Source organism: Magnolia sinica, chromosome 4 (genome assembly GCF_029962835.1).
Source record: "Magnolia sinica isolate HGM2019 chromosome 4, MsV1, whole genome shotgun sequence".
Taxonomy (NCBI): Eukaryota; Viridiplantae; Streptophyta; class Magnoliopsida; order Magnoliales; family Magnoliaceae; genus Magnolia; species Magnolia sinica.
In genome coordinates, this window is record NC_080576.1 from 8264940 (window position 1) to 8337028 (window position 72089).

The window sequence follows — 72089 nt, forward strand, 5'->3', positions numbered from 1 at the left end:
ACAACAGTTCACGTGCCCATCACGTGCCATCCCCAGCATTTTCATCGTGGGTGTCGCAAGAGCTGACGAATGGTGACAAATGGTAATTGAATATGGACCCCACAAAATCAGCAGCCCCCACTAGAAATCTCTGCCACTTGAGGAATATCATCCTCCCTCATTGGCTTCTCACCCCAAATAGATAACATTCTAAAAGCTGGCCCACTTGCAGGAATCCGATGCATACATCTTCTCACATGCATACATCCATACACACGCGCGCACACATACATACTCTGTCCAAAAAGAAAACTACAAAAAGAATAGCCCCTTCTCTTATTTCACTCGGTAGAAATTTCTTTCAGTCTTGCTTTTCTATCTCAAATGGCTCGTTTCCTTCCCTTTCTCTTCCTCCTCCTACATGCAACCATGGCTGCTGCCTTTCAATTGGAACCTGGTTTTTACTCTCAAACATGCCCAAATGCTGAAAACATCGTAAGGAAAGTGATGAAGCAGGCCTTGAAGAGAGAACCCAGAAGCGTGGCGTCGGTCATGCGGCTTCAATTCCATGATTGTTTCGTTAATGTAAATTTCAATGACCAGAACATGTTTGATTAGCTGATAGTCAGGACGGGTCGATTTCGGTTTTCTTTATTTCTTGATTTGATTTGATTTGGTTTGATTTGGTTTGATTTCAGGGTTGCGACGCTTCTTTGTTACTAGATGACACTCCAAACATGTTAGGTGAGAAGCTGGCGTTATCAAACATCAACTCCCTTAGATCATATGAGGTGGTCGACGAAGTTAAAGAAGCCCTTGAACGGGCCTGCCCTGGTGTCGTCTCCTGCGCGGACATCATAATCATGGCTGCTAGAGACGCTGTTGAATTGGTAAGAACCGGTGGCCCGACGGTCATCAGCTGTCCACATAATCATCTTTTGTAATGGAATTGGGTGGTAGATGATCATCCACAGTCTAATGTTGAAAGAATCTAGGAAAGTAGCGTACCGACTTGAAATCTTGCGGTACATGATCTCAAGATGCTTTGGTACTTCTTGTTTCTTGATTGAATATACACGGAATAACTGTTCATCACATTCATGTTTGGTCATTTTTGTCAAAGAAATTATTAAGTGATTTCGCACAGGTAAAGAAAAGATCAAGACCCTGTTTGGTTGTCACTTTAAAAATGATTTCATTTCATTTTAGCTAATAAAGATTATGTATTAGAAGAGATCATGGTTCATATGAATTTTGGGTTATCATGGTTATTTTTAGTATGTAATTACTGTTAACTAAAACGAGATGGAACTCATTTTTAAGTGACAACCAAACAGGGCCAAAATAATTTAAAAAAAAAAAAAAACATTCTTGGGGCTTGTTGTAATCCACCATCTTGAGGTCCTTTTGGGAATGGACGGTGGATGATCGACTATATGCTTAATCTGCGATTAATCGAAGACTAAGGCTAATTGGGTATTTGATCTGATTGTTTGTTCAGACCGGCGGACCAAACTGGAAAGTGAAATTGGGACGCAAAGACAGCCTTACTGCGAGCCAAGAAGACTCAAACCAAATCATGCCAAGCCCGCGAGCCAACGCCAGCACTCTCATCAATCTCTTCAGCAAATTCAATCTCTCCATCACTGATCTGGTCGCGCTGTCAGGGTCCCACTCAATTGGGGAAGGCCGATGCTTCTCCATCGTCTTCCGCCTCTACAACCAATCCGGCACAGGCCGGCCTGACCCCTACATGGACCCACACTTCCGCCAGAAGCTCGATTGCCTCTGCCCTCTCGGAGGAGATGGGAATGTGACTGGGGACCTTGATGCCACTCCACGCATCTTCGATAACCAATACTTCAAGGACTTAGTTAATTTGAGAGGCTTCCTCAATTCAGACCAGACCTTGTTCTCAGGTGACACTCAGACAAGGGAAGTGGTTCAGTATTTTAGCCAGAACCAAAGTGCATTCTTCTCTGCTTTTATTGAAGGTATGGTGAAAATGGGAGACTTACAATCCGGGCGGCCCGGTGAAATTCGGAGGAATTGCAGAGTGGTTAACAGCCTGGAGTCAGAGCAGTATCTTGTTCGGAATTTGAAAGATAGAAAACTGCAATCTGCAGTTGAGAATCAGTAAGTAGAATGTATACATGAAAATGTGAAAGATTAGTGCTCAAATTTCTGTCATACATATATATATTTCCAAATATTTCGCATTTAAGTGCTTAGTCTTGTATGAATAATGTGGAATTATAGTGTAGAAAATTAGATACACTTAAAGATGCTGCTCGAAGGAGAAATTATAGGACATTGCTCTCCACCACATAGGTGCGGATTTTTCATTTTTGACAAGTTGGGCCGATGGTCGAGTAATCCATACCATTGGTCTGTTTGTTTCTCACCATGGATGATGAATATCTGAAAGATAAACTGGATTTCGCAATTTCAACCTTTTGATTTGTGGCCTCCGACGGACGAAAGAAGGGTAATTGTGTGAAACGTGGTCCTCAATCTATGCTTGGTATACGTTGGTTTTAAATTCAAACAAGTGGGGCCCCTACAGTGGGTCAATCATGCCTAAAAAACTCCCCAATGGGAAGAAAATTAACCTTTTGACAGTTAAGAAGAGAAATACAACATTCTTCCACATTCAACTGAAAAAGATGCTAATATTGGTTGCCCGGAGCATCCAATCCGGTAGCCTTTTACAGCATTCTCAATCCACACTGAGACTCAACAGAAAATCAATGGTCCGGATTACCAAACCATCAGCTCCACTTAACAGAATTGAAAACCATGTGCATGGTCCAAATTCAACTGGAAAAGGTCCAAAGATTGTGGTGGGATCTTCAAATCTAGGAGGTTTTTTGGGTAGATGTGACTTTTCGAGTCTATAAAGCTTTGCTACCTCTTTTAGTCTTGTAGTGGGCATTCGGTGAACTTGAATGCCTTTTTACTAGTCTAGCATCCCGTCTCAGTACTATAGTATGGTCTAGTCTTTCTAATTTCTCTTTCCTTGTTGCCAATGCGGGTTACTAGGAGAGTCAGCAACTTCGCTTGCATTTGATGAACTTCGCTGATGCTTTGCTTCCCAGAAAGCCTCCTTTTTCACATGGTCCAACCAGGCAGGCCTCAACGGAAGAAGGGTCTGGACAAAAAAACCACCGGTCCGGTTATGAGTACTATAAACCAATGTATGTTGTGCATCCAAAATACATTCTACTTTTTAGTGCATATACCCTGTTGGTTGATGAGAAATTACTAGGCCCTGATGCACTGATGGTGCCAATGATGTCCAGATACTCCCATTCCATCAAGTGGGCCCCATGGTTTGCTGATCCAGATGGTTGATTTGGTGGACCCACTATGTATGAGGGAAGCCACACACTCTCCAAACCTTTCAGCTAATGTCCTACCAATAGATAGTTAACAGAAATGTGCATGAAGTGTCAAAAATAAAGCCCAAAAATTGAAGGGCAGGAATTTCCCATCTTGGCTTATTTTGGGCCGGTCCCATCCGCAAATCAACCCAGTTAGTTCATAGCATAGATTTTTAATCATTCCACTGTCACCGTGATTGACATCCATATAGTAAATAATAAGAAAAATGAATGACATTAAAAAAAAAAAGTACCCGATTCATATGTGGGTTACAGGATCTGCCAATAAGTTGACCTAATAAAATACTAGTCATTTTTAGTTAATTTATTTGGGAGTCATTAATTAATTAATTGGATTCTATTCCAATAAAATAAACTTATGTTTATCAATTTGGAGACAGATAAATATGAAACTAAAAAGGAGGAGAGTTGAAGCAAGTTATCGTTGTTGTCTTAAAGATAGATTTACCTTCATAAGGATCTGAACCTCGATACATCGGGTCATAGCACCTCTTCTCGAGATACAACAACTCTCTAGAACGATGGATGGCTTGAATCGGGTATACCCTCAATCAAAGCCTCTTGAAGTTAGAGATGCGATGAGTGATTTAAGGGTGGAGAGAGAAAATAGAAGAAGAAGATGAATACTTAACAAGCAAAGAAACTTTTTTTGTTACTATATATATATATTTAAAAAGGCTAAAGGTAATCCCAAAGATGGTTAGCTCAAGACACGTGATGTACATGTGGCACTGCAGACCTTAACACATTGGCACACGCGTGGCGGTGCTTCGCAGCTCTATATGCATGTAGCTTGGCACCAAGAAATAAAAATAAATAAAAGAGGCTCACTGGACAGACACATATATATGGTGCAAGGTTGTTTAATTTCAAATGCATTCTTGGTTTGTATTACAAATCTTTAAGTCAAGGACTTGATATCAAAGCGTTTTTAGATCTCTCATCTTTGTTGTGTGGCCAACTTAAGCTTTTGATCTGCCTCAGCTGCCTCATTTCTGCATTCATTTCCTAACATGATCTGCTGCATTTTTGCACTCATGTACTAACGATTTGGCAAAACAGATGGACAGAGTGAATTTCTTTCAAACATCAGCTTCTAACCGACATGGTGTTGCAGGCAATTGGCCTCTTTACATAATCGTACATGGATTGGGTACTACCTACTACCCATGCCTGTCTCGAGCAGTAGAAGCTCTGAGGGCCACCATGATGTATGGGTTTTATTCTTACTATCCGTCCATTTTGCCATATCATTTTATGATATGACCCAAAATAAGGTAGATCCAAGGCTAAGTGGACTTATACGGTGGAGATTGAATCCCTGCCTTTGAAAGCTTCTTGGAGGTCAATGTGACAAATAAACATCTTCGCGAGCCTTGGGAAGGTTTCAATGATGGCCATATTACTATCACCACTTCTCCCTCTGGTGTGGTCCACTTGAGCCTTAAATCTGCTCAATTTTTGTATTCATGGCCTAAAATGATGTGTCAAAATGAATGAACGGTGTGGATAAAGCCAATATGACAAGCTCAGAACACCGGGGTAGTACCGAATCCACGGCCCACGTTCTTGCGGGCGCGGATTAGATACTGACAGGTTGAGTAGCGAGACTTGCTACTGAAGTGACGTCAGGCCCCACCATGATGTAAGTTTTGTATCCACACCGTCCATTAATTTGGAGAGATCATATTAGGGCATAATCCAAAGAATGAGTAAGATCCAAAGCTTGAGTGGACCCCACCACAGAAAACAGTGGGGAGAGTGACGCTCACCATTAAAAAGTTCTCCGTGTAATAATTTGAATCGAGATTCTCTTTTTGTAAGAAGTTTTTATCTGTTTGTAAGAAGCAGGGATTTGCAATGTGATTTTCTTTTTTACTTTTTTCTTTTTTTGGGTTTGCTTGTTAGTACACACCCATGTCAGTACACACACTCCATGAGCTACCCTCACTAGGGATCGATACCATGACCTTAAGTGTTGAAATGAGGTATCTCCACTCAGTCTGCTAGTTGAGCTATGGATCTGGGTGTGATTTGCAATGTGATTAGTCTAACAAATAATGTCATCAATACGGTATTAAATGCACTCAATGATGTGGTCCAAACACATTACAACAAGCAATCAAATTCTAACTTGCCAATCACATTACAACGAGCAGCAATTTTAGGGTCTGTTTGGCCAGTTGCATTGGAAAGGATTAGGTGGGATGGGATTCAAAAAACATACTTATTAACCATGGCAGGGATTGTTCCTTGTTACCATGGGATAAGCTTAATTCCCTGCTTTGTTTGTAATAAGGTGATACATTGAAAGGATATACCCATCATCATTTGAAACTATTGAGAATAACACACATGTGTTATATTTAAACCGTTTATTTATTTTGTAACCTCATTTTATGGCATGACCCTAAAAATGAGGTAGATCCAAAACTTATGTGGCCCCAAAGAAGTTTTCAATGGTAACTATTCAATCCTTGTTACTTTCTATGGTGGGGTCCACTTGAGCTTTAAATCTACCTTATTTTTTGGCCCATGCTCTAAAATGATCTCAAAAAATGGATGGACAGTGTGGATATAGCCCATACATTATGGTGGGACCTTCACAACTTGCTAACATTGAGTAAAATTGGCACGGGACCAATACGATTCCATCTAACCTACTTCCAAGCTTTTCCACTCTTCCCAAACATGGAGTGGAATGGGCACACGGCCAGATGCAATTCCATCCCACCTAAGCTCATCTAATCTAGTCGGCCAAATGGGCAGATTGGATGAGATTGGAAGGGATTGGAAGATAGATCCCGGGATTGGCTCAATTACTTCAGTGAAATCGTGATCGTTTGGTACACACCTTTCCAAATAATCTTAGGGCCTGTTTGGCCGGGCAAATCCCATAGGATTAGGAGGGATGGGATGGATTTTAGGGTAATGATGGTGGTGTCAATGGATTGGTTTAAGATCCATGGGATTGCTATATCCCGGGACAAGTTCACTGGGTCTGTTTGGCAAGCCCGGCATATCTCGGGATTTTACCTTCCAATCTGTCCAACCAAGGGATGGGATCAATTTTAAGGTAATAATGGTGATGTGAGTGGATTGTTTTAAGATCCACGGGATTGCTTATATCCTGGGACAGGTACACCAGGTCTGTTTGGCTCGTCATGCATATCTCGGGATATCGCAATCTCATCCCTCCTAATACTGTGGGATTGGTCCATCCAAACAGGCCCTGACATCACCATCATTACCTTTAAATCCCATCCAATCCACCCTAATCCCTTCAAAATTGCTTGGGTTGTGTTTGGTTCAACGGAATGAAAGGGATTGGAAGGTTTAATCCCTGGATTGGCCGAACATGCCAAACAGACCGGATATAGTAATCCCATAGATCTTGCACCAGTCCACTGACGCAGGTATCATTACCTTGAAATCTGTACAATCTACTCTAATACCATCCAATTCCATCCACTCTGCCCGGCCAAACAGGCTTAGGTTAATAACACAAAAGTAGTGAATATCCAATGCTCAAATGGACCACACAGCGGGGATTAAATTTTTACCATTGAAAATTTCTTAGGGCCTGTTTGGCCGGGCAGATCCCATGGTATTAGGAGGGATGGGATCAAATTTAAGGTAATGATGGTGGTGTCAATGGATTGTCTTAAGATCCATGAGATTGCTTATATCCCGAACAAGTTAACTGGGTCTGTTTGGCACGCCCTGCATATCCCGGGATTTTACCTTCCAATCCATCCAACCAAGGGATAGGATCAATTTTAAGGTAATGATGGTGATGTCAGTGGATTGTCTTAAGATCCATGGAATTGCTCATATTCCCGGACAAGTTCACCGGATCTGTTTGGCTCGTCATGCCGATCCCATACCTCCTAATCCCATCCAATGCCACATCCAGCGCCCGGCCAAACATGCCCTTAGGGACTATAGAAATTTTGGACCAAGATAATATTTGTATTTTTTCTAGTCATCCAGGCATATATGACTATATCAACAGGTTGAATGGAAAATAAACAACACGATGGACCGTAATAAGGTTTCAATGATAGGCATCCTTAGCACCGCTGCTTCCTGTGGTGTGGTCCACTTGAGCCTTGGATCCGCCTTATTTTTTGTCCAATAACTTAAAATGATATGAGAAATTGGATGGACAGTGTGGATAAAAGGCATACATCACGGTGGCCCCTGGAGTCTCTTCCAGTCCCGAGCTCCCAACAGGCAGGGAAGTAGCTGATCCGCGCCCGTTCCCAGATGGCTTGCTGTGCGCTGGTGCACCGTCGCCGTAGCCACCAGAAGGGTCTCCGTCCTATGTTCTGTTGGAAGGAGCAGTGTTGGGCCAGCGACAAACGTCGCAATGATGATCTTGGGCGGTCGGCCTATATCCTCCCAACTGAAAGTGGGGTGGGCCCCACTGTTTCCGCCAATGGGAGCAGATGTGACAGAATAACTTAGTGGTCCGCTACACAACCTTATGGTACACTGCATTTTTTATTATCTTGTCCACTCTCTGATTGTTACAAGTTTTGGTGGGGGAATTACAGTACCCCCAACATATACGGTGAAGGGTCTTGTTTTCACCCATGAGTGCATCTTTAATGATGATCTGTGCCGTTCATGGTCTGTATTGTATGGTACTGGACCATAGTAGGAAAACGTTTATTGAGCCAGTTACTGTGTTTGTAGATAAATATTTAATAGAATCACATTTAAATCTAGATTCAAAAGGTCATATTAATCATGGTTATAAAAGATTATAACTTCTACACTGAACTACTGAGTACATGAACAGTTCAGATTAATCTAAGGATGCAATCAAGTGGTGATAAATGCCCAACAGTATTCTCAGTACAGACACTGTGCCCTCACATGTCTGCGGGCAACTAGTGACCGTCCAGCCACCACCGACGGCCATATGTCTGGCCATCAAACTCCCCTGCCCCACAAATGGCTGAAAGTAACTGGCGACCGCCCAGCCGTCTGCTGGCCGTACTCTAGCCATCAAACCAACCCCTAACGCCCTTTTTATATTAACTTCAAGCCAGGAAATTATTGTTTATTGCAATCTGATTAGGCCACGTCATCACACTGCCTTTAATGCAGCCGTGCTGACAATGTCAATGATAATGACTCACTAATCAGACTGTCGGAAAATAGAAATTTCATGTATGTGGTAAGCAGAAGATCCAGATTTAAGTTTCCTAAATTCAGTTAGAAATATGCTCGTAATTCAATTTAAATATATTTTTTAAAAATAACTGTCTTTTAAATAGTAAAATGGTTATCCAATTTCTAATATAAGGAAAAAAAATGTGTCATCATTATCATTTTCAATTGTTTATTTATTTAAGTATTATAGCTGCTAATTTGAACGTCAAATAATGAAATAGTCAAAGAAAATTAAAATAATTACATTTTCATAAAACTACGATATTTACAAAAATTTCTAGCAAAACAAACAACGTTGGTAGCAAAATCATTATCTTAGTCAATCGTAGGTGTTGTCCCCATACAAAAACAAAAGTAATCATCATGTATTTATAACTCTTCACCGATGTAATTTGAAAATCAATAAGCCCTTAATCCAAACAGCCCCTAATATTATGGAAGTGAGCATGAAATTGTTACTATTTTTTTTTTAATTTTTAGTTTATACCATCAAAGGTAAGTATAACCTATTTTTAGCTACAAATTGAAAGAGGCCATGTTTTTGTTCACTTTTCGTACGTAATCTATACACGTGAGGCCTATAATTGATTTACACAGGCCATTGTCCCATCATGATAGATGATGACCAACAAACACTCTTAAATTGGAAGATACTGACCATCAGCCGTTCACCTTTTCTTCATTGAATGTGGACTGTTGGTGCATTTCTTCCTAAAAATGTACTTACACGCCCACAATAAAAATATTAAGACTTCAGTAAATAATCAGATTTTTTTTTTGGGCGTTTTGTTCATTCATGATGGTGCCCACTAGATCAATGGATTCGATATACCAACCATGGCCTGTTCTGTAATGACTAGATACAAAACAAGGAATGTGAAAAACAAGTTTGCCTGATGGACTTGTAGTCATATTTCAGTCATCCAAACCGTTTATATATGGTCCCACCTTGGATGAGGAATGGACGAGAAAACAAGTTAACTACTTTGAATTTGTCAACCCTTTGATTGTTGACCATTTAATGGTCGTCCGTCATTCAACACCGTTACCTGTAATGTGGTCCACTTGCGATTTGGATATACCTCATTTTAGATTCGTATTGTAAAATAATTTATAAAAATAAATGAACGGCACGGATGAAACACTTACATCATGGTAGGGCCCACATAGCACCGACCACCAGCCATTGGCTGGTGCGGGGGAGTAGTCATTCCATTTCCAGTTCAGGTTGCGGTAAGGTACACCCCGACTGGCCGACTGAGCGGAGATACCTCGTTTCAACACTTGAGGACTTGGTATCGATCACTAGTGGGGGTGGCTAATATGGAGCGTGTACTGGCATGGGTGTACTAACATCCATGTCAATACAAACAAAAGGTTGCGGTAAGGTGTGCTACTTTTGAGGGAAAGCCAAACAAAGCGTGAGTTGTACAGTTGAGTATGATATCCAATAACACAGATAATATTGCAGAATTTGATTTGATTTGATTTGATAGCACGCTGCTTACTGCACAACATCTTTAAAATATACTTTCGGTGGTCATGTCTTTCTACTGGGCTTGTCTTCCGTCCACTCAATTATCTATTTTGTTCAGGCTTGGATAAGTACCCACTGCTCATGCCTATAGGTAAAGAGGACCACATACAAATCATATTTGCCTACTTATCAGCTGGGCCACCCATGCGCAAAAAGGATGGACGGTTTAAGAAATTGATGACAGTCAGCTCTCAACTTGTGGCTCATACGATGAGAAACAGGCTAATTTTTTTTTATCATAGGCATCTTAACGGAATGGATTTGTGTATGCACGGGTCAGATGTCCGTCCGTGTGCAGATTATGTACTATCCCCATGATGTGCTACCTAAAAAGGACCGGTCAGGGAATATACATAGGAAGGGTAAGAGAATTTTTTTAGAACTTTTCTCTTATGATGCAATCCCAAAATTTGAACCGTCCACATGATGCACCACCTCATGAAATCTTATAGACACAACTTTTACTTAACTCAATACTTTGGTGGGCCATGGCAAGAGAAAAACTAATAAAGGAAAGAAACTATTTCCTTTTGTCATGGTCCATCAAAGTTTGGGATTACAACGAGAGTTAGGTTTTAGAGGTTTCATGAGATTTTGCATCCCATGGACAATTCAAATTTAAAATATTGCATCACATAAATATTTTAGATTTCGTGCTTATATCAAGAGAGATGAGTTCTGGAAATGTTAATAACTAAAATGGTGAGAACTCTTACACACGTGAGCATTCCTCTCTCCATTTTGAGCCTTTGACATATCGCGCAAGGCATGAACCCAAAAAGATGAACATTGATAAGCATTAAGGGTTCAAGTGACCATATAAAATCCAACGTGATGTTTACTTGTGATGAGGGATGAATTTGATGAGGCTAATCATTGTTTTCTTCCTTAAGGGGATAACTACTCTAAATCCATGGAGCTTCTCTAGACTCCTCATAGAAATTTTTTGAATTTATGAGAAAAAAAAACAACTAAATAAAAATAAATTCTATAAAATGCATAATTTGATTGATGAATGAAATAAACGAGTTAACAACCCTTTAAATAAAGATATCAACCCATGAAAGAAATTTCGAAATCAAATTACAACTAAAACTCCTAGAAATCACGACTTACTATTTATAGACGATCGTGATGTCTATTAGTGCACATGGTTTTCAGCCAAAAATAATAAGTGTCCTATTTGGCTGAACCATGATGTTCTCCTAATTATTCTGGGCACTTTTCATGTTGGGCGTAACTCCTAAGGCCCAACGAATGAAGAGTTATACTCAAACTAAAACTTATTATAAATCGTAAAAACGAAAATAAAACGTGATTTTAACTGTCAAGCTGATGGTATTTCGTAAATTCGGCGAGGACAACTTAACATAATAGAGTTGGGTGGCTAAAGTAACTTGTCCTATCTCGTCCTACCCAAAAATCATATATGATACGTTCGATAGCTCATTCCAGTTTGTGAGATCCGTTTGTTTTAAATTTCAATAATTTGGATCACTTCTGCTTTCGATCAAGCCTTTTTCGATCCATCTTAGTTATGAAACTTTCCATAACCTGCTCTACGTCATCTTGCCATCCAACTACTTCATTAGGTCATGTAGACCTACACAAAAGGAAAACATAAATATAAATTTAATTAAACATAAATATAAGTTTAATTGAAAACATCCGTGTACCTTGAGAAGTGTGGTTCACTTGAGCCATCAACCTGCCTCCTTACTAGGCTAATGTCCTAATATGATTTGCAAAAGGGAAGGACAGTGTGAACAAGACATTTACATCAAGGTGAGCCCATAAATGCCCTGATACGACCGTCCATCTCTGGCTAAGGTCCTGGCCCTGGTGGGGTAGTACTCAACCCACTCCTGTTTGTCAGGTGCAGGTGGGTCCATGCTCACCGGATGCGCCTTACACCGCAGTTATGTGCGTGGTCCACGGAATTCTTTCAAGAAAACCAAAGAAGAAAAACTCTCATATTCTGACAGTGTAACAGACTATATACGCAGGCACTTAAAATTTACTTAAAAGTTATATATTAATATAAATAATTCAAATTAAACCGTTCAATTTATATTTATGATTTTAGATGCATCATAAATCAAACATAACACTAACTTCTTCGTTATCTCATCAGATTGGTGGAAATTGATTGGACGGTTAAAATGATATCCAGTGGTCTTATTTCCACGAATAAGTGTCCACGAATCAGAAGTTAGTATTTCTCAGCGAATCTAATTTTTTAACTGTAATTTAATGGCATCAGGTCCGTAATTAAGTCCGTTTAATTGGAGTTACCATGTGCCACGTTTAAGTCCTGCGTATCAAGTATCACAAGCAGCCAGAGTACCGAATAACTTCTCGAACCAAAAACTTACCGTGAAGTAGGAAGAAACGGAATATGGTATACCAATTCTCCATCCTACACGTGGCAGGGTGGGACACCAGTCAACGCAGTCCATCTAGCATGACCTACTCTGCTTGTCCCAACAGTTTTTTTTTTTTTTTCTTTTCAAAAAAAAAAAAAAAACCTATTTATGTCTATGTGACCCAAAAAACTGGTTAGATGATGAATAAACTTTAATGTGGGCTTATTGTAGAAATTAAATTTCAACGGTGGATAAATAAAGGCCATTGTTTCCTTCCTTGTGGGCCATTTAAGCGTTGGATCTGTCTCATTATTTTAGCTCATGCTTCAAAATGTTTTGATAAAATAGATACTGGGGTCATACATTTAAGTTAACATTTTTGGATTGATTTTGGAGATAAAATTGCTCTCCTATTTTCAAACCAAGTGAAATAATAATAATAATTTACTTACCAAAGATTTGTAAGTATTATGGTAAATTAAACAGGCACTTAAATGCGTTAGTGATGATGTAACCCACTCACACAAGAAGAAAATCTCTGCTTGCGGAAGCAGAGGATCCAGACCCCCAGAGAGAACCGACACCACTTTGAAAACGTGGCGACAAGGCGGTCACGCAGCAGGCAATTGTACCCTGAGACTGCCAGAGTACTGTTAACCGACCGTGGAGATATAATGAGCGTCCATCTGCCTCCGGATTCCTACTGCAACTGCCAATCTGCCACTGTCTTCGTCCTTTCGGTTGCAATAATAGGAGAGCCTGAACCAGGAAAAAGGATACTGACATGGGCACGGATTAGCTACCGACGGGTTGAGTAGCGAGACTCGCTACTGAAGTGACGTCACTGAGTTCCAGCGATATCCAAAGAAGGACGCGGATTAGATACTGGCAGGTTGAGTAGCCAGACTCACTACTGAAGTGACGTCACCCAGTCCTGTGGACTCCATTATGATGTATGTGTTATATCCACAACGTCCATCCATTTGTATATATTATTTTAATATATGAGCCAAAGAATGAGGCAGATCCAAAGCTTTAGTGGACCACACCACAAAAAACAGCAGGAAAATTGATGCCACCGTTGAAACCTTCCTAAGGCCCACCATGATGTTGTTTTTGAAATCCAAACTGTTTAAAAGTTAAAAAAAGACATTAAAGAAGGGAAAACACAAATATCAACCTGATTGAAAACTTTTGTGGCCTTTAGAAGTTTTCAACGGTGGCATTACTCTCCCCACTGTTTTCTGTGGTGGGATCCACTGGAAAATTGGATGTGACTCATTCTTTTAATATAACCCTAAAATGTTCTCTCCAGATGGATGGACGGTGTGGATACAAAAAAAACATCATGGTGCGGCCCACAGAACTTGGTGACGTCACTTCAATAGCAGTCTCGCTACTCAACCTGTGAGTGGCCAATCCGCGTCCTCCGAAGAATGGGTTAAATTCAAAGCTCCAGTTGACCCCAACATATAAAACAGTGGGGACAATGATGCCTACCATTAAAAACTTCTAATGGCCACAAAAGTTATAGATCATGCTGGTGTCTCTTATTTTATATCTTTTTTAACTTTTGAATGGGTTGGATTTCAAATAAATATTATGATAGGCCTTAGGATAGTTTCAACGGTGGTAATCATTCACCTCACTGTTTTCTTTGGTGGGATCCACTATAGATTTTTATATGTTTCGTTCTTTCTCGGGCTCATGACTTAAAATGATATCTCACTTCAGTAGCCGACTCGCTACTCTACTGACATGTGACAACGTGGAATTAATACGCGTGATAAATCTTTTCTGTTCATCGCGCAATTCCTTGGTGAATGCCTCCCAGCCAAAAAATCAGGCGGGTTCATTTGTCAGACGGCATGAAAAGAATAGATGGCCACAGATGACTGAGCGTGGGTCCACCGATAATCCGATCAGATGATTTTTGGATCAGGACACATCCATGGTGAGGCACACCGCACATATAGGGGTGTACATCGAGCCGAACCTTTGCCACTATCTGACCTCAGCTTGAACTCGGCTCAGCTTGACTGGCCAGCTTGGGTCGGTTCGGTCAGCAGCTCAGGCCGAATTGAGCCGAGTACGCCATTTCATCATTTTCACAAACATACGGGGACTTTACCTTCAAAATCTCACAATATTTGAGACACTCACCTTCAAAATCTCACTGTATTTGAGACACTATCACTGGGTTCACGAATATTTTACCAAACACCCGCTAAGTAACATAAAAATCAACTAAAAAATAGTGTTGATTTCGTATACAGACCTTCCTTGCCAAGATACCACGCAATGGAGCGGTCTCCACAGGTGTATCATCGCATCCGTTTTTCCATATCATCATATCCAATCTCAAGTGGACCATATCACAACAAATAATGGAAAAAATGACATCGACGGCTTAAATCTTTCTAAGGGCCTGCAATGATATTTATTTGACATTCAACCTGCTCATGAGGTCATGCATCTAAGAGAAAGCACGAATATCAGGTTGATACAGTACCCTGAGAAGCTTTTAACATTAGGTATTCAATTCACATTATTGTCCGTGATGTGGTCCATTTAAGCTTTGGAATGCTTCCACGCCTTAAAATGAGCTTGTAAAATAGATGTACGACGTGGACAAGAGAAATATGTCACGGTGGGCCCCACATAATTTACAAAATAGATGCACGACGTAGATAAGATACATGTCACGGTAGGGCCCACATAATTTATTGTTGCTCAGTATACAATCCGTTTGACGGGCGTTTCTTTCATTGGCTCTACCATGTTCCGGCTCTCGGGCTCCGCCTGTGGATGGGACTTTCCTGTGACCCCTGCATACTCTGTGGGTGGGACGCGGATTGTCTACTCCCCCTGCCACCAGCCAATGGCTGATGGTCGGTGTTCTGTGGGCCCCATCATGATGTATGTGTTTCATCCATGCTGTCCATCTAATTTTTTAAATCATTTTAAGGTATAAAACAAAAAATTAGGCATATCCCAATCTCAAGTGGACCACATTACAGGAAACAGTGTTGAATTAATGTCGACCATTAAAAACATTTTGGGGCCTATAAAAGTTTTGGATCAAGCTGATCTTTGTTTTTTCCCTTCATCTAGGTCTGTATGACCTAATAAACAGATTGGATGTTAGATAAACGGTACATTGGGCCTTAGGAGGATTTTAATGGTGGATATCCAATCACTATTGTTTTCTTGTGATGTGGTCGAATGAGATTTATATCCCTCTTATTTTTGGGATCAAGCCTAAAATGATCTGTAAAAATAGATGAACAACATGGATGAAACACATACATCATGGTGGGACCCACAAAGCACCGACCACCAGCCACTGTGCTAGTGGCAGGGGGAGTAGCCAATCCGTTTCTCTATGGATCCACTTTGAGTCCATCATCAATTTCTCCAGCCCATATTGGGAGATGAACCAAAAAATAAGAGGTAGATATAAAACTCAAATAGGCCAATCTACAGGAAAAGATGGAAACATCCACCGTTGAAACCTTCCTAGGGTTTTGGATTTACTTCATTTTTTTTATTCATGTCAAATAGCTAAACCGATGGGTGGAGTGGATGTAACACAGACATCGCGGTGGACCCCACTCCCACAGGGTTCACATCCAATCATCGTATATCCATACAAGATTTCCTAGAATACAGCACACTGTATTGCGATATGATAGGTTAGGACTATAGCCATTGGATCTTTGGCCAATTTTAGAACCAAATCCCAAACTTTTCATCCAACGAGATACCCAAAATAACGGTCCGGATTCGAAGATAAACAGTTAGGGGCTCCCACAACTTGAAGTGCCTGCGGTTGGAAACTAGGTGGGGCCAACCGTGATGTTCGTGAGAAATCCACACCGTCCATCCCTTTTGCCGGTGATGTCAGGACATAATCTTGAAAACGAGTCAGATCCAAAAGTAAAGTGTGTCACACAACACGAAAAGGTGGGGAGGGAAATGACCACCGTTGAAACTTTCCCAGGTCCATTGTGACATTTATATCCCATCCTAACCGCTCATGAGGTCACTGCCACCGATATTAATTGAAAAGATTAAAATATTATCCTGATATAAACTGATTGGATCTCAAATAAGCTTCACAGTGGGCCTTAGGAAGGTTTCAACGGTGGATCTGTCTCATTCTTTGGCTCATGTCCTAAAATGATCTCTCCAAATGGATGGACGGTGTGGATACAACATATACGTCATAAGAGGGCCCACAGAACTTGGTGACATCGCCTCAGTAACCCCTCACTACCCTATGGTCGCTGCTAAAAAAGTTTTGTGGGCCACCATGATACATGTGTTTTTTTTAATCATTATTTTAGGGCATGAACCCAAAAATGATCAAAATCTCGGTGAACATCAAAACTTTTTAATGGCAGGCCTTCAATTATCACTATTTTCAGTGGTGTGTTTGAGCTAAGATTTGGATCTACCTCATTTTTGGGATGATATCCTAAAATGATTTAGGAAAACGGAATAAATGGTATAGATAAGACACAAACATCATTGTGGGGCCATAGCAACTATGTTGGAGCAAACCCCTCTCGACTTCAGTCATTGCTGGGACTGAGAGACAATGAGAAACAGTGAATTGGCATGCATGATTACCATATCTCACATTTTCAGGTGGGGGTCAGCTCCGAGCTCACCATCATTATTTGAGTTGAATACAACTTTGAGAGTCTAGTGTTTGGATGCATGTTGAGTTCAATTGAAGTTGAGGGTCCATGTGTATTCAGTGGGCTAGATTCCCGCCGGGCCTGAGCCTATGTTAGTTGTCAGATCACTAGCCCGAGCTGGCCTGCTGCTACCGACTGCAGGTCTATAGTCAAGCCCCACCAGGGTCCTGCCTAAAACCTTTGTAGGGGGATTATGGGCTTGTGGTTGCAGGATTCTGTACCCGATAGAGTGATCAGGTGAGAAGAGTGGAAGAGCTGCTGGAGGTGTGGGGAGAGGGCTAGGAGAGGAGATAAACAGATAAGGCTTTTAACTAACAAAGTTATCAAAATGACTTAGCCAATCTTGCTACTTAAGGGTGCATTTGGTTGCACCAAATAAGTTGAAATTCATTATTAATCAGTCTCATATTGTGTACGAGCAAGGGCCATGGTTCTGCAATCAGAACCGTCAATATTGTTAGCCCCACTGGCTAACCCATGCACTAAAAATCTGCTAGATACAAAATTCTAGATGACACCATAAAATCAAAAGTGACCAACCAATATCATACTTTGGATGCTCAATGAAAAAAAGGTAACTGGCAGTGACTTCCCAACATAACACTGATCCAAAACAGAGGTGGGCCTCGCCATAGGAAACTGTATAATATCTGCTTAAACCTTCTAAATTCCACTCTAAATTCTTGTGGTGTGTTTCCCCTGAGTTTCAGAATAGCATGAGTTTTGGAAGTACCTAGCTTGGTGAGAAGAGTCATACGAATGGAGATAGCATATATAAACTACTATGGCTGTCAATAGATTGGAATCGGTACAGGTCCTATAGTACCTGTTCCCAGGATAACTGGGTTTGGGTGGTCTTGTTGGTTACCGGTCTAGTCCTTGAAGACTCCCAACCCAGAACCAATTGGGCTCAGGAACCTGTCAGGTCTTTGTATCTATATTTCAAGTTTGAACCATCTTAAGGATGAATTAGATGACACACAAATTTCCACTTGGACGTGTGTGGTTATTAAACATCTAAAAATTTACGATTAAAACTAACTAGAACCACAACACAATTAAACCCAATCCGGCCCAACTTTAAACCAGGTCCATCACATGTATCTGCCGCAAAACCAAATTTTAACTGAGTCTAAAAGATGAGAACCAAACCCGTTCACACCCAATATTTACAGTCTAAAATTGAGACCTGAACTCAAACCTGATTCCTCAACAGGTCCAATGAATGGGACCCAGAGACATAAAAATGGGTCAAGTCAGTTCCGTCAGATACACGGAACTGAGGTCTAAAAGATGACCTAAACCAACCTAATTTCTTAACAGAGTCAGATAAATGGGAACCGTACACATCGAAATTGAGTCAGCTACGTAGGAAACCCTTAAGTCCAGGTACCCAGCCCTAAAACCATTGGGCCCCGTGAGTTTTAGACAGATGCAAATTTCGAAATCAAGTGAACATCAAGCAGCGCATTGGATGGACAGAATGGATCTCAAGCACGTTCTTCCTGACACCGTGCTCAATTAATTGAATGACTATGCCTGGTCAGCCTGGACCGGGTTTTGCTAGGGATCCCAACACTAGCCATCTAGCTGGTGTCAAAGGTCTGTGGGCTCCACCATGATGTATGTGTTTTATCCACACCGGCCATCCATTTTGCCAGCTCATTTTAGAGCATGAGCCCAAAAATGAGGCAAATCCAAATGTCTGGTGGACCACAAAACAGGAAAACAGTGTTGATATACCGTTTATCTATTTTTAAATATCATTTTAGAGCATTACCCAAAAAATGAATCGTATCCAAAGATCGTCTGGACCACACCAAAAATAGCAGTGGAGATGATGATTTTCACCGTTAAACAATTCGTAGGCCCACCATAACATTTATTTTCCATCCAACTGTTCATAAGGTCAAAAAGCCCTAAATGAAGAGGAAAAACAAATTTCATATTGATTCAAAAGTTCGTGATCCCAAAAAGGTTTCATTGGTAGGCGTTCAATCCCCACTACTTTTTGCGGTGTGGTCCACTTAATAATTAGATCTGTATTATTTTTCATGTCAAGCCTTAAGACGATCTCATCAAATGAATGGACGGTTTAGATATAACACATTCATCACGGGTGGGGCCCAAAAACTTTGACACGTGTGCTACACTTCACAATCCAAGTCCCGCCTAATTCGGGCCCTTAAAAAATTGTACACGAGACATATATTAACTTAAAATTTACCAATTAAATTATGAATTGCAATTGCTAACTTACAATGCTAAAATCAAATTTTTGAATAGTTTTAATTGTTATTTTGTGGACTTTTATTTTTTAAAATAGGGTCTTTTGATTTTTTTCATGATTCACTATGCAATAAATGTCCACCAATACATAAGTGGGATAATGGCAATAAATTTCATGAATTTGAGGCTAATTTGGCAACGCCATCTACCTGAATTTAATTTCATTTTTTAAAAGAACCATTGGGAGAAATGATATCAAGATATTAAGTATATAAATTACGTATTTAAAAAATTAAATATATAAAATTTGTAGTCAAATTCAAGTTACCTGGTTCAAAAATTAATCAGACAATCCGATACAACTTCTCACCAGAGAGTGGACCGTTACACTACCATAAACATGTTCCAATTTATAAATGAATGCATATTTGGAATGCTTAGAATATTCTGGATTTAATCCATATTTTTTTATATTTTTTTGGCAAAAAAATATTTTTTGCGCCGTTACGGGCCGTTACGCCCCCGTATCACCGTTACGCCCCCGGACCCAGTGATGTAAAAATGGTTCAGGTCAGTTCCGTCAGGTACACGGAACTGAGGTCTAAAAGATGACCTAAACCAAGCTAATTTCTTAACAGTCAGATAAATGGGAACCGGACACATCAAAATTGAGTCAGCTACCTAGGACGCCCTTAGGTCCAGGTACCCAGCCCTAAAACCAGTGGGCCCCGTGAGTTTTAGACAGACGCAATTTTCGAAATCAAGTGAACATAGCAGCGCATTGGATGGACAGAATGGATCTCAAGCACGTTCTTCCTGACACGGTGATCAATTAATTGAATGACTATGCCTGGTCAGCCTGGACCGGGTTTTGCTAGGGTTCCCAACACCAGCCATCTAGCTGGTGTCAAAACTCTGTAGGCTTCACCATGATGCATGTGTTTTATCCACACCGGCCATCCACTTTGCCAGCTCATTTTAGAGCATGAGCCCAAAAATGAGGCAAATCCAAATGTCTGGTGGACCACAAAACAGGAAAACGGTGTTGATTAAACGCCCACCATAAAAACTACCAAGGGCTCACTGTAATGTTTATTTGCAACCCAACCTATTGACAAGGTCACACAGACCTGGATGAGTTGCTAACACAAATATGCCACAAATGTTTTCAACAGTCAGCGTTCGCCCACACTGTTTCCTGTGCTGTGATCACACAGATCTGAAAAATAGATGGATAGCTCAGATAAAACACATACATTATGGTGGGGCCCACAGTCAGGCTAGAGTGGTTCTATATAATAGGGGGCGTACACAATGTTTCCATGACTGAAAATGCACTAAATTAGTTAAAAGACCAATTAATACAAATATCTACATAAAATTCCACTGCCTGTGAGACATCTAAAAGATTGCATTATATATTTACCAGAAGTAAACAGATGGGAGTCTATCAAAAATAGTCGATGACTGGTGGAACCCTTGTAAAAATCATCTGACCGTGAAACCACTGTAGAAACCTCAAAGGGATGTGGCAAGTGACCCTTGTGGAGAGTGGAGAGGTTAGGGTGGGCTACATGCCGAGAGAGAACGGGGGGAGTGGTTTCTTCGTTCAACATACTGATCTCACTACTATTGTTGCTTTTGGCCCACTTGAGTTTTACTAATGCCAAGGTTATGGGCTCACATCCTAACACGAGATCCATAATTGATGAATGGGCTGGATTTTCACAAAGACATCACGGTGTAGATGCATGTGCCGTGGACGTGCATGCGGAGGGGTCCTGTCAGGGTGTGACTACCAAAACTCATATTCACTATTCAGTTGAAAACAATTGAGGCTTATAATTGTTAAAATTGGATTAAAAGAAAAGCTAGTCTCAAAACTACAAGAAAAAAGGAAAAGAAAAGAAAAGCTCAACAATAGCCAACCAAACATCCTAATCCAAAAGCATATGGACATGGATCCTCAAATGGATCCATGCATGTTCCCGTTGGAAAAGAAAAAGCTCTAAAAAAATAACCTTCAAACAAAAAATGATAGTAGACTACCAGAAGTTTGAAACATTGGGGCCGCATTCGATCAGGACTCCAGAATCACAGTGAGACCAAAAGCTCACGCTGCAATGGATGGCTTGGAAGCAGCAGAGAGCCTGGATCTCTTCTTTGCCAAGCTCTCACTCCTCTTGTCTCGCTGCTCCTTCAGCCTGGTTGCAAGGAGCTTCTGATACTCAGCTGCCTCTGACTTGGCCTTTACAATCCTCTTCTTCTTCTCTGCAATCCTTGCTCTCTTCCTTTGCAGCGTTAGGGGAGTGACTAGCCTCTGTATCTTAGGAGCTTTACTGCACTTCTTCCCTGTCAAAAACAAGAATGCCGCAACAGTCATAAAACAACTATACTTACCAGCTACTACCATCCCTTTCCTTCTAAATCAGAATTCCATTTTCCTACGAAACTTTTGAGTTACCCATCATTCACAGAGAGAACTTTGGTAGGCCCACAAGCAGCAGATGCCTGTGGAACATTCATTGAAGCCGTGCATCAGGTGGGTCCCACAACATACATGACTGAACACCAATTGGATGTGGTCCAGCCCACAGAAAGTTCATGCAAGTGGAAGCTATGTGGGACCCACTGTTATGTCTATGAGAAATCCACTCAGTTTTCCCAGCTCATGTTAGGACATGAGCCAAAAAATGAATTTGATCACTCAAGTGGGACTTGGCACAGGAAACAGTGGGGCTTCATGAGGCTACAGAAGTTTTGGATCAGGCTAATATTTGCATTTGCAGTTAATCCATGTGATGCCCGATAATGATGTCAGATGGGTGCCTGTAGAGTTGTGTGTGGACAGGTGCATCGTGCACTTGGCTGAATATTCATAAAGCAATATTTTTAGTTAATAAGCATATGAATGGCTGGGCCCCACAGGTGAGGATGACTGGTGCTCAAATCAGGCCATCATGGGTTGCATGCAAAAGCAATGGAAAGCTGACTCCATTCAACTTGTGGCTCACAGTTTAGTTTTCCTGCCCGGATTTCAGGCCAGGTCATGGCTGATGTGTGTAAAAAATAAGAAGTCAGATTATGTAGGATGCAATGATATCAGATGGGCACATGTAGAGCTGTGTGGATGGGTGCATTGCAGGCTTGGCTGAATATTCATAAAAGCAATCTTTTTAGTTAATAAGCATATGAATGGCTTCTGTAAAGCTATGGATTTGTAGGCAACTAACCAATCTTTTCACATTAGGCAGATAAACAACCCACCTGTTCTCTCTCTCTCTCTCTCTCTCTCTCTCTCTCTCTCTCTCTCTTTTTAAAAGGGGGGAAAGGATAAGGTGCTCAGAATCTAATATGAATGGATTAAGAGTATCCTCACATAAGACAGGTGTCAGATTAACGAGAGAGCCATCATTGCACCTTCTTTGGGCCCTCATCCCCAGCCAACCCTAGTGTGCATGTGTGTGAGAGAGAGAGAGAGCAGCCTTGCTTCAACCCACCTGATATGGTGGTGAAGGTTCGCCAATATGACAGGTGTCACATTAACGAGAGAGCCCATCACTGCACCCCCCACCCAACCCTAGTGTGTGTGTGTGAGAGAGAGAGAGATGCCTCGCTTCAACCCACCTGATTTGGTCGTGAAGGTCCGGCGATATGTGTTGACATACTTGGTGACGTCATCCTGCTTGGAGAGATTGAAGAGTTTCCGGATCTTTGATGCCCTCTTTGGACCTCTCATCCTAGGTTTCTCAGTGTCAGTCAATCCAGGAAGATCATTTTCACCCTTCTTCACAATAACCAGGTTCAGAACAGAAAGGTCAGGGCTGACGATGCATCCACGAACAGACTTCCTCCTGCGCTCTCCATTGCGCCTGCCATATCCACGGAAGCAAGGAGTACCTGACAAAATAGCACAAGAAATATGAAACAGTATCTTCCTGTCAGTCATGCATATTAGGGAAAGTGGTATGTGCAATGCACATGGAGAGAAGACGGGAAATTCTAGATATGATACTCCTGCGGTTTTGAAGGTTGATAGTTGATGCTGGAGTAGTCTAATTGACTTCAGATAGATGATAGATCACTATACAAAATGGAAATTATTTAACTAAGCCCCGATCAATATGCTAAATTTGGACTATTGACAGTTTTCATTTTCACTGTACATTAAATATCCACCAATCAGCAATGTCAGGAAATCAAAATTTCAGTTTGTTACCTATCAAAATTGCCACCCACAGTTTGTAACGTGTTTTGAGTTTGTACAATCTCTTAGTGCTGCAAATTAACTACCATACTCTGCTAGAGTGTGAAAGCTCTTCCGGGTATAAAAAGTTGTAGTGTGTCCCAGGCAAGGTGCATGCTTGTAAATTACCTAAATACACAGTTTTGATTTAAAACCCTTCTCATACCCTTTGAAAGCATATTAAGCCACTTAAAAATAAATTACATTAAAAATCTTGCCCCCGTCAAACTGGATTCTCCCCTCATTATGTGTAATGTAGATAACCAAAACCAATTACGAAGTTGAACTTGCCCTATTTCTGACAGAATTGAAGAGACCCGTCTTTTCTTTTGAATCAACCAAATATGGCCCTTCTAACAGACGGCAAATGCCGCCGGTAAGATGTAAAGGCACCGCTTTGAAAGCTGTACACATCTTCCTCAATTGAGTAATGTAAAGGTAATTACAGAAAATTTCCCTAATAAAATAGAAAGATCCATTCACCTCTATGCAGCAACAGACGGACACGGCCAGGAGTCAGTACTCCCTGCTTCATTGGGAATCCTTGTTTATCACATCCACCCATGATTTTGAAAACATAGCCTTTGAACTCCTGCAGAATAGTTCAAAATCTTTTAGCAAAGGCGCCCCGCTGCAGATTGAAATCAGTGTCAAATGGCGACAAAATATCATATACCTCACCCAGAGCATCCCCATTGACCTCCTGTGAAATCCTTTTGTCAAAAAATGCCCGACTGCATGATAAAAAATATCAGGACACTCATCCATAAAAGTATAGTTCATAAGTTGAATATTGAAAAGGAAATGACTATCAGGCAACAAAGCTGTGCGAAACAGTGAGTAATTGCGTGTTGGAAGAAGACCCCAAAAGATACCCAAGGCTTCAACTGCCCGATAAATAAATAAAATAAATCGTGAATGAATATCTTATATGAACACAAATCATGAATATCTTATATATAAATAAGATTAAAATAGAAAATTCAACAAAATGTATAGATTTCTATATGCATGAGTAATAATGTACATGGGGAATCGAATGGTGAGTAATATCATTTGTTGCTTCTCTCAAATCCTTAATTTTCAATTCACCCCTAAATAAAGGGTCCTTCTCCACTAAAAAAATTCACCTTCCACTAAAGTTCTATCAATGAACCTCGACCACTAATTCTACTTTTAAATTGCCATCAAAATTTTTATTAAACAAAACACTTTTTCATTGGGAAAAAAAAAAGTGTTTAATTCAGTTAGGCCTAAAAAGGTCATTTTTTTTTTTTTTGCCAATGTTATGAAAGATATGGAGTTCAAAATGTTTAACCAATTAGACAAGTTTTCTTTTTCAAAAATACAGAGTTTGCTAACTAAGCATGCAAGTTCTATTGGAGGACAATTAGAGAGGTGCCTTGAATTCTCAGCTTTTTGGGTCTGATGAGGATCAGTTAATCTAATCATGCAAAGTTGTGAGCTGTTAAACAGGGGTTATCCATTTCTACCAAGATATTCCAAAACAGTTAGGTAGCCGTTACGTAACCATAACTGTGGCAACTGTTATGCGTAATGGAAAAGTTGACCTGTAACACAACGGTCTGTGGTGGGGCCGAACTAGATTTTTCGCGCGGGGGGGGGGGGGGGGGGGGAATTACGGTCCCTATCATAGTGGTAACAACGGTGGTTGTTACATCCACCATTACTGTTATAAATACCATCACTACTACTCCTTTGGAAGTCCCCTAATAATTAAAGGCAACTAAAATGTACCTGGGTTGCTGGCCTAGGATTGGTCAGATGGAAGCACATATTCATTGAAAATGTAATGAAGGGACATTTTCACAACAGGCCCAAATGGGGTGGTCTGTGGGATGCAAGGGCACACTCGGGGTGGACAGCCCATGTGAGGCGGGTGGCTCGTGTAAAGTAGATCCAATGTGAAAGTGAGGCCCACGAGGGGGGTTCGGCCGAGATCCTAACGCATCGAATGTGGGGCATGTGCTATGAGATAAAGGGATTCATTCATCATGCTCTATTATTTTGAGCTTTTAATGCAAGTAGTTAATTGTCTTGAATCAAATTGGTATCAGAGCGGGAGATCTCGTATTCGAGACTCCTCACCGAGGCTAATTAATGCAAGGGCATTTTCACACTGGGCTCAAGTAGGTGGGATGTAGGGGCAGACTTGAGGTGGACGGCCTGAGTGGGGCAGGTGGCTCGTGTGAGGCGGGTGGCTCGTGTAAAGCGGAACCTATGTGAAGTGGGACCGACGAGGGGATTCGGCCGAGGTCCTAATCCATGGAATGTGGGGCCTGGGCTATGATAAAGGGATTGATTCGCCATGCTCTATCTATTCAAGCTTTTAGAGAAAGTGGTTAATTGTCCTACAGCAAAATGGTTTGAGCTTTTAGAGCAAGTGGTTAATTGTCCTACATCAAAATGGAATCAGGGCTCTTAGTGCTGTAACTCCAAATATTTCAGGCCTATGTCCAAGGACGCAGATTCCATAGTCGGCTCACTCACTAAGGGAGGGTTTCCAAATCAATCATGCATTTCAAAACCTCTTATGCTTAGCCTTAAGAACGATTAGAGGACTCTGCCGTATTCTAATTCTACAGATTCTACTGTATAATTTTCCCATTACTGATACCTCTCAAGTGAAAAGTAGGGTCGTCAACAGGCCAGGCCAGCGGGTTGGCTTCCAGGCCTAGCTTGTAAAGAGATGCATCTAGGCTCAACTATCAAAAGCCTGCAGACTGGGCTCAGGCCTGAAATTTAAGCCTGATTACTAGTTGGGCTGAGCTCTGGCCCAAGCTGGGGCCTTCTGGCCTCTTACAAGCGTTGGCCAAGACCCGGGCCTGTATATTGCTATCATTTTACTAAGGGCCCGTTTGGATACCACCAAATAAGTTACTTTTTCAACTTACAGCAGTAGATAAGTAATTTATTTGAGATAAGTAAGTTTGGTTTAAGATCTATTATAAGTAACTTTTTTACTTAAACGTACTTAATCACTTTAACTTTATAAGTAGAAATAAAGATAAGCTACTTATGGTATAAGTAGCTTATCTTAAGTAACTTAAAATCCAAACACCCCCTAAAAGAACACTGTCTACACTATTCATACAGTATCTTAATCAGTGTTTTCAGTAGCGTCCGTAGCGTAGCAAAATCACTACGTAGCGTAGCAAATAGCGTTTGGGGTCGTAGCATACACTACGGATATGTAGCGTGTAGCGCAGGTAGCGTGGCTACCTGTCTAGTGTTTTTTTTTTTTTTCCACAGCATGAAACAGTGGTGAACTCACACTACAAGCCACAACTAAAGTTTCTTTTTAAAAAAAAAAAAAAAAAAACCTATTCGAAAGGGCTTCCAGACTTAAACCGACGCAGCTCCTCTCCCCACCCTTCCATCTAGAGATCAAAAATCTTCTTATGGGCCCAAACCGATGCTACCGACGTTGCTCCTCTCCCTACCCTTCAATGTTGAGGTCAAAAATCTGCTGCCAGGCGCAAACCGACACTGCTGACGTTGCTCCTCTCCCCACTATTCAATCTTGAGTTGAAAAAACTGCTTCCAGACGCAAACCGATCACTGTGGAGCTTCAACATTTGCAGTTTTCACTGATTCAATCTCATCTTGAGACAAAAATAGGTACGTTCATTTCTTCTTTTTTTTAAATTTTTCGATGTACAATGAAAATAACTTGGTATTTTCAGTTTTTTTTTTGAATTTTTTCGATGTACAATGAAAATAACTTGGTACTTTCAGTTTTTTCCTTTTAAAATGTCGGTTACTGTCGGTTTTTTATTCTTTATACTTTTTTCTATGGTATGGCCCACATGGGCCCCACTAAGGTGCGTGAAGGGGAGGGATGTGCATTATTTTCTATGGTGTGGCCCACGTGGGCCCCACTGAGGTGCGTGAAGGGGTGGGATGTGCATTATTTTCTCTAGTGTGGCCCACGTGGGGCCCATTGAGGTACGTGAAGGGGTGGATGTGCATTTATATATTTTGCTTTTTTCTTACTATTTAATATTTATCATATATATATAAATAGAAGTATTGTGTAGCTTACGCTACAAGCAACGCTATTTCGCTACACGCTACGGTGGGTTGAACGCTACGCAACACGCAACCGCTATTAAAAACACTGATCTTGATATAAACGTCGAAAGGGAAGATTTTGGCATTTCAAAACACCAAGCCGACTGTAAACTATACTAACACAAACCCCAACCATCCCCTTTCTATATCTCAGCAAGCATGGGCACTGACTTCAGCTTATCAGGTTTATTCAAGCTTGGGCTCAGGCCCACGTATAGCAGGCTGGAAACAGGGTCAGGCCTGCAGTCATACCAAAACAGCTGACAACTTACAGGATGGAAAGCGATGCTTAGCCATTGGTAAAAAGTACAACTGTCTGATCACTGTTTTTATCTTAGAAAGGGATAATTGTAAACACCTCCCCTCTAGTTTACAAATTTGCTGCATATTAGCGCACACTGTTATCTTTGAGAATTGACCATTTTGCCCCTATCTCATCGGTAACTAGTTGTAGATGAGTGGGCCTACCACGGTGCATGTATTCCATCGAACCTGTTTAGTGCGGTTACTTCACCATGAAAACGGAAAACCCCAAAAATCAGGATGATCCAACCATCAGGGAACCCATCACATACATTTGGAGGTTTTTTGGTGGTTGTGGCCCATTAAATAATTGGATTAGCCCGATGTTTTTTGGCATCCGATGTTAACAGTGGAGGGACTCTGACGGACAGGTAGGATACCATTTACACATAACGGTGGGCCCCACACTCGGGTGAAATAAACTCCAGTGACGAGAGTATAATTGTCATGTGGTGCAGATTCCACTAGCGTCTCTAGTAGAGTATATTTGCAACAATCCGAAAAAAACCAATACTCTTTGGCGCTGAGGTTCAAACTACAATATAACAAGATCTGTGAAGCCCTAAATCTGAAAATCGAAGGCGGAGATTGCGCAGCAGTACCGATGTGGATCATGGAAAAACCGCTTTTTGTTCTTTCAATGGAGAAATAAAAGAGGAGAGATAGAGAGAGAGAGACACTGACAGTTTTTGATCGTCGTCGATTTCAAGCTTCTTCTGGCATCCCGTTGTGGGATTTGCGATGTTGAACTGCAATAAAACAGATATTATGAGATTGTGAAGGAGAAAAAAAAAAACATAGATGATGAAATTGTGAGAGATTGGATTTAGGGTTAGGTTTAGGGTTTCGGAGCATACCTTCATTGTAGATCGAGTCTCCTTTTTCCCGGTCCGGCCAAAGAGAAGAAGAGCGAAATAGGAGAAAGATCTCTCTGGCCTAGGGTTTTGCTTTGGCTCATTCCGCTTTTAAAGACAAGGTGGATCCACTGTACGGAATCGGTAGAGGCAGGGGTTTTATCCACGCCGTTCATCCATTTTTCCATATTATTTTATAGACTGCAAGGCGCGGCTTCGGTCGATCCCCGGATCCTGGGTGGGACCCTACTGTAGGGCCCACCGTGATGAATTTGACTACATCCACACCGTCCATCCGTATTGAAAGCTCACTTCGGGGCAAAAATATAAAGCAGAACTAGATCTCAAATGGACCACAGTACAGGAAACAGTGGTAATCGACCATTGTGGGCCAAAAAAGCTTTGGATGAATATGATATTTGTGTGGTCTCTTCATCTAGATCTTTGTAATCTCATGAACAGGTTGGATGGCAAATAAACATGCCGGCTGAATCCTGGAAGTTTTTAATGGTGGGGATTCAATCATGACTGTTTCCTGTGGTATGGTCCACCTAAGATTTGGGTCAGCTTCATTTTTCAGATTTCCCCTACGATGAGCTGTCAAAATGGTTGGATAGTCTGGATTTAAGGAAAATACTTCACTACGAGTCCCCCCTGAAAATGAGGCAAATCAAGGATGAGGTGGACCCACCAATGGGAATTGAGCGGCCACCATTAAAGATTTCTTGGGGCCACAGAAGTCTTGGATAAAGCTGACATTGTTTTTTCACTTCATCCGGTGGGCCCTAATAAGGTTTTGTTATTACCGCTGCTTCCTATGATGTGGTCCAATTGAACCTTTGATTTACCTCATTTTTGAGCTGATGCCCTAAAATGATCTATAAAAATGGATGAACGGCGTGGATAAAATCCATACATCACGGTGGGGTCCACAGAGCCCCTACCTCGACCAATTTCCAATCCGCTTCCGAATCCAAAGCTGAACTACAACTCGATGTTTGGGGCCCATCGTGATGCTTTAATGACATCCAATTCGTCAATCATATTCGGCCCTTCAGGTTTCACCTTCCAACAGTAGTCTAAGACCAATCCAGTGGTCAGGTGGGTCACACCACAGGAGACCATTGGGACGGTGATGCCCACAAAAAAAACCTTCCGGATTATTTGTGAGGCCCACCATGTTTTTTATACTCCATCTAATCTACACGCAGGATGCTCTGCACTGGGATGAATGGAAAATAAAAAATTAAACCATTCCAAAACTCAGGTGGACCACACCAAGTGATTTTACAGATTTTAGGCATGAGTTTACATGGTGTAGCCCACGTTAGTTTTGGATCGGCCTGATTTTCAGAGGCCACGGAGAAAGTAAGCGATGATGCATGATGAACAGATTGGATGTCACGCGCACATCAGTATGGCCCCTGCCATCGCATTCTAGCTTAAGTTTGCAGGGGAAGGGGTCTCAACTCATAAACGCCGTCTGCAGCTGCGCGTCTTCCTCGCACTAAAAACACAAGCGCCCGTACGTGCCGGCGTGGCACACGCGTAAAGGCCATCGAGCTTAGATCGAGCAGGCCTCTTAAACCGGGCCAGTCATCAGGACTGCACGATGTAAGTTGAATGTAACTGTTATGCTTTCGGGAGTTACTAGTGAAATGCACGTGCATTGCACGTGTGAGAATATCTTGGTAATTACATGGACTAATGTTGTGGATCAGCTTGGCATCCATATTAAAAGTGTGCTTCTAATTTTAGAGTCCATTTTGAACATTGATTGCCTCAACACTAATCAAATAATCTTCACGTATTAATCTAGACCTTTATCATTTTAACTGCAACCATTCATTTGATTGCTGCCATTTTGGATGGTTAGGATCATTCAACTATGTGTATTCTAGTATTTTCTTAATCAAATTGAATTGACCAATGATCATATCCCTTTATACCAACTTAAGAATTGATGTAGAGCGGGTCACGGATGCTTTCATGGCAAAGATGGGTTGGAGAAGGCTTGATTGAAAGCAAAGTGATCAACACCTTCATAATCATAAACCAGTCGTATAGAAATTATGAGAATAACATGGTTAGGCAAATTGGACCATTACTATTTTTGGCAAAAACGATGAAGTCTAGTAAGAATCATGAAGTTACCTTTTCTAGGAGTTTTAGCTGGAGTTTGATTCTAAAATTCCATCCTAAGTTTGAGCTCTTTATTTAAAGGATAGTAATTTTGTTTTTTATAATCATTTAATTTATTTCAAATTAATAAAAATTATTTATATTTTCATACCTCATGGAATTGAGGAATCTCTAGAGGAGTATAGGGAATGTATGTGGATTTGGAGTAGTTTTGAGGAAGATAGTGATCGACCTCATCACATCATTCAGTGTGTTAAGAATATACTTTGCCACTTAGCTCTTTGATTATGTTGAATGTATTTTCTTTATAAGTATAATTGTTTAATACTGTTCTATAACTACAGCTGTAATGTGAGTTAAAATACATTGAATAAAGATAATTGATACAAGTACCCGATCATTTATGATTTATAGTGAAATAGAGTATGGGTTATTGTTATTTCTTTCTTTCTTTCTTTTTTCTTGTATTGCTTTAATCTCATAGTGAGTCAGCACTCGCCAATATTGAATGTGAAGTGTTCCAAGAACAATTTGCTTTAAGGTTTGTTTGGTTTTCCATTTGAAATGATAAATGATTGGAAATAGGCAATGATTATTTATTCTTGTAAGTTTGTGGAGGCATTACTTACATTTGATTGTAATGAAGATCTTGTTACATTGTTTGTTTCACCCAGAAATCATGCAAAAGTGGTAATATTATAAAATAAAATTGTAATAATTACTATTTACTTTACCCACTTTCTTTATAAGTTTATTTGACTATCTCAATTTATGAGTTATAATTTTCATTTAAACAAACACTTGAAAATGATAATACTGACTCTTTTACTTTGGATTTAATTGGAAATCAGAAAACCAAACAGGCCCTTAAGGAGTCAAAGAGAATAGATATATAAGCATGATGATGCCAGTGGAGATCTAGAGTCTAGTGCAGGAGAACATGAACATTGTCCCAACCACCCTTTTGCTACACATTTGCTTCATTGTTCTCATTGTTTGCTAATCCATGCAGTTAACCTGGCCAAGGCTGTGAAAGAGAGATTTGCTAGAATAAATACCAACATATTTGAAAGTCGTTGAATCTGGGTTTTTTTTTTCTGGATGAGCCAAACCATTTATTTGATGGGCCTCATGGTGGATGGAAAATTAGCAAGGAAAATCTTAAATTGAAGTATACAACCATTTGATTATGTAGAAGTTAAAGAGACCATCCATACTAAAAGCAAAAGAGTCTCAACTGATCAAATTTTTGAAAATTTTCAATGCCAGAGTTATTTTTAGATGTCCTCCAACCAAGGTAGGGCCCATCATATGAAGGTTTGGATAAGTGAATAGACCCCATACACTATCTGCACAAATAGTGGAAAAGACTGTTGATAGGACCAGGTTCCAACTCATGGCTTAGCCGTTAACAGAGTCTGTTTCAACACTAAGGTCATGGGGTTCGAGTGCCCATATGGTATGTTTACTAACTATTGGATTAACAAGTAGTTCGAGATCAACCAATTTTATCATTTGAGTGCTCTCAAAGGACCGAGTTTTGTAAATTGACAGTTCATAAGATTGATCTAAATGGCCCCTAGAAACATTTCAAAGGCTACCATGCAAAAGTGAGACCGATCCGATGATCAAATCCATCCTAGATTCGGACCTTTTTTTTTTTTCCAACCCATGGATGGAACAATCAGGATTGCCTAATTGAAGCGAATATTTAGAATCACAAGTAATCCATGATGGGATTCATAGGTTCAGTGAGAGAGACACACCATGATGTAACCAAACAAACCGTAGTTGGCATTCTATCCCCATTGTTCCCCTTGGTGTGGCCCATCTGAGCTTTGAATGTGGCTGATTGATATCCTCATGGCCTAGAAACAAGGATAAATCCAGATGGAGTGGATTTTAAATATAAAACTGGTGGGCAATCTATAATTTAAAAAAAAAAAAAACCTTAGGTGTCTTACTTATGCATAAACAGGGAACAGGAGAGGTGTTGGAGAGGATTCCAGTTACAAAACACCCAACCTCTTGTTGGGATTTCTCTCTGATGTGGAGGTGTCCCACGTGTGAGCCTTAGCAAGGGCTTTTGATCTTTTCCCTAGACCTTTTCGTTTAAGACAAAAGCAACGAAGGGCTTTTGGGATATACACAGTGACATAGCAATTGGTTGGGGTTTTTCTCCTTCGCTCTCTTGGAGAAAAGGAAGCTTGGTGAGGAAGAAGGGTCAAGCTCTCTCTACAGCCTCGGATTCAATCCCCTTGTTCATTTTCAAGAGAATGTTTGTTTTCGAGATATTGAGATCTCCATCCACATTTTTGGATCCGTCAGCAATCGTCTCAAAGGGTTGGTTAGTGAGTTTTTCTTTTATACAAGCTTGGTTGATGAGAGACTTGTTTTTTCCTACAAGTGGTATCATAACTTTAGTTGTTTGGGGGAGAGTTTGTTGTTCATGTGTTGAAATGGAAGCAAGCACCACAAATAGAATGGTCAGCCTTAATGGCTCCGTTTAGACGATTTGGAAAGTTAAAGATGGATGACATCTTATATTATGAAGATTTATATGCACTGCTTGAAGGTGATGATGCCAAAGCCAAAGGAGATGTTAGATGAGGAATGTAAGAAGCTAAACAAGAAAACTATCAGACATGCTCAGTAATGGTTGGACAATGGTGTTTTTCACCACGCGTAGAACGAATCTTTCGCTTAGGCCCTATGAGAAAATTTAGAAAATTTAGAAGTATTGTATGAAATAAAAACCATTGGCAATAAGGCTCTCTTAATTAGAAAGCTCATAAATCTAAAATATAAATGAGGGTCTATAGCAAAGAATTTGAACAAAATACAGAGCATTTTGGTTTTTGTTTTTTTTTTTTCCTTTGCTCTCTTAGAGAAAAGAGAGTTTGTTGAGTTAAAAAGGCTAGACTCTCTGTACAGTCCCGAATTCAAGCCTCTTGTCCATTTTCAAGAGAATGTTCATTTTTGAGATAGTAAGGCCTACATCAGCATCTTTGGATCCGTCCGAGATAGTCTCCAAGGATTGATTAGTGAATTTTGTTTCTCTACAAGCTTGGTTGATAAGAAACTCCTATTATTTTTCCCTACACCTACGTGGAGCCAACATGTTCTACGTGTAAAAACCACTCCATGGCCCACCATTTTGTATATGTTAAACCACTCGTCCATCAAGTGAGAACTCTTATATCGACCCTACATATAAAATGTCAGCCCAATGGCAAACTTAGATGGGCCATACCAATGGGAAGAAGGAAAAGTTGAGCCCTAATGGAAAGGGGGCCACCATGCGGACGGTAATTTCCCTTCTCTAATTACAAACCTCCGACAAACTCTACTTAGCAGTGGAAGATCAAACAAAAACAGTGATTACAACTACACAAATACAGATTACACAACAGCAACGGCACCCAGCATCTGTCATTCGATCCGCAAAGGCCTGCTCACACATAATCCGAGCCCCGAGCCACCGAGCCTTTCTTAATCTAAGAAACTAAACAAAAACCAGCACAATGTTTGTAGGCTGAGAACAGCCAGGCTCCTCAGCAAAACCCAAAAAGCCCTACTTCAACACTTCACTTTGGCAACATTGCACATACAAATTCCCCACTCGTTTCCATGTCATCGAGGTCCGTATCTGAATCGATGTCATCCAGGTCTGCACTCCCGCCGATGAAATGCCCACCGTCTTTGGGGCCCTCTGCAGGTTTCCGGGCTTCTTGTATTATAGACATTACATCTTCAACACTCTGGGAAGGAGAATCTGCATCGTCACTGTGCAAGTCCCTCTCTTCTCCTTCCATCAGCTCTATCGGCAAGTTTCCCAAGAACCATGTGTGACTCTTTATTTCTGGAATGGTTATTCTCTGTAAGGGTAAAAACCAACCAACAGGAGTGACGCAACTGGAATGAGCTAAGAATTCACGTGAAGAAATTTACACACACACACACACACACTCTCTTATATATACTTAATCAAGCTTTTGCTTCGCCTAACAATCGCACATGTGGGACCACTTTCTTGAACAACCATTTGTATGGTGGGTCGACCGGAGATACCCAACGGTCACCCCACAGGATCCCAACCATCAGTTTTCAAGTGCATTAAAGGTGAACCATTGGTTATACTAGGTCCAATTTCATCGAATGGCTAGGATGAACGGACAAGGGAGATGCTACCGTATTGTCCATTCCATGATGAGCCCACTAGATCAATCACTTTTATGTTGCGGAAATGTGGGTCCTACATGTACCATTGCTAACTGCATCGCTCTCTATAGAGCATGATAAATACCTGTTCTTAAATCTAATAAGGATTAGATTACCTTCTCAGGGTTGGCAACAAATATCCGGGACAAGAGATGCCGACACTGCAGAGAAACTCGTACATAGTCTGGAATGGAGTAGTGGACGCTGAGTATCCGCTGCCAAAAATTGTAAATCTCTATTATTAAAATTTTATAATTACTGGACGAATTTAATTGTGATATTGTCTAGCTCACCCCAAGTGTCTTTCTAAAGTTCCTTGGATCGTCCGGATCCTCAAACGGATAAGCCCCAACCAGCATCACATATAAAGTAACCCCACAAGACCAGACATCTGCAATCTATAGTTTTCGGGAATTACAGATCGACAGCTTAAATGACAAAATCAAATCTAACAGGGAATAAAAAAAATAAAAGAAAAGAAAATGGAAGGGGGTTTTGTATCACCTTGCCATCATATTCCTTTCTCGTTAGGACCTCTGGAGCAATGTACGCAGGTGTTCCTACGGTTGATTTTGGTTGCGAATGCAATACAGATGACTATATATTCGGGCAAAAGGGTTAGCATTCGGGGTTCCACTGGGCAGACATATAGTTCTTAACATGTATTAGTTACCTTAGAATAGCCAAAATCACATATTTTAAGACGGGGTGCCGTGCTCCCATCTAAGAGGGTGTTTTCCAGCTTAAGATCCCTGTGGCAGATTTGCTGCAATGAAAAATTCGAACAAAAAGAAACTTAGCCATGGATGCTTTTCTACATGTAGATGTTTGATCAAACAGAAATGAACTCAATGTTCAATAAAGAGTAAATGACCGAATTGGGGCAGAAACCACCCCATTCATGATGGGTCCGGGCCCAAAAATTGTGATTACTATTATTTTGAAGTCCACCTTGTAACACCCAAACTTGCAATTAGGGTTTTGGTTTTCATAATGAATTAAAATGGTGACATCGCCATTTTGGTCATTTCCGCTACAAGGAGCTGGATGAATTTTAATTCAGTTCAATAGAGCATCCATCACACCCCTTAGTAATAAACGGAATTCATCCAGGAAAGATCACAGGCAAGACCCCATTTGGACGCACCCTCAAAAGAGGCATTTGACGCCTAAACAATATTTTGAGCCAAACCACAGTTCACTTTGTGAATTTGGATGCATTTTCACAAATCCTGTCTCATCCCCACTTGGCAAAATAGGCACTCAAAAGCGACTCAATGGACCAAAAAAGCACGCGTGAAAGCCCCTTTTGCGGCAATCCCCTCTTTGCAGAAGTGCGTCAAACAAGCCCTAAATAAAGGTGGCAGAGATTACCATGGAATGACAATAGCTGACTCCTGAAATCAGTTGTTGAAAGAAAAACCTAGCCTGTTTAACATATTAAGAACACCAAATGAATACAATCACAGTGCAAAAGAGCTTTGGTTAGATGCTAAATAAATAACAAAAAAGAAGAAGAAGAAGAAGAAGAAGAAGCAATTGGTGGTTTTGAATTGCAGCATCTGGATCATACCTCATCCTCACTGAATCTACCAGCATTGCATATCCTCTCAAAAAGTTCGCCTCCAGCAGCATATTCCATGACAATGGCTAGGTGTGTAGGAGTTAACAGGACCTGGATGGAGTAGTCACATTCATCTCAGCTTTGAGAAATACAACTATACAGCCACAACAACACTGATTTTCCAATAATACTCCAGAAACACATGCATGGTACTTTTGAGATCCTGCTAATTTTCACCACACTTTTGGCCCTGAGATGCCAGACCGGTGACTATTCAACTGCAAGTAGCTTGGTGATAAAGACAAATGGAGACCAAAAACGTTGGGTGTAAAACTCTCCAACTCAAGGTGAGTTGTGAGAGAGAGATATCTTAAATATTTAAAGATGTTTGAATATATTGTTACAAACATATATTGATGAGTTTCCAAAACAGTTGGGAAATTTTGATAAAAGAAAGTCCTTTAAACTACACATGATCTTTAATAGACATTAATCTCGTTGGCCATTCCCTCCACTTTTCAAATTTTGAATTGCATGTTGTTATTGATGTGTTGCATGAGATTCAGACACGTGGCAACTATTCGGGTCACCATGTGTCAATATTTGACAGTGGAATGGGCCACTTGGGCTGTACCTTTGCATTAGAGAGTAGTCGTGTACCATAGGAGATGGTGCCTCAAACATATCGGAGAATCCATTTGACCAGTTGATAATGATATATTGTGGGGTTCTGCATGAATTGGCAAACCTGATTCATGTTGAAGGATATATTGAGCCTGGTGAAGGTAAGGTACTGAAGCCCAACAACAACACTGCGATATAACTGAGGATCAGGAAATGGATCACTGCCCTTGGTAGTGGGTTGGTCTTTAGAAGTTAAAAGGAGTGGAGATGGGATTGCAGTCTTTCATTTGGGCCTCTGTAATGAGATCTAAGGCATACTTTTCTTGGTTAAAAAAGAGAGCACCAAAGAAACAATGTATCTCCACACCAAGGAAATAATGGAGATCGCCAAGATCTTCCGCGGAAAATTCCTTACCCAATTGGGCAATGAATCAAATAAGGAAGGATGGGCCCTTGAAAAGTATGCCTTGAATGATGGCACGATATCATGGTACCCAGCACCAGTTCCATTAGTGTCAGCATGAAAATGATTTCTTCTACATATTATTTCATTTTTTACAAGTATAAACGCCACCATCCGAGCAAGTATGATTCAAGCTAATCCCATCAACTGCCATGACAACTATACAACTAAGGACACTCCAAACAACACTTTTTTTTTCTTTTTTCTTTTTTCTTTTTTTTCTAAATTTGCTGTGTGGGACACATGTACGGTGCACACTGATACAGCAGTTAGGAAAAAAAACCTCATCGTTTTTCATTGTTTTTATGAATGTTCTGCATCCTATTTATATATAACTAATGCATTTTTATTTGTCTATCTGTGTCTAAATCGCATACTTCACCTGCAATTTAAGAACAATTATCATCTTGCTTTGACAGATAATCAAGCGTCAATAGGCTCAGCCCAATCAACACACACCCAATGCTTTATGAAAAGGTCCACCATCCAATTCAAGTCACATAAATAACAGCATTTCTTTTTCTTCTTCTTAAGAGGCCATGTTAGGTTTAACCGCCACAAAGAAGAACCTGATGAAGTTATCTCAACTCCATTATTTGAGTTTTGCTAAGCCCACATGCGAAAACGAGACAGCTAATGCACACCACTTACACCAGTATGGCAGACTTGTCAAACATCCAAGCCATCCATCAGGTAGACCTCACCATGTAGATTTTACTACCCAAAAGATAAAGGTGGTCACATTCACTAGGTATGCCATGACATTAGAAATGATTTAACAGATTAGAAAGCTTCAAAATTTTTTACAACCATACATTGGTTTTGTTAATTGTGGCCCACCTGAGTAGTAGACTGACCTGATTCTTGGGATCAGGAATCTATATTGTGGTACCTTCCAATGGATGGCTTGGATATTGCACCTATCTGCCACGTTGGCATATGTTAGCATGTGTATTATCTGTTATTTAATATCAAAACAACTCTCAGTCATCTGATTCCTCGAAGTACATTTCGAATACCAAGCACAACTACCAGTAAGCTCTATTATAACTAACAGTGCAACTAAATTTTATAGGGGTGCAAGTCGGGCAGGTTTTATTGGGTTCAGGGTCAACCCCAGCCCAACAAAACCTCAGGACAACCCAACCCACAACCCGACCTGCCCCAAATATATGTGAGAATTCCCAGCCTGACCTAACCCGAATCAAATTTGCTCAAACCCGAACCCAACCTGAATTCTAATCAGGCTAGTGTTTTTCAACCCGAACCTAACCTGAGGACCTTGAGAACTCGACCCAACCCACTTGAACTCAGGTTGGGTCAGTCAGGTTTGGGTTAACCCAAACCCAAGTTGCATACCTGACATGGTAGGTTCTAGTCATCCAAATGCAGCAACGCAACGAAACAAGCATAATTGGCAGTCGCAGGAGAAAGTCAGAAGATCAACCAAGCATATACAAGTGAGCAATTTAACTAGTTTGCATTGTTGAAAATCCAAGAAGCCAGACATACAAGTTGTGGTTGCCACATTCATGAGAGTGATGCTGAAAGATTTTTGCAGGCAACTGTAGTTAATCACGAAGATATTCTATTGGAAACTTTTGAGCAGTTGAATGGAAGCAAAAGACCGTGAAAAATACATAAACAGTTCATTAAAACAGGGAAAGCCTACAAAAGATCCTACTCCATGCTGCACTCACCTCGTCTGCATGTGGCTAAAAAATATTTTACTACCCCAAATAGCCAGGACAAGACTATGCCAATGATGATATGATCAATAAACAATAATTATATTAGAAAATAGCACAATGCATGAGAGCAGTATAGAATGCAAAAATCAATCCACCAAATATCCCCCCTTTTGTAGATAATATAGGCTTCGAACTGGAGAACGCAAGTCAAAAATGTATTCACTGACTTGGTTGGATATGAACTGGGGCCTACACACCTTTCAAAAAAATGAACTGGGGCCTACACACACTAGATATGAAAGTGCTACATGAATGATGTGGCAATCCTGGTTAATTATAAAACCATAGGATCCTAGTCATCGCCGCTATCAGCTTCTCATTTCCCTTCTCTAAGAATTTGACAGAAACATCAATCAACAGACAGAAAGTGAAAGTTCTTTACTCCTTTAACGAGAAGAACATCACAAACTACCAAAATATTCACTTCCAATTCATCAATGCAATGTCTGAGAGGGGAAAATAATATTTTGAATGAAAAGACTGCTGGGCACAAAAGCAACCTCAGATCAAATCAAATAACGCAATAGAGAGACAAATCCAAGCAATCACAAAGAACATAGAGATTTTACGTGGAAAACCCTAGCGGGAAAAAACCACCACACAAAGCAACGATCAATCGACTATAATCAGAAGAATACAAGAGATGGAACAATTTACATATTGGAAACCCTAGTTTTCCCCTTCAAAACCCTTGAATTCGTGCTAGCTCTATTCGTCTTAACCCTAGAGTCCTGAATTAGGAGTCGTATTTATACACTCTATACAAAATTAGAAACAAAACCCGCACTTACGCACACCGTTCGGTTGGACCAAATATAACCTTTGGTCGGGCCGAGTGTCGAACCGAAAATGCACAAAACATCACAGTGAGCAAAGGGTCTAATCCATGAATTTTTTGTTGAACCAAGACAGGCTCGGGTCGAGCCAAAAATTGCCTTCTTTGCTCTATGATTAAAGCTACTCAATCAACAAAGACTAGCTTTTCAATCCATCAACGCAAAGTTCTGATGGGAGGCAACAATGTTTGAATGTCCCTACAAAGAGCTGCGGATTCAGCATAAGAACAGCTGATGCCTGTCTAACACAAGCAAGCTGCATTCAATATGCCCCTAAACGATATCCAATCCATCGATTGTAAGCAGGACTAATTTGTGAACAAAAATAGGTGCAATTCTTTTTATCTGGTAGAAAAAGTGGAGACTGATTATCAGGTCCATAGAACAACAGAACATCTGAGTTGTGTTTGGGTGCGCAAGTGAATTGAATTGTGAACAACAGCTTAATCTAGAGAAATAACAAAATTAGTGGTGTTTTACTAGGCATGTATAGATCCATTATCCAGTATGAAATATTATCGCATGTGAATTCGTCTGTGGAACCCAGGAAGTCCTACCCACAATCACGGAGAGGTTCCCCAAGGATTGAACATTGACCTTAAATCACGCTGATGGGATGATCAAAACCATCTGATCAACAGTATGTAAAATGGACAGCAGGAAGGAATTTGCTCTTACTGCCCTTAAACGGATCACCCTGATCATCCGATCATGGGTGTATCAAATGCCTGTTATCAATCATATTTGGGCCCACCTCTGCAAAATAGAAATCTGCACGATAATAAGGTAAGAATTCATCCCAGTACTGCACCATGGCTCCGTATCCATAATGGAGAAGTTTCCCTCAAATTGCAGCTGCTTAGCTTTGTCCAGCTTGAATAGCAATTGGGAGCCCAGACCCTCAACATGAATGTGAAGGAACTAAACACAATTTTCGATATTCCAAGACTAATAATTGCAATCCAATTCGGTAGTCTATCCAAACACAACCAAGAGTAATAATTGCTATCCAACTCGGTAGTCTATCCAAACACAACCAAGACTAATAATTGCAATCCAACTCGGTAGTCTATCCAAACACAACCAAGACTAATAATTGCAATCCAACTCGGTAGTCTATCCAAACACACCCAAGACTAATAATTGTGATCTCGATAGTGCATCCAAAGACACCCCAAGTCAAAGATCACACCAAAATAATGTTATCTAGTTTTATTCTTTATTGCTTAATAAACCAATATTTGTCTCTAGCAGATCATTTTGAAGTTATTTAAAAAAAAAAAACAAAAAACAACCAGATGTCTTCCTTATGTAACAAAGAAAAAAAAGCACTAAAAAGAGATTCCATAAGAATAAAAAGCATACAAACATAAGGAATTCCTGATACACATCCTATCTCCTCTGAATGTTCTTTTTATAATTATTATTTTTTTAAAATGAAATGAAAAGAAAAGTACACCACAAAAAGATGTTGATACCAAACAAAGATCTCAAAGAAGATAAGAACATTTAATGAGAAGTAGAATAAAACATAGAATAACTACTACCTTGAATCTACCTATATTTATTTATTTAGAAATAGGTCCCTCTACTCCCAAGACCTAAAAATAAAGGCCCACAAATCCATTTCTTCCACACCCCCTTTAATTTTTTAAATTTGAGTTGGGTCCATCCCCATAAAATGTGCTGACGCTACTGAATACAACAAAGATAATATAGGAAATGATACTCACACCCTCACTCTTTTGATACATACACCCCTTATTAACTTTTGTCATTAGACTAGTCACTTATGGAAGACAAAAAAACAGGTTGTATGCATCAAAATGGGAGGCTGCAGATATCAGCTGTGGAACAATAACTACCTCTTTGAATCTAACAATATTGGGATGTTTTAAGGATCTGTGGTTCATAATCTCCCTCAGCACATGCTCATCAATCTGACACAAAAAAAGGGTAAATAAACAAAAACTCACATCAGAAAGCAACTGAAAAGAAATCAAGAATGCATTGAAACCATCAAGAAACAAAACCCAGATGGGAAAAGCAAAGAAAGAGCGATTTTTGAAATCAAAGAGGTCTCTGACCTTCTGCCCTCTCTCTATATATTTCACAGCAAAGAACTCCTTAGTCCACCTATCTCTTACAAGCTTAGCAACACCGAAATTTCCCGACCCGATATCTTTCAGATACTCATAACGCTCCATCCTTGCGAATCTCTCAACAGTACAGTCCTTGCACGGCTCTCTCTCTCGTTCTCCTGCAAAAAGACCTAATGCTTTCTTCCAAGGCTACATAAAGAAGAAAAACGGAGGATGGAAAAGCTTACAGAAATTGCCAGATGACGTTATCACCAGGTCTGCACAGCAGGCAGTGTTTTACAGCGTGTAAGAAAATCTTCATGTTTCGCGTTGGACAATCCTTTTTGTTAATTGCTCTACATGATTAATCTAAAGTCATGATCTGACGATTAGAACCGTAAAAAATGACTCGGATGGTGTTTATTATTATACTTGGTGGAAATAAATTGGATGATTGATGAAAAGGAAAAAAATCAACGGTCCACTTTCAAATAGAAAAAAATCACACATCAATGGTCTGCATTTCCTGCTGAATGTTTTATATGGTAGATTTCCAAGTGATGCGTACGAACGACGGAATAACTCATTTCAGGTGAATATGGCTGCATGGGACCCACCAAGCGATTGACGCATGAAGATCTACAACCCGCCACGTGTGCCAGCGGACTGGGAAGTGGATTGGGTGCGGCCCTGACCGTAGGGCTCGCCATCATGTATGTGTATATCCACGCCGTCCATCCGTTTTTCCCATATCTAAGGGGCATAAAATGTAAAAAATTTGAAGCAGATCGAAATCTCAGGTGGACCACACCACAGGAAAGTGGTGATTGACCGTTAAAAACTTTAAGTGGGCCACAAAAGTTTTGTGTCAATCTGATATTATTTTTTTCCCTTTCATCCAGGTCTGTCTACCGCTATCAACCGGTATTGTATGGCAAGTAAACATCACAGTAAGCCCGAGGAAGTTTTTAATAGTGATGTACAATTATTACTGTTTGCAGTAGTGTGGTCCACCTGAGATTTTTTTTCTGCTTCATTTTTAAAATCGTGCACTAATATTGGCTGTCAAAACGGATGGACGGCATGGATATATTGCAAACATCAAGGTGGGCCCTACGGTCAGGGCCGCACCGTGTTGGATTTGGCCGAGGCCGCACCTGATCCACTCCCAGCGGGCTGAGGACGAAACCGACGGTGGAGTGGCGGAATGCCACGTGGTATATTTTTGGACGGCTACAAATTAGCGTGGGTGCACATGATGGAAAGCATACTTGTGTGTGGGATACCGTGACAGGTACAGAAATTCCCCTTCCCAAGAAAAAAGGCAGCGGTGCGGAGGAATTTACGTGGACGCTGCTAACATAGCATCAGGTGGGCTCCACGCGCATGGATTGATAGGGTGGCGCCAAAAGCTGAGAAGGCATGACAGTGATAGTCTGCCCAGATATGTCCGTGACTATTCGGGCATCGTTAGGGCCATGTCCTAATTTTGGCACGCGATTCCGAACGTCCATCAAGTGGGCCTCAGACAGGTATTTTTGTTGGGATATAAACATCAAGGTGGAGCCCAATAAGGTTTCAACCGTAGTAAATTCCTTTTCTCAGATTTACCTGTCGTGTGGCGTTTTAGGTTTAGATCTTCCTCAATTTTGGTCTCATGATCTAAAATGATGTTGAAAAATAGATAGACGGTGTGGATTTCTCCTAAACATCACGGTGGGACCCACCTAGCATCACAGCGCAGGCAAGGCTTTAGCAGGAAACCTTTACTGCGTCCCATGAGTTGGAAGCGGATTGGCTGGTGTACCGAACACCAGCTATATGGCTGATGTGTTGACGTCGTGAAGTTCTGTGGGTCCTATCATGAAGTATGTGTTGTATCCCAACCGTCCTTTCATTTGGCGAGCTCGTCCTAAGGGTTAAACCTAAAAATAAGGATATCCAGAGATCAAGTGGACCACACTGAAAAAAGCTGTGGGGTATTGAATGTCTAACATTGAAACACTTTTGGAGTAACAGAAGTGTTGGATCGATATGATATTTGTTTTTAATCTTCATTCAGGGCGTGTGACCTTTCGAACAGATTGGATAGAAAACAAACGCTAAGGTAGCCCCGCGAACGTTTTAAAGGTGAGAATCATTGTCACCTGCTATTTATGGTGTAGTCCACTTAAGTATTGGGTACCAATCTTTTTTGGTAAAATTCTCTAAAATGATCTAAAAAATGGATGAACGGTGTAGATATAATAAATACATCATTCTGGGGGCCATGTAACTTTGATCTCCTTTGAACCGTTCGTACAACTCGGAGCTCGAGGAGTTGCAACGCTCGTCTTCGCACGACTCGTACCCACACCAGCCAATCCGCTTCCCCATGATTAGGGCTGCTCCTGCTCACCTACATGAAATGTACGGTTAGAAAAGCATGGACGATGGTGATGGTGCGACTCGATGGACGCGTGTGGTCCACCCCATGACCAGACCCTTCTCTTTTGGGGCACTTAGCACGCTTAGGTTGGCCTAGCTAATGAATGGTCCGGATCTTGCACGCATAGGCATTTTGGCACGTGTAAGTAGAATAGGCATGCGAAGTTTGGCCCAGCGTCCATGAATAGAGCGTGCTTCTGATGCGTGTTTTTGTAGAGGCCCAGAGAGGTAAAAACCAAAACCCGATCATGAGGTGAGTTGCGTCCTAGGCGCGGATTAGTGAGTTCTGGGTAACAGCTTAGTGCGTGGGTCCCTGACCGTGGGGCCTACCGCAATGTATATGTTGTATATCCACACCGTCCATCTGTTTTTCCAGTTCATTTTAGAGCATAAAACGAAAACCGAAGCAGATCAAAATCTCAGGTGGACCACACCAGAGGAAAAATTGAATAAAGTGAGCCTCTGGCACGTTTTTGATGCAGCGCATCTAAATGAAATGTACGGTTAGAAAAGTACAGATGATGATTACACTCGATGCACGCACGTGGTCCACGTGATGGCCAGACCGTTCTATGTCAGGCCACCTAGCACGCTTAGTTTGGCCAAGCCGATGAACGGCCAGATCTTACATGCAAATTTTGGCCCAGCTAATGAGCGGCCATGAATGGACTATGCCTTAAAAAAATATCCTTGGTAGGACGATCTTAACCTTTCGATCCGTGTCCTACAGATAACGTTCAAGAAGTGAATTGCAACAACGGTCCCACCAACTGAAGAATGTCCTCATATTGGTCTCTGAGTTCTCCCATTCTTCTATGCTCCATCCACGCTGAGAATAAAGAGATCAATGGTCTGGATTATCGATTTATGGGCCCCACTTATCAGGATTGAAATCCATGTATACCATTCAAAGATGCAGACGCGCATTTGGTTCAACCTGCTTTACATCAGCATGCGAAAATCACATAAACAATCCTAACCATCCAATCGCTGGCCTGAAAAAAGGATGTTTTAGATTTAACCAAAATAAATGAAAAATCTAATCATGGTTCTGAACCGTTCATGTGATCTCCAAATCGATGATCGAGCTATCACTCTGTCCGGTCCGTTGACTTTTCTACATGATACGATGAAAATGAGTTTTACCGAATCTTGGCCGTCGATTAATACTGACAAAGTCATGTGGATAGGAATGATTACAGAGAGGAGAGGGAAACCTAGTGGCCCACCAACAAGCAAACAGAACAGACATCATTGTCCATGTGGGATTCCCATCAATCATGAGAGGACCGCAGGTAGTCATTTTTGCCACGTGGCTCTCTGGATCGCGATTAGGGTATTTACGCACGTAACACATGACACGTGTATAATACCCTATCCATCTATCAGGTAGGACCCAGCAGGTAGATTGTCTGGCCCAAGACTCATATGCGGCCTGGCCGAAAGTTGACGGACCTGACGAGCCATGAGTATTAGGACAGAATATCTACACACTGGTCCCCTTAGCCACCCCAGCTCTATGCGGTCTAACATGTCCTGTTATGACATCCACTTCGTACATCAGGTTCACCTCTCATCTTCACTGCATAAACCAGAAATAATCCCTATCTAAAGGTCAGGTGAGCCACACCACCGTCCATAACATAAATTCACACCAAAAATCTCTATGTGGTGTGGCCCACCTGAGTTTGGATCAGAATTATTTTTAGTTTGTCTAGTCATTGCTGTGGGGCTCACCTGATGAATGGGTTGGATGGCGTACGCACTCTGCTCCGGTCCCATGCAGCATTTAAAAAGTTCTCTAGCTGTGTCCCAATATTCTACGTGCTGTCCCCATCCAAGTTGTGGATTATAGGCTATTTTTATTTATTTATTTGTGCTTTGGGTTCTTAGCATCAACCGTCACACCTGATATATAGAATGCGTTTCTCAACCTGAAATCTTGACTTGATTCGGCTATTCACCCTTGTCAGGTTGACCCAAAGACTCGTAATAGGCACACACCCACACCAGATGAGCACTCGAATACAAGACCCAAACCGACTGCAACTTGAGGGTGAGACCCTGGAGCCAGTGATGTGGGTGAGACCCCCTGCTATACTGTAGGGCCCACCTCAACGTATGCATTGTATATCTGCGCTGTTCTGCTATTTTTGTAGCTTATTTGAGGATATGATCCCAAAGATTAAGCCGATACAAGTTCAAGGTCAATCACACCACTTATTTGCCATCCAACCTATTGATGAGGACATAAAGATTTAGAGGATTGGAAAAACACAAAAAACCAAATATCAGCTTGATATAAAACTTTCACGGCCTATAAAAAGTTTTCAATAGTCACTAACTTCTATGAGATATGGTCCACCTGAAATTTTTTTCTACTTTATTTTTGAGACCATAGCCTAGCTGAAAAAACAGATGAGAATCATTGATAAACTATATAGCATGTGCATTAAGATGGGCCTAGTTCCGGAGTTTCACTCAAGTTGCGCTCACCCAAACCAAGGCTGAAGGTTCTCCCATCTAAAGGAGTGGGTGTACGAGAGCAAGTTGCCAGATAACTCGGTTCAAAATCTATCTGAATCAAGTTGACTCGTTGCAAGCAAAAGCTATGAAGGTAACAAAGGAGGCGAAGAACGGTGGCCCATGGTACCAGGCAAGGAAACATGCATGGCTACCCATGAATCCTCTCCATCTTTAGCTATTTGTCTTGTATAAAAATAAGTATGTTGCTACCCCTTTACTCATTCATGTTAGGAATGAATGAATTCCTTTTTTATTTAATAAAAAATAACACCGCCATGCGTCAAACTCATACAATAATAAGAAGATAACACCATCATGCATCAAATTCATAAAATAATAAGAAAATCAGGAGAAACAAGAGAGCTTTATAATTTTCTATTTTTCTTTTCAATGTTTTTTGTCCTTAATATAAGAAAATGAGGGGAAGATATTTATAGATGTAACTGGTCGCAAAGTCATTACTAATTATAAAATATAATAGACTGGACTTAAGTTCTGCTTATTTAAAAAGTACAACGCACCAAAAAAGGATGGCTTAACACGTCACCCAACCAGAGGGAAGTTCTGCTCCCACTTAGGCATGAGTATGATGTGAGATATGCATGTGTGGACGTGTAGAATTGACCATTTTTTCTCCGTTAGATTGCACTACGCTTAGATGATATTTATGCATGCAAATGCACTAATGGAGAGGCCGGTGAAAAGGGGGAAAGTAAAGGGACTTTATGCATCCCTTCTCTTATTTGCTATCATGGAAAATTACCTTTCTCCAATGGCTATAAAAGTTGATGACTTAGAGAAGCACCTTCCATTTTATTATTCTAAGACACCCATAATAACATGGCTCGACCATCACATAGATGTGACATGTATCCAATGCATCGGTGTATGTCAAGAGTGTAAGCACTCTAACCAACCATGAAATACTTAATACGAATCACTTTTTACATTAAAATTTGGAAATACGCATCCTATATAAGTTTGTATAAGTCCATCTAAGTCTATTCTTGACACAGGGATGAACATGATGAGGTCGAGCACCATCTCCCTCAAGAGGATAATTGTTCCGAATCCATAGAACTTCTCTAAACTCCTCATAGAAGGTTCTCGAATCCACTAGAAAGAAAGCAAGCAAAATAGAAAATAAATTCTATAAAATTCAAAATTGATTAATGAATGAAATAAACGAGTTCACAACCCTTTAAATAAGGATACCAAGCAATGAGAGAGAAATCAGAAGCAAACTATAACTAAAACTCCTAGAATTCGCAACTTGCTATTTATAGGTGGTCGTGATGTCTACTAGTGCGCAAGGTTTTTGGCCAAAAATAGTAAGTGTCCTATTTGCCTACACCAAACCGTTCTCCAAATTATTTTAAGCTCTTTTCACGTTAGGCGCAACTCCTAAAGCTCAACGGATGAAGAGTTATAATCAAACCAAAACTTACTATTTATAGTAAAAACAGAATTAAAATAAGGAAATGACCATCGATCCAGAAGTATTTCGCAAATTCAGCTTGCATAACCCAGCATAACGGGGTTGGTTGGCTAAAGTAGCTCGTTCTACCCCAAAATCATATATTTTACGCCCGATAACTCATTCTGGATTGTGATATACGCTCGATTTAATGTCTGACGGTCCGGATCACTTATGTCGCCAACCGGGCCTTTTTTGATCCATCTTGGCCATGAAACTATCCGCAACCCGCTCTACATCAATTCTAGAATGCTAGCTCCAATCCAAAGGTTGATCCACGTCATCTATAATGACAATAATAAAAAAAAAGTTCGTACGCTAAAATTCAATTTTTAAAATTTAAAGGAATGATCGAATTAGTTGTAATATCCTTATTTTATCCAAGCAATCATTCTCTTTTCATAAGGGAAGGCCCTAGGAAGCTTTTAATGATAGGCCATTCAATCAACATTGTTTCCTATGGTATGGTCCACCTTCTTCTTCTTTTTTTCTCTTTTTTTTTCCAGTTAGCTTGTTAGTACTCCCCCATTGTCAGTTCACACTTCACTGTTAGTCACCCCCACAAGGGAGTCGATATCAAGACCTCAGTGTTCAAACGAGATATTTTCACTTAGTCTGTCACTTGAGCTATGGATCAGGGTGTATGGTATGGTCCACTTGAGAATTGGAGTCACTTCATTTTTTATTTAATGCTCTCAAATGATATGGCAAAACAGGTGAACGATGTCGATATGGAATATATGCATCAAGGTGCGCTGCATGAGGAAAGAAAATAACAAATAATTTTTAATAATTCCAACAATAAATTGATTGATTATTGTCTAATGTGTGTCCTTGTTGCACCATTAATAACAAAAAAATCATAATTGTTAAAATTGGTAAAATTTTATCTCTAATAAAAATCTTAATTCTAATAAAACTCTACTAAAGCTTAATTTTTTTAAAATAAAAATTTCAAATAAACTTTTACTAAAAGAGTCCTAACATGATTAATAGATAGATACATCACGATGGCCCCCCATGAATCTGCCCATTTGTAGCTAGGGCGGGGCGGGGTAGGACTCAATCTGTCCTGTCCTGCTCGAGAGTTCAATGAATTAGTCATTTGTAGTGATGTCAGTGGGCTAGGCCTGGAGTTGGTCATGGCCCTGATTTAGAACTGTTTTAGCCTTATTCACAATTTTGATTTTGCAGGCCTAAGCTCGGCCCATCGACACCCCTAGTCATTTGATACTTGCTAGATATGACGCTTGATACACGAGGACTTAGAAGTTCTGCATGTGGCTTCCATTAAATCAATTTAGGAGGGCAAAATCATAGAAATATTGTAAATAAGTTGGAGCCCTAATAACAGATTGGTTGAACAATCATTAACCTATGGTTTGTGGACACTTGTTTGTGGAAATAAAAATTGTTAGATATTTTTCATTTTTAACCACCCAATAAATGTTGGCCAAATATTGTTAGTTTTGGGTTCACGAAACATCTTTTTTTTTGTGGTTAGCTTGTTAGTACACCCACTGTCAGATCACACCTACGGAATCAATGCCAAGACTTCAGTGTTGAAACGAGGTATCTTTCACTCAGTCTGCCACCTAAGCTATGGGTCTGGGTGTGTTCACGGAACATCTTATCCATGTATTGTTTATTTGAATTACTCAAATGCCAAGCTTGCAATTTATAAGTCATTTTTAAACGCCTGCGTATGATCCATCACATTTTGCCCGAATTACCAAATATTTTTTTATATTTCAATTGCACGCCGGATTGGGGTAGGGAGCGGTTGCGCATTGAGCAAACCATGTGGGGCCAACGCCGTACATCCGTTTGTACGGATCATTTTAGTGCATGATAAAATGCATAAATAAACATAGTACGCTTAAGTATAATTAAGCATACGAGTTGGAAGCGAATTGGCTGGTGTACCACGCACCAATTATATAGCTGCTGTAGATAAGTGTCGCGCGAAGGCAAGTGCCGAGTTCCTCGAGCTCCAAGTTGTACGAACGATCCAAAGGAAATCAAAGTTGCATGCCCCGGTAATGATGTATTTATTATATTTACACCTTTCATCTATTTTCAAAGAATATTTTAGAGCATTATCCAAAAATTCATCATATCCAAGGATCATTTGGACCACACCACAAATAGCAGCGGAGATAATGATTTTCACCATTAAAAAATTCGTAGGGCCGATCATAACTTTTACTTTCCATACAATCTATTATAAGGTCACAAAGACCCGTATGAAAAGGAAAAAAAATTTTCATATTAATCCAAAACTTCTATAACCCCAAAAAGGGTTTCAATGGTAGACGTTCAATCTCTCATTGCTTTTTGCAGTGTGGTCCACTTGATCTTTAGATGTATAGGAGATTGAACGTCTACCATTGAAACCCTTTTGGGGTCACAGAAGTTTCGGATCAATATGAAATTTGTTTATCCTCTTAATCCATGTATTTGTGACATTATTAATAGATTGGATGGAAAACAAACGTCACGGTGGGCCCTACAAAATTTTTAATAGTGAAAATCATTTTCCTGGCTACTATTTTTGGTGTGGTCCATTTGAGCTTTGGACATGATTATTTTTTTTCTAACACTTTAAAATGATCTCTAAAAATGGATGAACGGTAAATACATTAGCACGGGGGCACGTAACTTTGATCTCCTTTGAACCGTTCGTACAACCTGGAGCTGGGGGAGCGTCCGTGCTCGTCTTAGCGCGACACGTACCTACGGCACCTATATAGCTGAATCCGCTTCCCTTCCTACCGACTTAGTCCGTTCGCATCCACTTCCATCGAGGTGCGGATTCATTGAACCGCCATTCCTTGAAATCTTGGAATTTGAATCTTTGGAAGTAGTGGAATCTCGATTGCGTCCTGTACCAGCCCACTCAAGCTTGGAACGTGCGGGAGCTTTGAGTGGCCGTGCTGTGTACTGATTTTATCCACACTGTTTATCTCTTTTTCCGTGCCATTTTATGAAATAGGACCAAAAGTTAGGCATAAGTTGGGCTTAAGTACACCATATCATAAGAAGCATGACGATGATAATTGCCGTTGAAACTTTCCAAGGCCTTTTAGGATGCTTATTTGCTATCCAACTGTTTTTTTTTAACACTCATGAAGTAGTGGGATTTCAACACCGCTAGCGATACTCGAACCCTTACCGGCTGTTGAAACTCCCAAGAGTCTACCACGGGAGCAAGAGTAAGGATTCTATTTGTCATCCAACTTAGGGCCTGTCTGGGAGCTTGGGTTATTTGAAACCCAGGGATTCGAACCTGCATTTGAAACCTTCTTAATGTGAAATCCTCTTGTTGTGTTTGGCACCCAATATTGAGAATCAACTTTAATCCAAAAGTAGCTATTTATAATATATTTGCAAGGGTTTTGAATTTAATTACTAAATCAACTTTAATATTATAATTAATGAACTTATGTAATTTTTGACATAATGGTTATAATAAGCCCGCTGAAATATATACTTTGCCGAAAAATGATGAAATTCCAAGTCTCGGATGGGCCACAAGCGCAAGATCACATCCGAATGACCAACCAATGATTTTTAAACGTTAATTTACATGAACAATGTTTGGACGATGATCCGCATCGTATTAAAGTAATTATAGTCATGCAATTGATAATCTAATTATTTTAGGATATCATTAGTGGGTCATGTGTCTAATAGATTAATTGTCTAGTAATACACATGTTACGCATGCAACTATGGAAATGATTTTAGATGTAATCTAAGGTTTCAACTTGAATCTGGATTTCTGCCTCCAGAATACTTCCTCCTGCATTAGCCTTGGCTGGCTCGCTTCATAGAATAAACAGATCTGGAGCTATTTGATAATGTGTCAGGTTATGGCACTTGATACTAAGCACTCATACATTGCACAGTTGGAGTACTAACTCAGAACCTATGATCAGTAAGTCACCGTCCCAAAATTGGAAAATCCTAATCTATAAGCCTTGAACTGTTGTTTCTTTGAATAATTAAATAAGCTTTTATTTGTTGTTCAAGAATATCTAAATGAGAGCATAATTTGGACGACTTGATTTGAATTACTTGTACATCATTTATGAATTTTCTAAGGGCCTGTTTGGTTTTCTGGCTCAAGTGTAATTACCTTGTAAATGAGTAATCATTATTTATCAAGCTAATTACTTGCATCTTTCCTAATGTTGACTTGACTAGTTACTTTTTAAGCACTTAAATTGATAAATTTGTAAAATAAATATGGGCCCACCATAATGTGTGTGGCTTATCCACACCACCTATTCATTATGCCAAATGAATTTAAGGCATGAGCCCAAAAATTAGGTAAATCCAAAGGTCAAGTGGACCACACCACACGAAATTATGAGAATTGAATGCCGACCATTAAAAATTTGTTGAGGCCCTTAAAAATTTTAGATCAGGCTTATATTTATATTTTTCACTTATATATGTCCATGTGATCTTATGAACAAGTTAGATGGTGAATAAACCTCAATGTGGGCCCAGTAAAAGAATCAACTTTCAACGATGAACAAATTAAGTCCATTGTTTCCTTTCATGTGGGTTAATTGAACATTAGATCTTCCTAATTTTTTCGAATCAAGCCTCAAAATATTCTAATAAAATAGATGGACCACACGGATATATTATATACATTATGATAGGGTCCACGGATTTAAGTCAACATTTTTGGACCGGTTTTCTATATGAAATTACTCACTCATTTCCAAACAAGTGAAAAAAATATAATAATTACTTCTATACAACGATTTACAAGATTTACTTGAACTTTTAATTACTCTTATCTCCTGTCAATGTCAGGCTATGAAATTAGGGTTTTATTAAAATAGCCTTAAGGTGTAGCCATTTTAAGAGAATAGCGTCTTCTTTCTTTTTCTTTTTTCTTCTTTTCTTTTCTGCCTCTTAATACTTTTTTATCTTTTTAGAATTAAAATACCATTGCCTTCGAGTTTCGCTAGTATATGCCATCAAAGGCTTTTAGCCTCAATTTCAATGCATGATGTGACATCACTTGATGATTGAGTCACTTAAAAGGCAAATTCAATCAATTTATTTTCTTCATGGCAACCATTTTAATGAGAAGACAAATTTTAGCTGAATATAAGTTCTTAGTGGCTTATGACAATTGATAATGATGATTGTTCACCCTAATTATTTTTTGTAGCATGGTCGGCCTTATTGTGAATATAACTCATTCTTTAACGTATGACTTTAAATTAAATTTTGCTTCTAATGGGTGAAATGAATTCAACACATAGCTCGTAATGGCTCCACAACCCTTAATACTAGAGGTGGGCATCGAGTCGAGTCGGACCGGATTGGGTCAAACTTGGCTCAATCCGATTTTTCAAGAACCTAACCCGAACTCGATCTGATCTAGGACTGAGTCCAGCATTGCTGACTCGATCCGATTCGAATCCTTGCTGGCTTGACCCGAATTGAGTTCGACTTGGCCTGGGAAACCAAATCGAGTCAGATCGAGTTGAGTCTAGGGAGAGAAAGGAGGAGAGAAAGAAGGAAATGTGGGAAACTGGGAGAAAAAGAAGGAGAGAAAGGAGGAAAGAAGGAAGGAGAGGAGAGAAAGGAGGAGAGAAGGAAGGAGAGATGGGTGGGTGCGGCGTTTCCTTCGGATAGAGAAAGAGGGGTTAGGGTTCGTTCAGATTTCGAATCAAATCGGTCCGGATTGACCACGATCCGAACTCAATCCGATGTACGATCGGATCTGAGTGGTCCTACATGATCCGCACCGATCCAAGCCTTCGGTTCGGTTCGGATCAGGTCGGATTCGCCGAATTGGATTGGATTCTGCCCAACTCTACCTGATACAAACAACCCAAACTTGCAACATATGACAATCTAAACTCGTAACACATGACAACCTAAACCTTGACCCTTAACATTACAAGAACATCACCCACCATTAGGTATGTGCCAAATCCTCTCCATTCATTGGAGTCAGCATTTTATAAGAGGCCATGAGCTATATAATGAGCCATATTCATAGATTAGGTGAACCACACCATAAGAAAATAATTAGGAGTGAACTTTTATCATTATCAATTGTTGTGGGTCACCGATTAAAATTTGTGTCCTTCTATTGAAATAGTGGGCTACGAAGAAAATTAACATACTGAATATGCCTTTTAAGTAGATAATTATCATGTGATGTCACGTCATGCATTGAGAGTGGATCTTGAAAGTTTCTCTAGCAAGGAAAAGTAAGCTTGAAAGAAACGCCCAGTTTTTTAAATAGTAAGACTATTTTGGTCCATGAAAAAGTAAAAAAAGTATTAGATGCTTTTAATAAAAAGGAAATGAAAAAAGAGCTTATTTTCTTCAAATGGCCGGACTATTTTGATAAAAACATCAAGGAAGAGGCGTTCTACTCCTTTCCGGGCCTATAACATGCTCCACACCACACACGTAGCCAATGTGGTTTACGTGTGCTAGATCTAGGCCATTTATCAAGCGAATCCTCAGCGGATGTTCCTTACCTTAAATCCGTCCGGTCCTCCAGTCATCAGACGAGCCGCACGTGTATGAAAAGACTGATGGTCCGATTGAAGAATGGCCAGTGTTCAACACCAAAGCAGACACGGCTCACCTGACGATTGGGCTAATCTGGTTTTTCAGGTTAGGAGACATTTGCTAAAGGGTCCCATTTGATGAATGCCCTGGATCTCACACATGGATGCCATAAACGCTCGTGTAGGGCCGCATGCCGAACTTGTAGTGATAAACCAGATACTCGGGTCTTAGGGCAAGCTGAGGCCATGGTTCGGTGATCCTGACCATTGGTCTGCTTATCCTACAGTGGACAGACCCCGAAGCCTTCTCGATCAGATAATCAGCCCATTAAAAGACGGTGAAGAAGGGAAATAGAGCAACTACCCACAATCAACGGACACAAGTCCCTTGCAACTGCAAATATGTAAATGTGCTGACCTCACACATTAAAATACACACACGTGTGGATTATTAAACAACAGGGATTATTAAATTTCACAAATTTCCATTCCGTGTGGATTCCACAGGTGTTTTTCATACCGCCGTGTTTGGATGCTGAAATCCAAATTAAATAAAATGACGGAAAATAATAAATATCTAATTATGATTTCTGTTGATGCAAAAATCCGGTTAACCCTCGCGAGCTCCGAGCACCTGTGCGTAACCTTGTAAGCCTGCACAGGAGAAGGATAAAGGAGACTCTAGCTAGAGCAGGGAACCCTCCGATGCCAAGAGTCAAGCTAGGAATCTGAGTCTAAGTAGTGTGGGTAGGTTTTGGGTGAGAGATTTTGCTTACCTGTTCCTCTGTATGAGTTTCCTATTTATAACTTTTAGTTAGACCAATCTCGTCCGGCAATCTTGGCAGGATCTCCTCCATTGGGTGGAGAACATGCGCCCATTGATATCGCAGGTTACACCACGAACGTGGAATAACGGCCGATCTTGTCATGTGTCATTAGGCTAAATTAGAATGAATGAGCCGAACATATCTGTCCCTGACAAGTGCTCGGACTACGCCGAGCCGAGCATACCCTGGACACTAGTGACCCATTGCTCGAAAGTTCCGAGCGCTTTTGTATTTTTGCCATTGCGCCTTTCAGAGTATTTGGTGCATATGCTCGTTTGGCCGAGCTGAAGATCGCTTGCATTGACCAAGTATTGATGTGGCTGTTCCTGGTCGGCTTCGCTTGTAGTTGGTCCAGATTTTCCCATAACAATTTCCATGACAACAAAACATGGGAGTTCAATTTTATAGTTCTTGCTTGGATAGGAACCGTAAATATCATGTTCCTCTCTTGCATAAGTATCTAATTTCTTCCGCAAAGAATCCAACCTTTGTCTTCCTTATCCCAAGGACAAGGATGTCACATTGCAGGAAATCATTTTCTTGGAATCCCTAATGGCCTTATTTCCTGCGATGGTCTAAAATCGTGTACACTTTGTAATTGCTTGTTTACATTTGCTTAATATCATATGATCTCAATTCGGGATTGTCCAGATTTCCAATATATGACATAATCTTCAACCAAAACCAATTACTTCATGTGAGTAGTTTCGACAAACAAGAGATCGCATTTCTATTAAGTGTGAAATACTTTTTTTGTCACATCGGCATATAGTGCAATGTCTTGGGCAGCAAGTAGATGACATCTTTCTTTATACAAAAGCCGTAAGCAAGCTTTTAACATATGGCCTTCAAACCTTAGAAGAAAGTGCCCCTAGAGCTCAAAGCCAGGGAACCTAGAATTTTCTGGCGAGGCCATGTCGAAACAGAGACAGGCAGTCCCCGCCAGCCCTTGGAAGAGAGAATAGGCATGGTCACTGCCATACATGTGACCCCTTGCCACAAGCTTCCTAGCATTGTGAAACAAGTAGCTGGCAAACGCTGTGGCCCGCTCCTCATATAACTTGTCCCCTGTAAGCCGATAGAGCGAAAGGAAAGCGTAGGCATTCCCACTTATCCCATCAGCAAGCCCCACCTTCCTCAACAGTCCTTTCTTCCACACGACTTCCCCTGCTTCAATGGCAGCATCACGGAAGTCCCTATTGCTAGAAAATATCTACAAAAACAAATACAAATCATTGGTGTATAGAGTACTAGCATCTAGTCAGAAGTAACAAGTTATGGGATGACAAGCACTATGCTTTTGATGAGGATTGCTTGAATACATCCCTGCATATTGCAATAAGATACATCAGGACTCTAGTTGTTCGATTTCGGGTTTTCCCTATGACCCAAACTGTTTATTTGATAGGCCCCCCTTGGATGGGAGATTATTGAAAAAACTCTCGGATTGAATATTTCAACCTGCTGATTATACAAAGGTTGTGGTGACTGTTCATGGTCAAAGTAAAAGAGCCAAAATAATCGAATGATTGAAATAAATCAATTGAGAGGTTTTATTTGTTGATTTTCCACCATACAAAGTGAGACTTGTCATATCAGCCGTTTGGATCATTGGAGGATGACCCAGACTCAAAGGGCGGATGTATTCAAGCAAACATCTCTTTTGATAGATCCACTGTTTTATCAACTCCTGATGGTAATACATTTGTGCAACTTTGAAGTTTGAACTATTAAATTACAAAACTCAGAAGAAATGGGTATGCCTGTGATGGGTAATGATCATGGGTCTGAATGAATGCTAATTAACAACATTGGAACTGCGTAGGGCCACTGTAATGTGTGAGTGTCATCTGACTGTTAATTAGATGACCTCCCATGTTATGCCTGTCCCCCAAAATGCAGCCTGATCTACAACTCAAGTGAGTAGCACAAAAGGGAACCCTGGGGGCATTGGGGAAAGTGATGACCACCACGAATTTGGGTCCACCCTATTGTGTTTATGCCATCCGACCCCATCCATCAAATGTGCCCCACCAAGATGAAGGGGCACACCAGAAATCAGGCCATTCAGAAACTCAGGTTTTAGGTGTGATTTTACAGTGCTCTCCGTGTATCTCTGCATCAGGGTTATTCTTGGGGTGAACAGTGAGACAAGAGGTAGTGTACCAGTTTCACAGTTTAGATTCTACATACGCAACATGAGCGGGCCACGCGCAGCTCCAACATAATTAGCATACGGTCGGAACGAGTGTGATCATTCCCCATCAATGATTGTATCAAACAATGGTCATATCATCATGCAAATGCTATGGTAAAACTCAGATTAGCTTGAAACCATTCGTGCCAATATGAAAAGGGGACTAACCTGAGCAGCCTTGCATAGGGTGATGGAAACACCTGCAGCACCGTGCGACCACTGCATCAGTTTGTCCCTTGGATTCCCTTCGCTCGACGGGTAGTTGCCACTGTGGGGGAACCGATTTCTCATCATATACCTCAAAGTGCCCTTCACATCCTCGAGGTCCTCTTCAGATAGTGGGAAGTGGAGAAGCACATTTAGTATCCCAGCCAGACCATGGGCGGCACCCCAATACCGGGTCCCATGCCACCTAAACATCAGAGGGTAGTCTTTGTTGTCTGATGCCCCTACCCGACCCCCAGCCAAAGTGGCTTCCACAACAGGCATCAGAAGGCCCATGGGAAGTGCCTCTTGCCCAAGGTGCTTGTTTATGAATAGGGCGGCCCACAAAAATCCAGCACGCCCATAGAGAAGCTCATATGACATGCCAAAACCACCCTCGTCGGGACCAACAGGAAGGGCTCTCTCTTGCGCCATCTAAACATCAACGAAATTGAGATTGTTAGGTGGACACCAAAAATCTAAAGCAGTAGACCGAGACAGAACAAGCAACTTCAATTTGAACTTACATTGTGTATAAGATACAGGGGGTGGCAATGGGTCGCGATCAGCCTGAGCCTGAGCCAGCCCGCATTTGCTAAACGGGTTAAGAATTGTAGCCCAAACAAAAGCCATGATCCCATTCCCTGTTGCCCCACCCGGCCCACTTAAAATTCATCAAGCACAACCCAAAGGTGGAGACTACGAGAGGAATAGAGCTAGGCTTCTCCTTGAACCAAAAACCCAGACCCATGCCTAGTCCTTGCTACAAGCATGGACAAGGTTCAAGCAGGCTCAGGGCCTGACCTGTGAACTGAAAACCTACATCCAAGAAGGTTTGTATTTGCTAGGCAAGTAATCAAAATGAAACGGGGTTTATTAAATCAGAGTATTGGACCTTTAGCTCACAATCCAAGCCCAGCCCAAACCTTTTCTTTTTCTTTTTAAATTTTTTATGGGCCATCCTGGTGGGGACCACACACCAGAGCCTCCTGGGAAAAGAAGGCTTGCTAGACGATCCTCGAATTGACACACCTTTAGGGCATTGGAGCCTTGTGTGTGCATGCGCAATTGACCAAGCTCGAAAAATAAAATAAATCGAACTTCAGGGAGTCTTTGGCTGCACCAAATATCATGAAATTTCATTACTAATCAGTCTAATTTGGTATAAATTTTCATGAAATTTGGTGCAACCAAATGCACACTTAGTCAGCCTATTGATACAAAAAGGAAAAAAAAAAAAAAAAAAAGAAAAAGAAAAAAAGAAGGGACCATTAGTAGAAGCTTTGCCAAAAATGAGTAGTGGACCATGTTTAATATGGAAAAACTACACTCCCTTCAAATGATGAGGCTTGTCAACAGTTGCCTAGAAATATGCCACATATATGGTGATGCAAATGGAAACAATTGAGCCTCCTTCCTTGCTAGACCTCCCAAGCAAAAGCCCTCATAATTTATTTTTCTCTTAATTTGATGCTAGCAGCATTGTTAGTGAATGTGCCGGCTGTGGCGTCAGTTGCTATGTTCAATGTTTTCTTTTCTTTATCTTTTTTTTAAAAGGAAAAGCAGGTTGTATTGTTGATATAATTGCATGAATATTGCAATTCATGTCATGATCTAGACAGTTCATGATGGGCCATGGCCCAAAAATCTCAGCTATCCTTAGTCCTGACCATCAGGTTGGCATATTTTAAAATGTGGTGACTTGACCTGAGCCAACCAGATGAAATTTTTAGCTGAGTCACTAAGAAACCTGCTTGTTTGACAAGACTTGTAGATTTGCATTATTGAATTGGTCAATTCAGCACGTTTCACAGTGACTTAAACTGAGTCACTCTCCTGGAAAGGAAGCAGTGACCTTGAACTCACGGCCTACGCCAAGGAAACATACATCCCTAACTGGAACGACTTGAGTTATGTCTATATTGAGGCCTCAAGTCCAGCTGGTTGGACCACAACTTATGGTCCAGCCAGTGGATAGCTTCCAACCTTTCATGTGGGTGCAACATCTAATCCATCAAATAAGTTGGGACCATAACTTGTGGTCCAACTGGTTGGACTTGAGACCTTGTTGTCTATATTTATCTTAGCTACTTTATGTATCTTACCTAAGGACGACCATTTCAAATGTTGTTTTTAATTTATCTACTAAATACCAAGTCGATTCAAGTGTAGACTTGGTACATTTTCCGAGTTGATCCAACCCAGCTGGACATCAGTTTTCAAACCATGCAGTTTGGTGGCCTGCAAACAGATGTTAAGCAACAGAGTTGAGCGACAGTTCACACAATCTCCCCACTTTGACAATAATTAACACCTGATCAGTTGTGGACAGTGGGCCATCCATGGTGAGACTTGCTGATCAATGGTTTAGTGAACTTATGGTAAATGTCGCCAAGCTCCAACAACAATAAATTTGATAGACTAGATTGCTGAGCATGCAAGCAACATGTACTACTTTTGAGACTAGCCCGTCTTCAAGAACTAACAGTCATTTGGTCTTTTTCACAAGTATCCAGCTGGATAGCGCAGCCGGTTATGATGCCTACTCTCCCCAGGTAAGATGGGCGTTGAGTTGAGGCCATACCTAACTTAGCAATGTTGATGTCATCCATACCTAACATTCAGGCATGTATGATCATGAGGCGGACAATGGTATAAAATGAATTAATGGTCGATAGAACTTGATCCGCAGTTTAAATCACATGCAAATGTGTGGCCCACCTAATGATCATATATGTCTTTTTTTTTCCCCTTTGGATAACAGAGTGAATTCGGTTTCCTCACAGCATTGTTTCAATTAAACTTGTGAGAGGCCATTCTAACCCAGTACGGACGTGTCCATCACCATCCATACAGCTTTTTTTTTATTGTATTGAAGGGGAAGAAAAGAAAAGATAAAGAAGACCCCACTTGGAATATAATATATTCCTCACAAAAGAAAGAATATATTCCTCACAAAAGAAACAGAGAGATAAGAGCAACATGCTAAGTAGGAACTATCACAATAATATATGGGCGTTGAGTTGAGGCCATACCTAACTTAGCAATGTTGATGTCATTCATACCTAACATTCAGGCATGTATGATCATGAGGCGGACAATGGTATAAAATGAATTAATGGTTGATAGAACTTGATCCGCAGTTTAAATCACATGCAAATGTGTGGCCCACCTAATGATCGTATATGCCTTTTTTTTCCCCCTTGGATAACAGAGTGAATTCGGTTTCCTCACAGCATTGTTTCAATTAAACTTGTGAGAGGACATTCTAACCCAGTACGGACGTGTCCATCACCATCCATACAGCTCTTTTTTATTGTATTGAAGGGGAAGAAAAGAAAAGATAAAGAAGACCCCTCTTGGAATATAATATATTCCTCACAAAAGAAACAGAGAGATAAGAGCAACATGCTAAGTAGGAACTATCACAACAATATATCCACATGACTCTTTTGGGGACCATTAACTTCTTTGGATGACTGGAGATGGAGGGATCATGCAATTACCCAGGCTTAAGCGCTTGTACAAAAGCAGTTTTGGCTTTTTATCTGTTGATGTACAAGTGGGCCCATGGTTCTGCAATCCAAATCATTACTATGACGTTCCACTTGCTGATGGCTATGCACCAAAAATCTCACATATGAAAAAATCCTAGCATGTTAGGTGGGCCCAATCAATAGACAGTAAAGAAAAATACAGCAACATTTCACTTTCAAACCTGAGAATGCAAAATATTCCATAGCCTTGATGAGGGATGTTTTGTGTGTGCGCGCGAGCACACGATATCAATGGTTTTGATCATCAAAACATGGGACCCACCTATACAAACTGGAAACTCAGAACAAGTGGAAAAATTAGAGATTCCTTCGAAAATGTAATGATTGCCTTTGGTTTCACTTCTTACCCAAGAAAATTGGATTTTGACCATGCGGTGTCCATTTGGATACAGGTGTCAATTCCAATTTTGTGAGACAACAGTCACCTACTTTCTTGAGCTAGGAAACTGCCATTGTAGATGAGGAAACCCACAATTTTCCATCATTGCAAACGGTCCAATCTATCTTATCTAGGGAATATCCAAACATGCCCCAGATATCTTGAGATATTGTGATGTTAAAGAAAACATATTCCAAAATGTAAAGATACTTGTTTCAACTAGAAATATCAGGCATCATCTATGGATTCTCGTGAAAAAAAAAAGGAAATCAATATAAAATGATAGTGATGCAAGCATTCGGGCGTACCTCAACGAAGAGATCCAAGAAAAGGTCACGTCGTGGACGGTCACCACTGTAGTGGGCCACCACCGCTCCAAGCGCATAAACCCCACCCCTCCCACATAAGAACGTGACATGCCTACAGAAGAAATTAAGGTTTGAAATGGGTGACCTAGTGACCGTGCAATCATATCAAATGTCCAGCACTAATGCGACCAGTGCTGTACACACATATGCAATATGGAGCCGTGGATTGATGATCCAGACCATCGATGTGATGGGCCCCACCATCAATGGGGTTTGCTAAGGACAACAGACACTAGAAAGGAAAAGCGTCGTGCACCCAAAGCAAAGGAATCTTATCGTTTCTGCTGCCATGATGAGAAATAGTCCCCTCGCGATAAGGGTGAATGGGGGCCCACTTCGCATCAGACTTTAATCGAGTTTCACGCAATGGACAATTCATACGCTGTTTCACATGGGACACATCCACAGCACAACACCCAGCGGTAGTCCCCGGACTACTGAAATAGTCGGTGGCCAGCTGAGTGACACTGACCAGTGCAGGACCACTTCAGATGGAAGGAACATTTGAATGAAAGCGGTTGATTAGTCCTACTATCTTTTCCGCATCGAATGACTGGGATACTTATAGCAGCTCATGCATTGCCCATGGCTAGAATACTTCCCAGTGGGACCCATGGTTTGAATATCGAAACCGTTGACGGGGCCACTTAAGATGTATGATGGCCCAAAAGTCTTGAAAGCCGAAAGATCCTCGTCATCCAATCTCTGGAATCCTCTAGAAAGCCTCTTGTACGAAGAGGGTGCCACACCTGAGCTCTGTAAGCCCACCGTGATGTGTGTATGAAATCCAATTCGTTCATCCATTTCGCTACAAAAATCATGTAGGTTACACCTAGCGACGAATGTAAAATCACGCCCACAGTCTCCAAATTCACTCAATGTGGCCCACCTGAGTTTTAGGTCAGGTTTATTTTTTGGATGTTTCTTCATCCAGGTGGGGCACACCTGAAGAACAGGTTGGGTGGAATGCAAACGACACGGTGGGCCCCAGGAAGGTTTATATGGTAGGCTAGCCATCCCACGAGTCCATGTGACGTGGCCCGCTCGACCTTTTCCGTCGGCCGGAATTTAGGACGCAGGCACTAACGTCAACTGATGGAAGGAGTCGATCAGAGAGATACATTACGGTGGGCCCACGTAGCTTGGGTGGTGCATGCTCTTCCTACAAGAGGTGCCGTAGAGGACCTGTTTCCTACTCATTAAACGCCCCACGTGGGCATTCTTGCGTGCTTCCTACGGTACGCACTCGGCAGAGGCTAGATTAAATTCGTGGTGCAGGTTAGAAACCGTGCGTCGCACATACCTTGTGGAGACACGTGCAACCTCAACACAGGTGTGGACGATCTCCGTGCAGAGTAGCAGATCCCGTTGGTTCCCCGTCGCCTCGTAAGATCTCAAGCATGTGAAAGCTGTCCCTAACAAGCCCGTATAGACGGTGGGGTCCACAATCTGCCCACCTCCTTCTTTCCATGTCGCTTCAACAACCTGCCAAGACGGCAACCGCCATCATGTCATCCAACCACCTAATATTTTGCTAACTTGCGCTCACTGTCATCGCTGGAGCTTATCCTGCGCCCTTCTCAAAGTTTAGTGATATCTATACCCGCTTCTTTGAACCCATCCAACCCCTTTTTTTCGACTTCTCCTATACTATTTTAGTACACAAGAAGTGGGAAAAGGGGGGTTTATTTGTCAAAAGCGGATTGTTGTCAGACGCAGCACCCACGTTAACTGATGTACGCCTGAGAGAAGCTTTAATACTCGGGCATAGTGTGATAGATGATACGCTGGCACTTATAGAGATCAACTTAAATATCGCATCCCTGACATCCAATCAATTCAAACTAGACCGTCCAAAGTACGGATCCCGACTCAGTTTAGATATATCATGAACCAAAAAGATCATTGGGTCATCTGACTGTTGGATTGGTGGACATTAAAGGGACGGTTAAAGATGAAACTTATCCATGCTTTCAGTTTCAAGAAACAAGTGTCCAAGAATCAGAGATTGGGATTTTCCAAGTGCCTGCGTATCAAATGTCATACGCAGCCGGAGTATCAAATAACTCCCCCATCTATATACACATTCCTCGTTGCCAAGAAATACACAGGACTCGATCTTATCACCCACCCGATCAAGAATCGACGGCCACAGGATTCACCAGTAGAGAGATTTCGTTATAAGCAGACGAGGATTGTTCCCCAATTACAGAAGGGCCGAAAGCCAGTACACCTAATCTTGAAGGCAATGCCCGGTGATGTGGTATTTTAAGTGGGGCCCACTTACAAACCGCGCAAGGGGATGAAAGAAAGAAGAAGAGATTCACCTGGTCTTTGAGGGAGATGGCCGCTTTGAGAAAAGACTCCTTTGGAAGAGTTAAGGTGATCGAAGGATCTGCCACGTGGAGAAGATCAAGCTGTTCGTTGCCGTCTTCCTGAACTTCCTTCGACATCAACTCCACCACAGATGCCATCGCTAAATCTCCGAGGAAGAAAGAGAAGACCTACCTGGGAAAGAGCAAGGGCGAGATATTAAATAGAGGAAAAGAAGAAGAGGTGGCCACACCATCGCACAGTTTACACGTGTTTTAAGTCCCGATAAATGAAACCCATAGTTCGGTAATCCAGACCTTACAATTGGTGCGTCCCACCATGGATGGTCTATCTATAAAAACAAAATCTTTTGTAGGACAATAACTGCCTTCCGATCTGTTTCCTGCAGATAAACGGTTAAGAAATCACAAGAACGGTACCGTCCAATTAAAGATGCCCATGCGAAACCGCGCTGCACCTTGTTTTTGCACGATATACGTCTGTTTTTTTTTGGGGCGGGGATTGGATACTGACAAGGTCAGTAGCCAAATGGCTATTGAAGTGACGTCACCAAGCTATGTGAACCATGCCATGATGCATGTGTTGTATCCATACCGTCCAACCATTTTTAGAGATCGTTTTATGGCATTACAAAGAGAATGAGATAGATCTAAATTTCAAGTGGACCCACCACAGAAAACCGTGGGAGCCGTCACACCCACCGTTGAAACATTTATAGGGCTCACAGTGATGTATTTTTGAGATCCATCCTATTCATAAGTTAACATAGAGATAGATGAAGTGAAAACAAAAATATCAGCTTCATCGGAAACTACTGTGACCCCTAAGAAGTTTTGAACGGTGGATGTCACTGTCCCCACTATTTTCCATGGTGGGGTCCACTTGAACTTTATATCTATCTCATTCTCTTTGTAATGCCATAAAACAATCTCTAAAAATGGTTGGACGGTATGGATACAACACATGCATCATGGTGGGGTCCACAGAGCTTGGTGACGTCACTTCAGTAGCGATTTGGCTACTGACCTTGTCAGTATCCAATCCGCGCCCGCATATGTTAGCTCGCCCGCAATCCATGTCCCCGTTACGCGGATTGCTTACTGATAGTGGTATATATTTTTTTTTTTTACTATTTTATTGCACGAGCTTAAAATGGGGCGGGATTAGCTACCAACAGGTCGATAATAGCAACTGGAGTGACGTCAGCAAATTCCGTGGGCCCTACCATAACGTATGTTTTGTATCCCACCTTCCATCCATTTGGAGAGATGTTAAATCCAAAACTCCAGTGGAACCCAGCACAAAAAACAATGGGTACATCTATGCCCATCATTAAAAACTTAAAAACTTCCAGAGGCCACGGAAGTTAGAGCAAGCTGATATTTGTGTTTTCCCTTAATTTCTGTCTTTTTTTTACTTTTTAATAGGTTAGATTTCAAATAAACATTATGACAGGACTTGGATAGCTTCAATAGTGGGAATCACCTTCCCCCTGTTTCCTTCGGTGGGGTTCACAATATATTTTTATTTGCCTCGTTCTTTGGTTCATGCCTTAAATAGATATCTAAAAATGAATGAACAGTATACATACAACACATGCATCATAGTATCACTTTAGTAGCTGAATATAACACATACATTATAGTTTCACTTTAGCAGCCGACTCGCTACTCAACCCGTCAATGCCTAATCCGTGTCCCTTAAAATGAGGAAAGCAGATTGGCTGGTGTACCTCACACCAACTATATAACTACTGGTGTACCTCACACCAACTATGTATCTGCTGTATTGATGTCAGCAAGTCCTATGAGTCTAATCATAAGGTATGTATTATATTCAAATCATCTATCCATTTAGTAAGCTTGTTTTATGGCTTGAGACGAAAAATAAGATAGATCTAACTATTAAGTGGACCACACTGCAAAAAGCAATGGGGGATTGAGCGCCTACCATTGAAACCCTTTTTGGGGTCCAAGAAGTTTTGGATTAATATAAAATTTGTTTTCCTTTTCATTAAGGTCTTCGTGACCTAATGAACGAATTGAATGGAAAATAAACATTATGGTAGGCCTTATGAATTGTTTAACGGTAAAATCATAATCTCCTCTGCTATTTGTGGTGTGGTCCATATGATCTTCGGATATGATTCATTTTTTGGATAATGCTCTAAAATAATCTCTAAAAATAGATGAACGGTGTAGATATAATAAATACATCACTATGGGGCCCATGTAACTTTAATCTACTTTGAACAATTCGTACAACTCGAAGCTCGAGGAGCATCAGTGCTAGTCTTCGCATGACACGTACCTACAGCAGCTATATAGCTAGTGTGTGGCACACCAGCCAATTTGCTTCCATATAGACCATGCTACAGGAAATAATGGTGATTGAATACTCAACGTTAAAATCTTCACGTGGGCTACAAATGTTTTAAATTATCGACAGGTTGGATGGCAAATAAATATTACAATCAACCTCAGGGAATTTTAAATGGTGGCCATTCAATCAAAAAAAAAAATTCTATTGTTGTCCATTAGAGATTTGTATCTCCCTCATTTTCCGGTTCATGCACTATAATGACATGGAAAAATAGATAGACGGCTTATATAAAACACACATATACAATGCAGGCCCACAGAGCATTGTCAGTAGATACTTCACTAATGACGTTGTCAGTTCGCAATCCGAGTTCGTCTCAGCGTCACGACTCACAGAATTTTGTTCTAGGGGCGAGTTCCTGTGATCCGAAATCGGATTGCGTACTGAGTTACTCAGTACTCCGTGGGCTCACTGCCATTCATGCATTGTATCAACTAATTTATGAAATGATTCCAAAAATTAAACAAGTAAAAATTCCAGGTGGACCACATGTGAAACAGCGGTCGGTGAACGTCCACCATAAAAAACTTTTATGGTTGAGTAGATGTAGCTTACCAAAGGAGGCACAACCATATGCTGGGCCTAGCATGTATGATTTATATTTCAAAAATTACTTTTATTTCACAAATCTATCTACCTAGACAGCCATTAATTGAGCGGGAAACAAAAACAACCGACAAATAATCGTGATGGATTATCATGGAAAAGTAATGGATTGAATTCTCATCATGGATTTTATTTTTAAAATAACATCCACCTTCCTCGTGTATATGGGTGGACCCAATTGATACATCACTGCATGCTACATGTGGTAGAATTGTCTCATCGGTTTTATTTTTAAAATAATATCCACCTTCATCATGATATAGGTGGACCCAATTGCTTTTATTTTTAAAATAACATCCACCTTAGTGATATAGGTGGGCCCAATTGATACATCACCCTGAAATACATGGTCTAACATATTCAGTTTCTTCCATCTTTTCCTTATCATTTTCCATGTAACAATCCATTTTTTTTAGGAACCCACTCCACCGTTCCCTTGTGTGTGGCCGACCTGAGTTTTGGGTCAGCCTCATTTTTGACCTTATATCCTCTCATGGCCAGGCCGAGATGATGGACGAAGTAGATTTATATCATCGTTAGTGGGACCCACCATATATAAAAAATAATAAAAATAAAAATTTTATCTTCTGCACGTCTCTGTAGAAATTATATATATATATATAATAAATTTACAGAATAAAATAAACCATTTATCTAAGTTTATCTTTTAATTTAGAGATTCTCTATATAAAACATTCTTTGTTAATATTAAAATTAATATGAGTTATTCCTAAATTTTAAAATTCATTTATATAAAAGGAAATGCTTAAAAATAGAGAATGTTCAATTAAGTTATGAATTTTTTTAGTCAGATATAATATAGTTGTAACTTTTATTATTTTATATCAGAATTGTTGAATTTAACTCAGAATTATTTTTAGAAAAAAATAGAATTAATAACTTAAATTAATTTGTAAATTTTAAACCTTGTTTAATATATGTATTTAATTTCATACGTAATAATTAATTTAATTAAATTAATCTAGAACGAGTGAAATTTTAAATATTAAAATAATTTATTAATTTAATTTAAAGTAAAGCGGTTACAATTAAATTGTCAACAAGTTTAAATGAAAATTTTAATTTTTAGAGTTTGAGAATTAATATTAATTATTCTAATTAGGAATTAAAAATTATTATTATTATTATTATTTTATTTTTATTGTAAGAATTAAATTAATGTAAATTTAAATTTAAGGTGATTTTGAAGGCTTTAAAAATAATTAATTATAATTGGAATTTTTAGTTATTTAGTAAGTATTATAAATTCTGATTTGTATGATTTCTTAAATTAATTAAGTCGAAATTTAATATGATATTAATTCAAACTTCTAATTGTTATTCTAATTTAAACTCTAGTTTAAGTTATAAAGATAAAATAATAATAGTAATAATAATAATTTAAATATGAGGTACAACTAAACTTTTATAAATTAATAAATAGGAATTTAAATTATTTACATTGTAAATAAGTAAAAAAAAAATTCAAAATCCAAATTTTGAGACAAAATTGGTATTTCAGCATTTTCAGAAGTTCTTGTACATTTTTCAGCACTATTAAAGAAATCAACTTGATATTTTAACAATTTCATAAACTAAATTTTAATAACATCGAATTTATGCACCTCATATAGAACCTACATTATAGTGTAGAAATTTGATTTATTAAATTATTATTTATTTATTTTAAAATTATTCATGTTATTCATGCCTCTCTATTGATTATTTAATTGTGAGAAAAAATATATATAGTTGTATCAGCAAGTAAGGCGATTGTGTCCCTTGAGTGAGAGACCCTAAAGCCAACAAGTAGGGCAATCGTGTCCCTTGGGTGAAAGACCCTAGAACCCACTAGATCTTTTGGAGTCTCCTTTGTATACGGCGTATGAGTACAATTGTGTGCGCGGACATACGTCAGAGGTACAACTGGAGCAGTAGTCTGACCAGCTAACGTATAAATGGGTCCATCACTATGAGGTACCAGTGCGTGAGCATTAATGCAACGTGACCATCCACTTGGGTACGGTGTTGTAAGAAATGATATAAATGTTATGAGTATTCATAGAAATATCACATGCATCGCATTTTCACAATTCTCTTGCTTAAATTCATTATTTGTATATAATTTTCCTCCATTGTTATAAAATTTTGATTTTATCTAAACATGTTAAATTTTGAGGAAGAAATGACCCTACTGGGCTGTTATGCTCACCCTACTATAAAAAAATGCACAGGTGCAGAGCTGGAATACTACGAGCAAGCGAGCCTCTACTATTAGTTTTATTTTCTCAAAAATTAGGTTTAGTTTTAATTCAATTCAATTTTTTTTTTGTTATTTAGGTTTAGTTTATGTTCAAATTTCGATATATAAAAGGAAAACTATCAAGAGAATTGAATTTAATAAACATTTCAGTTGTATTTTCTTTTAGATGACGTTGAATATTTATTAAATTTGATTGAATTACGTAGATTGTAATAAATATCATTATATTATAACTCACGGACCTTGAGATTCGGGTCCCGAAGACCTTATTTGAGTACTCGAATTTTGAGGCGTGACATTCTATCTCTACCAACATTCATTGTTTCTTTCTTTTGGTTTATTTTGCTTCCATGGTGGCTAGAATGGCTGAATTTGCCTCAAATGGAGCCCCAGAGATGAGATGTTGAAATGATTGGAACCATTCATCATCTAAATTCTGTACTACACGGGCCATGGTAAAAATCTTACGACAAAGAGAATGTCAAGATCTATAACACAAAGATAACTCTTCAATTTAGAGGCGGTCAATCTCTCATGCGAAGGGATTAACTTGGTGTCATGATGTTACGTACATGATAAGGTTTAATGCCATATTTTAATCGTGTTTTTATTACAGGATGAAATCAGGAGTGTGTATTGAAAGATGATGTTAAGAACATGGATTTGGCGCTCCAAAATTACCAGAGCACGGGATGGACTCCAGAAAACCAATAGTGAAGATTTTACATGCCTGGGATTGAGGAAAGCAAGGCAAAGGGGCTCGAAAAGGGTCCAGAATGCAAGATCACATGTTTCCCGCCATCCGATCAACTCGAAACTTCATACACGTGATGGGGACCATAAATTAACCGTACATATTAAATTTCAGCCATTGACGATCTCGGGAAGTGGTCTAATGGCCAGATCAGCCCCTTAATTCATTAAGTGGGGCCCACTGGATATCTGGATATACATCAATTTTGGTCCTGACGGTGGAAATAATATGAGAAAAAGGATGGACGGATTGGATTTCTCGAAATCATCACAGTGGACCCATATCTATAGCGTGTGTACACAGTGCACAGGTGCAATGCCTGAGCACCGAACGGACTAAAGTCGGTCAGCGCCGCTGACCCGACTTTCCTATTTCAAAAATGGAAAGTTCTGTTTCCAGCGCGCGTAACAGACGGAAATCCATTTTTACGGACTGCTGTGGGCCCCACCGGTAGCACGTACGGTTAATCTAAACCGTTCATCGTGTAGAGGGTTTTGACAACTACAAAACCACGTTTACATTTTGTACCCATACGTGCACACGTGTGAGCTACAGAGGTCACAAGCGGGCTGCCCTGTAATGTTCAAAAAGATTACAGCATGATTTCTACAAATGGACCGCGTCCACGCAAGTTCAAAACCAT

General features: G+C 40.4%; 4 protein-coding genes and 1 long non-coding RNA gene across 8 annotated transcripts; 1 reads left to right on the forward strand and 4 right to left on the reverse strand.

Annotated features, from left to right (window-relative positions):
- Nucleotides 1-305: 305 nt before the first annotated feature.
- LOC131242333 (peroxidase 17) lies at nt 306-3472 on the forward strand. Of its 3 annotated transcripts, XR_009169587.1 has the most exons (5): nt 306-564; nt 678-869; nt 1481-2126; nt 3025-3176; nt 3282-3472. XR_009169587.1 is itself a non-coding variant. In XM_058240917.1 (4 exons), the coding sequence occupies exons 1-3, from the start codon at nt 364-366 to the stop codon at nt 2117-2119; spliced, it is 1032 nt and encodes a 343-aa protein (XP_058096900.1). In that variant the 5' UTR covers nt 306-363; the 3' UTR covers nt 2120-2126; nt 3025-3240. The 3 variants fall into 3 exon arrangements, 2 of the variants coding, with proteins under 2 accessions (XP_058096900.1, XP_058096899.1); XM_058240917.1 differs by lacking the exon at nt 3282-3472 and having other exon boundaries at nt 3025-3240; XM_058240916.1 differs by lacking the exons at nt 3025-3176; nt 3282-3472 and having other exon boundaries at nt 1481-2290.
- Nucleotides 3473-21237: 17765 nt separating this feature from the next.
- Nucleotides 21238-29058, reverse strand: LOC131242338 (small ribosomal subunit protein eS6-like). The gene is made up of 6 exons (XM_058240925.1): nt 28907-29058; nt 28734-28798; nt 24328-24385; nt 24135-24243; nt 23033-23305; nt 21238-21757 (listed from the first exon to the last, which is right to left on the reverse strand). The coding sequence occupies exons 1-6, from the start codon at nt 28910-28912 to the stop codon at nt 21519-21521; spliced, it is 750 nt and encodes a 249-aa protein (XP_058096908.1). The 5' UTR covers nt 28913-29058; the 3' UTR covers nt 21238-21518.
- Nucleotides 29059-32132: 3074 nt separating this feature from the next.
- LOC131242340 (uncharacterized) lies at nt 32133-33761 on the reverse strand. Its single transcript, XR_009169590.1, has 2 exons — nt 32519-33761; nt 32133-32463 (listed from the first exon to the last, which is right to left on the reverse strand). It is a non-coding gene; the product is annotated as an uncharacterized LOC131242340 (long non-coding RNA).
- Nucleotides 33762-34409: 648 nt separating this feature from the next.
- On the reverse strand, nt 34410-42856 carry LOC131242335 (serine/threonine-protein kinase SAPK2). 2 transcript variants are annotated; one of them, XM_058240919.1, is made up of 9 exons: nt 42592-42855; nt 42370-42444; nt 36840-36941; nt 36641-36694; nt 35940-36032; nt 35771-35863; nt 35560-35664; nt 35383-35481; nt 34410-34923 (listed from the first exon to the last, which is right to left on the reverse strand). In XM_058240919.1, the coding sequence occupies exons 1-9, from the start codon at nt 42709-42711 to the stop codon at nt 34633-34635; spliced, it is 1032 nt and encodes a 343-aa protein (XP_058096902.1). In that variant the 5' UTR covers nt 42712-42855; the 3' UTR covers nt 34410-34632. The 2 variants fall into 2 exon arrangements, with proteins under 2 accessions (XP_058096902.1, XP_058096903.1); XM_058240920.1 differs by lacking the exon at nt 42370-42444 and having other exon boundaries at nt 42592-42856.
- A 14219-nt stretch (nt 42857-57075) lies between these two features.
- Nucleotides 57076-65606, reverse strand: LOC131242334 (lanC-like protein GCL1). The gene is made up of 5 exons (XM_058240918.1): nt 65435-65606; nt 64411-64592; nt 63048-63159; nt 58768-59238; nt 57076-57615 (listed from the first exon to the last, which is right to left on the reverse strand). Exons 1-5 carry the CDS (start codon nt 65579-65581, stop codon nt 57274-57276), a joined length of 1254 nt encoding a protein of 417 aa, XP_058096901.1. The 5' UTR covers nt 65582-65606; the 3' UTR covers nt 57076-57273.
- Nucleotides 65607-72089: the final 6483 nt, after the last annotated feature.

Coding starts and splice junctions, on each gene's coding strand:
- LOC131242333 (XM_058240917.1), top strand. CDS start 364: ATGGCTCGTTTCCTTCCCTTTCTCTTCCTCCTCCTACATGCAACCATG. Junction 565..677: donor TCCATGATTGTTTCGTTAAT/GTAAATTTCAAT, acceptor GTTTGATTTCAG/GGTTGCGACGCTTCTTTGTT. Junction 870..1,480: donor CTAGAGACGCTGTTGAATTG/GTAAGAACCGGT, acceptor TTGTTTGTTCAG/ACCGGCGGACCAAACTGGAA.
- LOC131242338 (XM_058240925.1), bottom strand. Junction 24,244..24,327: donor ATGGGGATGCTCTGGGTGAG/GTATATGATATT, acceptor ACTATTCTGCAG/GAGTTCAAAGGCTATGTTTT. Junction 21,758..23,032: donor GACCTTCACGACCAAATCAG/GTGGGTTGAAGC, acceptor TGTTTTTGACAG/GGAAGAAGTGCAGTAAAGCT.
- LOC131242335 (XM_058240919.1), bottom strand. CDS start 42,711: ATGGAGCGTTATGAGTATCTGAAAGATATCGGGTCGGGAAATTTCGGT. Junction 36,942..42,369: donor ATATTGTTAGATTCAAAGAG/GTAGTTATTGTT, acceptor TACTCCATCCAG/GTCCTGTTAACTCCTACACA. Junction 36,033..36,640: donor TCAGCTATTGTCATTCCATG/GTAATCTCTGCC, acceptor TTTTCATTGCAG/CAAATCTGCCACAGGGATCT.
- LOC131242334 (XM_058240918.1), bottom strand. CDS start 65,581: ATGGCATCTGTGGTGGAGTTGATGTCGAAGGAAGTTCAGGAAGACGGC. Junction 63,160..64,410: donor GTTGCACGTGTCTCCACAAG/GTATGTGCGACG, acceptor TTTCTTCTGTAG/GCATGTCACGTTCTTATGTG. Junction 59,239..63,047: donor TCTTGGATCTCTTCGTTGAG/GTACGCCCGAAT, acceptor GTTGATGTTTAG/ATGGCGCAAGAGAGAGCCCT.